Raw genomic sequence first — 60,948 nt, 5'->3', positions numbered from 1 at the left:
CTTCTTCCCTGTTACGGCCAGGTCCAGGTGGTCATTCCAGAGCCCATCCCAAGGGACATGTGCCAAGAGGCAAGTGTCTTCTCTGCGCAAAAGCTGCACGCAGTCCCCAGAAAAGTATTTGTTGAGAAGGTATACGAACGCAGTAATAAATGCAGCGTTTCTCACCTCTCTGCCCCTTCTGTAGCTGTCGAGTCATTTTGGTTTGGTTTAGCCAGGATGTACGCCTTCAGCACTCTAATTTTCTTCTTCACCTTAAGTGATAGCCGGTTTTGCTGTACAGACCTCAAATAAGGGAAAACTGCAACATTACCAGAATTTTCTGAGCTCTCATCTCCACTGGGAACCGGAGAAGGTGGCATTGCGTTTCTTGGCTGGCTGTTGCAGCTCATGCCGCGTGGCACTTGGGACAACCTCCCAGCGACTGTGGCTTTTTGATAGGACGGTGTTGCTGTTACCCTGCCGTAGCTGCACAGATGCTCCGCGCCGATGAGATGCGGTTTCTCTCGGCTCGTATCTCTCTGGGCCACGCGCAAGCCCTTTGCCTCACTCCGCTTTTAGGTTCGGGACAGCGAGTGCAGAACCCTTGCGACGTTCCCTCAATTCCCTTGAAAGTCCATGTTTTTGTTACAAAGCGCTCGGAAGAGCTGGGCTGGAGGACATGCAGCGCTGTCCTGCTGCCTCTGCCTTGAAGAACCCCAGCTTGACGAGAGGAACTTGACCACCCTTGCTTCTTCCCAAGTGTGAAACAACCTGCATTTTCCTTGAGCGGTGGAAGGGAGAAGTTCCAGCTGCGTCGGTCAAAGAGCAGTTGAAATATTGTCCTTTTGGACCCGGCATCTGACTTGGCCGCCATGCCCGCTGCATAATCTTTAACAGAGGTCGGAGAGGAGCTCTCAGCAGCTGCCATAAACGTCTTGGAGAGCTGCAGATGTTTAGCCGTGCAGATGTTTAGCGGTGCACAGAGGTTGGAGAGGAGCTCTCAGCAGCTGCCGTAAACGTCTCGGAGAGCTGCAGATGTTTGGAGGTGCAGATGTTTGGAGGTGCAGGTGTTTGGAGGTGCAGATGTTTGGAGCCACCTATGCCCTGGTAAAATGAGGCGTGGGGGTCAGCAGCGGAGGGTCGTCATCCAGGTGAGTGTGTGCGAACACCCGGGGAGATGTCTCAGGACCGTGGGCGAGGCAGGCTGGCCTCCTGACTACACGTAGCTGTGGACATGGAGAGGCAGAGAAGTCTTAAAAGCTCAATCTCGTAGAGAAAAAGTGAGTAAATCTATGGAGACTTCTGGAGTATAGAGCTTTCTTTCAGAAAGTCATCTGTTAAGGCGAAGGACCCGTTCAGACAGAAGTCATAAACCACTTTAAATGGGAATTTAGGGCGTGATTTCTTAATCATCTGGCTCTTCTTCAAAAGGGACAGGCAGGCCTGAAGAGGATTAGAGTTCGCTGGCTCTCTGTAATGATGGCTGAGGGAGAAAACATCTTCATGATAAAGTAATGTACTGAGCGACCTACTGGTAGTTGAAAAGGAGCCTCCATAGCTTTAGAGAATAACCTGAGATGGCCTTCGGGAATTGTCTGTCCGACCGCAGGATGAGCACGGAAGAGGCACCGGGGACTTCTGATGGGAAGGGGTGTGAGAAGAACAAGCGTGAACACAAGGGAGTACACAGGTTCCGCTGTCAGGGAGGGCGAATGCTGCTCCCGCTTGTTTCAGGGGCAGGATGTAGAAAAGTTTCTTCAGTATCAGTCTTTGTGCTGAGTATACTTTTCAGAAAACATTTTCTGTTTCGGGTCCTGGGTTCCTCAGTAGGTTTTCTCTTTTGTGAGCTTACACCGAATGCTGTGAAATTGCGAGAGCGGTTTGGACAGCTGGCGTGCGGGCTCCACGCTCTGGTTTCATCACTTCGCCCGCCAGCCCTGCACAGTGACCCCGCGGCACGCCGTCCGGGAGCCGAGCGCTAATTCCCGATATCCTGGCAAATGCGGGGAGCTGGTGCTCTGCGAGCCCAGGAACCGTGGAGGTGTGCACGTACTTGTTTTTCGTGGTGTGTACCAGCCAGGAACTCGGAATAGAGAGCAGGCAGTGTAGCAGGTTGGCAGTGGAAAGGCGGCATCTGTCGGTACAGAGCAAGCGTCCCAGCGTTCGTACGGCGTCTGAGGACACGTTCCAATGAAGAGGAAGGAGCTACTTCAAGTGGCGGGGAAAAAAACCCCAAAACATATTCACATTCCATGAAAGGAGTTTGAAAAACACCTCCTCGACGGAGCCAGCGACTCAGGGCAAGACTTAAAATACTTTTAAGCAAAGGGGGGACCCTGCCAGCCGCCGTGATTCGAGGGAGCGGCGATCCCGGCGAGGGCAGGCGATCCCGGTGAGGTGACCCAGCTGGCGCCTGACCGGGGTGCATCCCTTTCCTTACCGTGTTTTTCCCCTTTGCATACTTAAAAATACAAAACTGAGTGATAAAAATCACTCAGCTGTTAAGCGAACATCCAAAATTCCATCAATTAGGCCAGTCAGAAATATGTTTGCTGTTTATATTAAGGACGTAGCATAAAAATTTATATGGGTACGATTTCTTTGTGCCTGTCTCGCATAACATGCAGTTGTTTATCTTGAAATACTACTTACTTGTTATTCCTGCACTTATTTCTGAGTTTATTATCTAAGCATTATTTTTTTTATTTGGAAAGTGAAGCTTTCATCGTAAACAATCCTTCTGTAAGTTGTTTGTTTGGGTTTTTTGACAGCTAATTAGGTCTGTGAAGTTGGAACTTTATGGGACGTATTTATTAGGTACTTCCAGATGTAAGTGGGAAAGAAAAAGCAGATGAAGCAATGGTTGTGGTGTTTTTTGGTTTGGTTTGGTTTTTTTTTTTCTGAAGAGACACTACAAAATTATCAGGATTTTTTGAGATACACAACACTTGCCACATTTTGGACACCACCTAGAAACCTTTCAGGGCAGAGCTTTGAAAATATTTACAGCCTCTTAGAAAACCTTACACTTGTTTTATCCTATAGGAAAAAGAAAGCGAAATCTGTTTTCATATTTAACCTTTTCACATTCTAGGTGGCAGACTAAACAATTTTCAGGTTTTAAGTATGTGATAATGGGAGAGAAGAAAAACACAGAAAATGATAAACACATCTGCGAACTCTAGTGAGATACTGTACGAAGGATGGGAATATCTCTTCGTATTTCCATGTCTGACTCCCACCTAAGCAACCAGGGAAAGCATTCCTAATCCTCTGCAGTTTCCCGTATCGTGGGTCAGCGGAGTGTTGGCTGGTAACGTGATTATGGCTTTTTTTTCTTTTCCCAACTAAGAGAAACAAGATATGAAAGAGAAAGATTGAATGAAGACCAAAATAGGCAGTACTAATTCATTTTTCCCCCAAACAGAGGAACGCTCGCTGCACTAATTGCAGTTGAGTTCAAGGCCATCAGCATTACTACACTGAAAATGCCGGCGTTTCCCAGCGAGTGCGGTATAGGGGCTGCTTTGCCCGATTTCTCTACGAGGCCATTTTCTGAGCACAGGGGTTTATACAGCTTTTAGTGCAACGTTCAGCCAAAGTGCTGCTTCACAACTGATTCAGTCAGCACTTTGGCTGATTGATAACCCCTTTTTTTGTTGGATCGCGCTCTATTAAATAATACTGAAAGGTTAGTGTGTATCTTCAACCCTCATTGATTTTCTGTTAAACGAGAGTGAGTTAACTCCTTTTAGCCAAGTTTGGGTGGAAGAAGAAAAATTCTTCCATCAGCCATGATTTCAGATCTGTCTTCAGAACGCTTCACCTGAAAAAGGGTTTTAAAACTCTGATTTGCATGTTAACATTTTAAAAAAAGAACATCACCGACGTGATAGTGCTGAGTGCGTCACCTCTGAAGTTCGCGGGACTGGACAGGGTTATTTATACTCCACACAAACCTCGGGTCCTGGAAAGTGCAGCTGAGCACTTGCAAATCCAGCTGAAATAAACTGCAGCTGAGGTTCATCGCTTTAACATCAGGCTTTTAACCTTTAATGTGCACAGATCGTTTTTAGCAATTGCATTAATTTCAACAATTCTGAAGAAAATGGCCACAGAACAAACAGCCGAGGCGCAGATATTACTCAGTTTTGAGGCTTAATGAATCAACAAACAAAAAAGGTCGGTTCTCGGTTCCAAATGATAATTTTCTCCCCTTTTTAAGCACATTTTTATATACTTGAATAAAGATGAAGGAAATTAAAATACGATTGAAGGCTCCGTTGGAGCTGTCTTGGCTGCTGCTTTCATTTGAAGCGACACCGCTGGTTTTGAACTTGCACCCTTTAAAAACTGGGAGAGCGAAGAAATTGAATTAAGTTGCGCCTCTGGGATTTGAGCGAAGTTCGGGATGTTTTTTCAAATAACACATTAGTTCCACAGTTCTAATATAAAACTAAATGATGGATAACTTGGTTTGATGTCCTAAGGCATGGCCCCCAATCTTTGGAGGCGTCCGTACGCGGCTTTGCGCGCGAGTCAGTAGGCACCGAACGGAACGGGGCTGTTCACACGCTTGACGTTAAGCACGTATGCAAATCTTTGCGAGCCTGGAACCTAATGTGATTATAATAAGCCAATTTCAGTGCGAATCGAAGAGCATAGAGTTTCGAAACTGAGGTCCAAATGAAAGAGTTTGCAAAAGTTTGTCATAGTAAAAAAAAAAAAAAACAACCCACGGAAAAAGCTAGGGAAACAAATAAAACTGGTTGTTAACACTAAGTTCTCCCATAAAGAGGAAAAATGAGAGAGTGAAGTTGCTCATCAGTTATTGAAATGATTTTATTGACTGTTTAACTGTCTTCCCAACACTCAACTCTGAAGCAGAAATGCCTATAGAGTTTTTTTTTGTGTTATCCTTTGTGGATAGGACCATGCTGTTCTTTTGAGGTTAGGCGAGATCCTATGCAAAGCAGTGAGAGTATTGGGACTTTATTTCTAAACCTTTGATGTGTTTCTTTTCATGAGGACGAGAATAGGATATATATTTTCGAGTTCTGATGTGTTAACAGTAGATTCTTTAAAAAGTATACCCAGAAAGGAGTACTTCGAGGTTGACACGTAAGACTGTTCAGCATTAAATGTTTTCCCATGCTTTGAAGGCTTCGACAAACTCCGGTCCAACCCGAGGACCATTTGGCTGCTCTGATTCCACGGTTAACATATGTTAAAAGACAAAAGATCTTATAGTTGGACTGTAAATGAGGGAAAATAGCATTCATTTTTTCCTTTGAAAACAATTCGGTTAATTCTATAAATTCAGATGGTGCTATTATGCAATACTCCGCACGATCGTGAGTGGGAGGTGGAGCGTACATATGCCCAAGTATGTGGTACGCTCTATAAAAAAACGAGTGTAGGAGCCTCTGCGGTTCCTCGCTCGCCGCTTATCTCAGCTGCAAACATCACTTCTTGCTCATTCCGCTCAGTCCCTCGCGCTGTCCTTCCACCCCGCCGCACCTCCGCACGCCAGGCCATCTGGACCTGCTATCAGACTAGAACATAAAACACGGGCTCTTACTATTCCCATCGCTCGTGTGATGTTGCTCGTGTGGGCTAACGGAGGCCGAGACAAGGCTACAGGCTCTCCCGGGGTGCAGCCGGGTCGGACTCGGGCGCCCGGCGATGCTCCGGCACGTTTTGGGGGACCCCATGCCTCCTGCAAAAAGCGGGTGCCGCATGATGGCACCCCAAGGAGCCTGGGCGACAACCCGAGCTGCCCGTCCGCAGCGGGACCCCGGCTGCAAAGCGCCCGCCCAGGGAGGGACCCCCACGGCCGCACCCGAGCCCCCAGCCCGAGGAAGCGGGGGGTTCAGGCCCCCTCCGGCCGCCCGGAGCCAGAAGCGGGGGCCCGGGGGCCGCGGCTCCTCCCCGGGAGCGGGGCCCGGGCGGCTGCGGCCCCCGCCCGGCGGCCATGAGGCCAGCGCGGAGGGGCACCCCCTCCCTCCCCCCGGCACCCCGCAGCCCCCGGAGGCCTCCCGCCCGGCGCGGCCCGGGGGTGGGAAGGGACCGGGGAGGGGCGGGCGGTCCCTGCCCGCGGGGGGGAGCGAAGCGCGGCAGCCCCCTCCCCCGCCTGCCCGCTGGCTGCCGCCTTTCCTCGCCGCTCGGCCGGGCTACGCCGCCGCCGCCGCCGCCTCCATCTTGTGCGTGTGTCCCCTGCTCCCCCCCTTCGCCTCCACACGGCACCGGGAGCGGCGGGGGCGCTGGAGCGAGCGGGGCCCGGGGGGGGGGGGGGGGGCGGGGGGGCGGCGAGGGTGGTGGGGGGCGAAGCGGCACCGGGGCCGGAGCGGCAGCGGCGGGAGCAGCGGCGGCAGCGGCATGAGGAGGCGGCGCTGAGGAGGCGGCGGTAGCCGGAGCGGACGGAGCCGACATCTTGTGCCCTCCCCTCCCGCCGCCGGCTGGGTGAGCCCGTCCGCCCCAGGGGGGAGGGGAGGGGAGGGGGAGGTGGAAAGAGAGGATTTAAAAAAAAAAAAAAAAAAAAAAAAAAAAGAGAGAAAAAAAAAAGAAAAAACTAAAAAAAAAAAAAATCCCCCAAAAGGAGGCGGTGGCAACGGTGGAGAGCGCCGCGGCGGCGGCGCGCTGAGGCGGCCAGGTAAAGCGCTGCGCGGGAGGCCGCGACACCCTTCCCTCAGGGGTCTCTCCTCCCTCACGCACCCCCGCGCCGGGGGTCGCGGGAAGGTGACCGGGCGGGCGGGAAGGAGCCGGGGGAGGCCGGTGCGCCGCAGCCGGTGGGTCCGTCCCCGTCCCGTGTGTCGTCCCCCCCCCCCCCGCGTCCCCGCTCGGTCCCCGCGCGGCGGGAGCGGCCCGCGGCCCCTCGCCGAGGAGGGGGCGGCGGCGGCGAGCGGCTGGGGAGGGGGAACGGGCAGCGCCGTGTCAGCCGGGCCCCCCCCTTGCCGCCATCTTGGCCCCCCCTCTTCGCAGCGCCCGTGGGGGCCCCGCCCACCTTCTCCCACGCTATTGGCCCAGGCGGGGCCGAGCGCACCCCCCTTTAGACCCGCAAAACCTTGCGTTGCTATTGGCGGTGGCGCTGGGATGGACGGCGGCGACAGCCAATAGCCGTGTGGCGCTGCCTGCGCTCTCTCTCGCTCTCCCCCGCCTTGGTCCCTCTCTCCTTGGGGACTTTTTTCGCTCCCCGGGGGGGCGGTGGGCCCGCCGGGGCAGGGCCCGGTGCTGAGGACCGGCGCAGCTCATCGCACGCACCCGCCGCGCCTTCTCCTCCGCCGGGGGAGGCTTTATTTTAGTCAGGGCCCCTTCTGTGTCTTGACCTAGAGCGCTGGCTGCTGCTGGGGCTCCCCGCAGGGACCCCGTGGCCTTCGCTGCAGAGGGGAGCTCCTGCGAGGAGCTCCCGGCCAGCGCCTGACACAGCTCATGGCATGTCACGGTTCCCTCAGCTGCTGCTGAGGCCAGACATAGCTCATGGCATGCCACGGTTCCCTCCGAGCGCTGCTGCTGAGGCCAGACACAGCTCATGGCATGCCATGGTTCCCTCAGAGCACTGCTGCTGAGGCCAGACACAGCTCATGGCATGCCACGGTTCCCTCAGCTGCTGCTGAGGCCAGACACAGCTCATGGCATGGCATGGTTCCCTCAAAGTGCTGCTGAGGCCAGACACAGCTCATGGCATGCCACGGTTCCCTCCGAGCGCTGCTGCTGAGGCCAGACACAGCTCATGGCATGCCATGGTTCCCTCAGAGCACTGCTGCTGAGGCCAGACACAGCTCATGGCATGCCACGGTTCCCTCAGCTGCTGCTGAGGCCAGACACAGCTCATGGCATGGCATGGTTCCCTCAAAGTGCTGCTGAGGCCAGACACAGCTCATGGCATGCCACGGTTCCCTCCGAGCGCTGCTGCTGAGGCCAGACACAGCTCATGGCATGTCACGATTCCCTCCGAGCGCTGCTGCTGAGGCCAGACACAGCTCATGACATGTCACGATTCCCTCCGAGCGCTGCTGCTGAGGCCAGACACAGCTCATGACATGTCACGATTCCCTCCGAGCGCTGCTGCTGAGGCCAGACACAGCTCATGGCATGCCACGGTTCCCTCCGAGTGCTGCTGCTGAGGCCAGACACAGCTCATGGCATGTCACGGTTCCCTCCGAGCGCTGCTGAGGCCAGACACAGCTCATGGCATGCCACGGTTCCCTCCGAGCGCTGCTGCTGAGGCCAGACACAGCTCATGGCATGCCACGGTTCCCTCCGAGCGCTGCTGCTGAGGCCAGACACAGCTCATGGCATGCCACGGTTCCCTCCGAGCGCTGCTGCTGAGGCCAGACACAGCTCATGGCATGCCACGGTTCCCTCCGAGCGCTGCTGCTGAGGCCAGACACAGCTCATGGCATGCCACGGTTCCCTCCGAGCGCTGCTGCTGAGGCCAGACACAGCTCATGGCATGCCACGGTTCCCTCAGCGCGCTGCTGCGGAGGCCAGACACAGCTCATGGCATGCCACGGTTCCCTCAGCGCGCTGCTGCGGAGGCCAGACACAGCTCATGGCATGCCACGGTTCCCTCCGAGCGCTGCTGCTGAGGCCAGACACAGCTCATGGCATGCCACGGTTCCCTCAGCGCGCTGCTGCTGAGGCCAGACACAGCTCATGGCACAGGCCAGACGCAGCTCATGGCACACACCATCTGTTGCTGAGCCCAGGCTTTACCTTAAGCTTCATCCGCAGCCTGACATAACGTCTCGCACCCTGCCCGCTGCAGAGGGAGCTCCCCTCCTCGACCTGGCGCATCTCCCAGCAGCTCGCCTTGGTTACAGAAGTATCAGGGGGTCGGTAAAGATCTCTGCCTGTGCCGGGCCAGCAGCTCTCCGTGACTTCTGCTGAGCTCTGACACGCTTTGGCGCAGGCGTCGGCGTAGGTGCGAGGAGCATAAACCCTCCGCAGGCGCGTGGGGCAGATACGGGCCTGTGGAAAGCACGGACGTGGCGGGAGCGTGGAGGGACGTCGGCGAGGGTGGCAGGAGCTTCGCCCTGCATTTTGGTTGGCAAAAGAGAGGTAGAGAGGAGGCTGTGAGTGTTCCAGGCTGTTTGTTTTCCTCTGGCATCTGTTGCCTTTATTTTACGGACACGTTTTTTAAATAGCTCCATAGGTGTCCGTTCCCCGCTGCGCAGGAACGGGTTTTAAATCCCAGCAAACGGCGACAAGCGCCTGCCCGGACCTGCGTGGCTGCCCGCGTGGGACAGCGACGAGGAGGAACATCTCCAGACCTCGTTTGACTTGGTGCCCGGAGAGAGACAGTCTTCGGTAATGCCCGACCCCAAACTTTTTAGGGCTGTGTGAGCTGTAGCCACTGCCGGTAATCACGGTGCACCAGAGTGGAACAGGAGCCACGCTGTTCCCATCTGCTGCTGCCTGCTGAGGTCCAGGTGGCCTTCTCCTTGCTGTGAATCACTGATGGTCTTCATCGTCGAGGGACCAAGGTCTTCGCTGGGCTCCCCAAGCCATGCTGGAAAGGGCCAGGAAACCCCCCCAGCAGCACTGCCTTGAGCTCCAGCCTTGTGTCTGCAGGTTAGCAAAGAAACCTGGTGCTGGGAAGAATATCCTTGGTTGTCAGCACGGGAAGGCTGGAAAGAAGGAGTGGAGCGGGAAGGAGGGGTGGGAAGGAGACTGAGGTCTGCGGTGAGAGGGTGCCTGTGCGCCTTGGAAACGGGCGAACGCAGCGTGGCGTGGCTGTAAGTCACGGCAAGGTTTAGCCCTTCCTTAGAGGGTCCGCTTCTGCTGGATTTTTCAAGGCTGCGCGTGCAATAAGGGCCTGTATTGTGATACTGTTTTATACGTGCATCTCGCCCGTTTTTTTCAGTGGAGCTTTCAACCCCTTTGTAGTAATTTTAGGTCTCCTGATGATGGGCTTGTTCTTCGTCGCCTTTTGCACCTCTGGCCCACAGGTGTGAAAGCTGCTGCTCGGGAGAACTGAACCATTCCCGAACGTATCCCAGCGTAGAAATAAGTTCATCCCCGGTGGCTTTGCACGTTGTATCCACGCTGTTTGCTCAGTTGTGCTCTCTAGGAATCTCACCCCCTGCTCCTGGCGCGATACCCAGCGGAAATGGATGATGGGAGGTTTTTGGAAAGCCTTGAGCACGCTGTGGCGACGGCGAGAGGATGACTGTGTGAATTTCTGCTTTCGCATCAGCAGCCTTTGTCCATGGTGGGACAGAAACAACATGGGCTGAAATAGCATTTAACCCCACCGAAGCCGTCTGTTTAGCATTTCAGCGTGCACGGGTGCTGTTTGCAGAGGGATTCTTTTTTATCCATGGCTGGGAGGTGTTTTCAAGTATGCCAAAAAGATCAAAACATTCCTAGATTGCTGCTTAGAAGTTTCTGTTGTTGCAGATGAGGTCACAGTGTTCATCTCAGTCTGTCTGGGTTCATGTCATTGCTGCTTTCAAGGTATTTTGGAGGTGGGGAGCTGTGTCTCTCCTAATATCCAGGTGCATGTCTTATCCCAGGCACTCAGCTCTCGCTAGCAGCAATTTCCGTGCCGTTTTAGATGCTTCTGCGTAGCGCTAAGTAATTGTGTGTTTTACAAATGGGTTGTTTTATGGCAGTCGGTTGCTGTGGTAGAAAGCCCACTTCGGGTAATTTCTCTAGACAATATACTGATTGTTTCACTAAAGCAACGGGAACGCCGTACCCTTGCTTTTCCCGTCAGCAGGTGAACTAACCCTTCCTTGAGGTGCTTGTTTTGCTGAAATGTGCTCGTCCCTCAGCACTCCCACCAGTCAGCTAATGCCTTGGTTTTTCCTGACCACAATATTAAATATCAGTGTGGTCAGCTCATGCTAATTACTTTATCCTCCAATATCTTTTTGCCCATATATCTCTTTGCCTCCAATATCTTCTTTGCTCATAACCCGCCTGAATTGTAAGAGAGCTGTTTGTCAGCAGGATTTTCTAGGTTTTTAATTTGATGATCAAGTTGCTTTTATACCCTTACTTTAAAATTCTTTTTTCCTACTGTTTGAGTAGGAGCTCGGCTGGGACAAGTGCAGTTGGGCGTCTGCAGTCTGCTGATCAAGTGGCTGATTAGAGTTTTAAGGCAAAGGTCCTGAAATCCATGGTACCTCTATTTGCAGGTGGAAACTGTCACCTGGAATTAAATTGCACCTGCAGGCTTCATCCTTGTGGGTGTGCGTACTGAAACTGGCACCTGCAGCTTATTTCTGCGGATGCAAAGGAGAGTTTGGAAACTTTTCCCAAAGCCTGTTTTTCTCAGGACACATGTTGTATCATGGCTTGGTCTCGTGGTTCACAGAGCCAGCACTTTGAAGAGAAACGTGTCGCTCCTGGAATTTGTTACAGCTTTCTGGAATAAGCTCACAACTTCTTGTAGGTCCTGGTCCTGCGAGGTGCTGCTTGCTCTGACTCACAGGATTGTGAGTTTGTGGAGCTGTATCCTTCACAGAGCAGAAATAATGCAAAGGCTAAGTACAAATGATGGGTCTGTAGTGTGTTTTCTTGTCTGCGGGTCCCACAGAAAGGGGCTGAAAGTGTGGATTGTTCTAAATAAGGGTGAGGTGCTGGTTCAGGCCTCTGCATAGCAACTGATAAGCTCTGGGCTGACTTATCTTCGCAGGGAGATGTTACGTTTGCTTTTCTTTGTCTTCTCTCTGGTTTGTTTCAGCCTCAGCCCATTTTTTCCCATAACTCATGTTCCCATCCCTGACGCTGCCCTTCTCTTGCATTACTCACTTGGCTTTCTCTCCGCTTTCCCTCTCCGCTGCCTCCCTCCCTTGCCCTGAGATCGCCGGGCTCCTGCCGCCGCGTCTCCGTCCTCCCCCAGATCATCTTGCCGGCTCCAGGCTTCTGCTCCACTCCCCCTTGATGGGCACCTCCTTAATGTCAGGAGCCGACTCTCAAATAATTATCTGGGTTGCTGATTAGCAGTTTGTGAGGGCAGAGCTGGCTTGGGCTTTTCGTTAAGGCTCTGAGTAAATGCCATTGCATGGTTACTGGTAACGGTCCAGAAGCTGTCTTGCTGCTTTCCTGCTCGTGTCCCCATGGACTCTCCATGCAGAATCGGCTCAGGAGCCTGAACACAGATTGTGGCTCCAGAGGGGCTAACGCTGAGCCAAAACTAGTAAGTCCATCTGGATCCATGCTGCTCGTTCCTGTGCTCAGTCCCCTTTGCTTCCTCACGGATCCCACCGAGGAGCAGAAGGGATGCACATCTAGCACCCGCTGCGTTGCTCAGTTCATCCTCTGCTTCTGTTTGGGCTTTTGTGACCCATTTTGCATGGTTGGGAAGGACATGGTCCAGTCAGTGCACACTGGAGAGCGGTGTAAGGAACAGCTACGTCTGTGAGAGAAGGGAAAGCAAAGCTGGAGGATGATTTTTCATTACGGGCTTTATTGTATCCGCGATGTGGGAAAGGAAGAAGTGGTGGTGGCAGCTCTGAGGTGGGAAACTTGGAGGAGCTCCCTCCTGGGCTGGAGGAGCACTGCTAGTTTTCTCATATGGAGCTCAGTGACAAAAAAAAATTGGGAACTGCTTTCAGAGGGCAGGAACAGTGCTTTCCTTTCCGTCTGGAAAACATGCAGCACATTTTGTGTGCTATTGGGGATATAAAAGAAAAGCCACAGGCAAAAGAAGAGAGGAGAACTCCTTGGCTTATGTGAACTTAGTATGTGAATGGTGCAAGCAGATGTGATGAGTGCTGTTTGAATTTTGGGGGATCTGAATGGTTTGCTGAGGTGAATGCACAGCAGAGTGTTTGGATGCTATGCTGTAAAATATATTTCAGCTTTTCTCATCCGGTGGCATGGGGATATATACATCTCCTGGCATGCAAACAGAGAAGGTTGGAGGGTGCTGTGATACACGTTGCAAGAAATGGTTGCTATATCCATTACCTGCTTGTATGTAAGAAGGCGAAGAGGCCTCAGCAAGCCTGAAATTGCTGGAGTCTCTAGTAGAAATGTTCCTGTATTGCAACGCTGAGTGCGTTTTTGAATCTGTGCTGCTCCTTGCTCCTCTCCTTGGCTTACGCTGTCCTCTGTCCTGTTTTGTTGCAGGGGCTCGGGACCGCAGCGATGAGGAAGCCTCGGAGGAGGTCCCGGCAGAACTTGGAGGGCAGGCGTTCTCCCTCGCCCTACAGCCTCAAGTGCTCACCAACTCGGGAGACCCTGACGTATGCTCAGGCCCAGCGGATTGTGGAAGTAGACATCGATGGGCGGCTTCATCGCATCAGCATCTATGATCCCTTAAAAATCATCACGGAGGACGAGCTGACTGCCCAGGACATCACAGAGTGCAACAGCAACAAGGAAAACAGCGAGCAGCCCCTTTTCCCTTCCAAATCTAAGAAAACACCTTCCAAAGGCAAGAAGAAGGAGTCCTGCTCCAAACATGCACCAGGGACATCTTTACACTTACCCCAGCCCAACTTCCGCGTGGTGGACTCCTTCAGCCAGCCAGAGGCCCCTCCTCTCCCTGCCGCCTACTACCGGTACATTGAAAAGCCTCCCGAGGACCTCGATGTAGAGGTGGAGTATGACATGGATGAGGAGGATCTGGCGTGGCTGGAAATGGTCAACGAGAAGAGAAGGGACGATGGTTATGGGACAGTTTCTGCTGACACTTTTGAGCTGCTGGTGGACCGGTTGGAAAAGGAGTCGTACCTTGAGAGCCGCAACAACGGGGCTCAGCAGTCCCTCATCGACGAGGATGCCTTCTGCTGTGTCTGCATGGACGATGAGTGTCACAACAGCAACGTCATCCTGTTCTGTGATATCTGCAATCTGGCCGTGCACCAGGAGTGTTACGGCGTGCCCTATATCCCCGAGGGGCAGTGGCTTTGCCGCTGCTGCTTACAGTCCCCTTCTCGCCCTGTGGATTGTGTCCTTTGCCCGAACAAAGGTGGAGCCTTCAAGCAGACCAGCGATGGCCGCTGGGCTCACGTGGTTTGTGCCATCTGGATCCCAGAGGTCTGCTTTGCAAACACCGTGTTCCTGGAGCCCATTGAAGGGATAAATAACATCCCCCCGGCTCGGTGGAAGCTCACGTGCTATATCTGCAAACAGAAGGGCATGGGAGCTGCTATCCAGTGCCACAAGGTGAACTGTTACACTGCCTTCCACGTCACCTGTGCCCAGCGGGCTGGTCTCTTCATGAAGATCGAACCCATGAGGGAGACCAGCATCAACGGCACGACATTCACCGTGCGCAAGACTGCCTATTGTGAGAGTCACTCCCCGCCTGGGATGGTGAAAAAAGGGTCTCCAGCTGCTGGCGGTGAGGGGCAGGAGGACACTGTGAAGGAGGAGGGAGAGGAGGAAGCCAATTCTGGCCCTCCCAAAGGGTCTCTCAAAAAGAACCAAGTGAAATTGAAGCAGAAGATCAAAAAGGAGCCTGGTGATGTGACCAATGGGCGTTCGTCTGTGCCCATGGTGACAGTCACGCAGATCCCCTCTTACAGGTGAGCGGTGCGGGTTTAGGGAAGGAACTGGACAGCTGGAGCTGGACAGGGTCTGTTTTGAGGACTCGGTCCCTCTTGTTGTTGACCTTGGCAGCGCTGTCTCCAGTCAAGACCTAGCAATAACCGTGTTCAAAGCGGGCTCTGCAGAATCATCCTGACCAGTGTTCTTCCATGGGAGTGTCGCTGGCACGCTGTGGTTTCCCTGATTTGCTGAACAACCGTCCCAAACTGTCGCGTAACGCAGAATCCGTGGTGGTACCTAACAGCAAACACCCATCGAGCATCCGGATTTACATAGATGGCTGTGAAGGTGTTTTTAAAATACTTCAAGTTGGCAGGCAGATAGAGGTCATCCTGCTATTATTTTTTTTTTAATCTCCTCATTTCATAGTTTCTTAATTGCTCCTTTTATTGCAGACCATGTCAAACCTCTCAGTGTTGCAAGCAGCTCTGAATTTGGCTGTGTATTTTTTTTCTCCCTGCTCTCTCTCATGCAGAACTAGGTAGTGCTGAATTTTCGTTTGGTGCCTGAGGAAGTGTGGTAATGTGTTGCCAGTATTTTAACAGATAAGCTTTGGAAAACTGCTGATAAGGCACCATGTATAGTCTAACAAACGGTTTGAAAAGGTTAAAATAGGTGCTGTATTATTCTTGGACTCCTGTCACGCTAGTGTCCCAGGCTTCAGCTTAATAACATCAGACTTAAACGACTCCCAGGAAAGTTCTTGATGCTGAAAGTAGTTTTGAAATTAAGGCTGGGAGCGGAATGGATGATTGCGTGCTTTGACGGTGCTGTGGCAAGTGCTTGCTGAGAACCTCCAGCCGCGCTGCTACTGAAATAGGGCTCTACTCTGAAAAGCAGGCACGTACGTCTTTGCGGTGGGGAGATCCCGGATTGTACCAGTTGCACGTGTAGTTCTGAGCGCGCATTGGCACAACACCACAAAGCTTTGTTGGGAAGCCTGATGGGATCACCAGGGTCTGCAGAGTCACGGGTGCTTTGCAGCTGGCTCCATGACACCTCTTTGCTTCCCTTAGGCTGAACAAAATCTGCAGCGGCCTCTCCCTCCAGAGGAAGAACCAGTTCATGCAGAGGCTCCACAACTACTGGCTGCTGAAGCGGCAGGCGAGGAACGGGGTGCCCCTGATCCGGCGCCTGCACTCGCACCTCCAGTCCCAGAGGAACGCGGAGCAGGTACTGGTCCCCAGCTGAACCCGCATGGGAGCATGGAGGGCTTGCATTCCGGGGGGATATGCGCTTCATGCATGGCTGGGAAGGGGAGTGAGGGTGAAAGGATCAGAGGGTGACCTGATTTAAGTCTTTTGGTCTCCTCTTGCTATGCTCGTGCCTGCAGAGCTGAGGTAGTGTATCAGTGGGATATCCATCATGCCACTAGAATTGGTGTTGATGAGCCAGCAGGTAAGAGTTTTTCCCCTGAGTCAGGAGACCCAGGATTGTGCAAGGGTGCGATGGGCCCTTGGTGGACTGATCTCCCAGATGAATCATAAAACCACGTTCCTCACGAGTGATTAAAGATCCCCTCCTCAAGAAAATAGGTGTTAGCTCCAGAGTCCTGGCCAAATTCCAGTTTGGGTCATTCTTCCTGCTGCTTGAATTTCCGACCCTCCCATGCACATTCATATGGAAGTTTAAACATAATCATCAGCTCTGGACTCCTTTGCTTCCTCCTCTGAGCTGGCATCCAGAGTCACTCGACCTCGATGCTGTTAAACAGCACTGTGTTTGGCATGAGAAGTAGTTGGTGAAGTAATAAAGCAGTTGGACCCTACCCTCTAACACAGCCTGTCAGTAGGCATTGTGCACGTTGTGCACGTATATTTTTACTGTAGCTGGAGGAATTTACAGGCTTTTGTTTTGTATGAAGGCTGCTCTGAGTGATTAATAAAAAAAATATTTCCCACTCATCAGTGTGGAGCTTGGGGAAGTGCAGCATTTCCTTGGTGTGTTAAGTTGACAATTTACCGTAAGAAAGTTCTTAAAAACAAACGCGCTATAAATATAAACCATCCAGAGCTTGTGAAGCAATTGTCCTCTCTTGGCAATCGTGTGAAAGTATATGCACTTCGGCTGTATCCTCAAAACCATTCGAAAAGCTACAGATTTAGGAGAGGAAGGATGATTGTGTGGCGAAGCCACTGAACTCTGTCTTGGAAGGTGTGAGCTCATCTCCCAGTGTCGGCTGTTCCTTGGTGTTTTAGCGAATCTCTTTCCGTGGCTCTATTGCTTATTGGTTACGAAAAGGATAATAATAGCTCTTTTCTCCCATGCTTTTGCTCGCCTTGCCTTTATACTGTAAATGCTTTGGGCTGCCTCTTCGATGCACAGCAGCCAACAGAAAGAATTTCCAGCCTCTGTAATGAACTTGGGTATAAAAGGAGGGAGGGTGTACATGAGCATGCATTGAAGCGTGTTCCCAGAGCGTAGCTACAGTATGATTTAGGCCTAACTTCACTGATAACATAAAATCCAGAAAGGCTGATGTTGTGTTTGTTAGACAGCTAAATGCTGTAGGAAGGAGGGGACGTAGTCTGAACAAGAGACAAGTAGGCAGGAGGAAGACTACGAGAGCAATTCATAGGGGATGCTTAGAAAGAGGAGGAAATGCAGGAAGCCAGTTGTGTGTTTCATCTCACCCCACTGTTCTGTCTTACAGAAGGAGCAGGATGAGAAGACCAGTGCAGTGAAGGAAGAGCTGAAGTACTGGCAAAAACTGCGGCATGACTTGGAGCGGGCACGGCTGCTCATCGAGCTGATCCGTAAGAGGGAAAAACTCAAACGGGAGCAGGTAGGTGGTTTTGGCTGTCAAGTTGCTGCTGCACTTAGCTTCAGTCCCGTGCAAGCACCTTGTGCTGCAGGAGGCAGAGGAGGAACACGACAGCTTTTCTTGAGCCTTTTCCTCTTTTCACAGAGTCTGCCTTTGGGATGTGCAGAGCAGCCATCTCTCCCTGTGTCAGTCACTCGCTTGTGCTGCTCAGCCTCTGCCCTCAGGACCGCTGCTGGGAGAGCTGGGAGCTGCAGAGTGCTGGGAAAATGTATTTGCATAGCTAACGGATTTGATTCCTGACCTACAGCACCCTTCTGCCCCATTTCTGGGCATGGACCGGGTGTTTTGCAGAGTAGAAGTTTGATCTCCTTTACTGTTTATTTCAGGAGTTTGGTAACACCTACTCCAGAGAAGAGGTCTAAATCACAATTCTGCTCTGCATTTCGAAAGCTAAAAGTTCCCGTGTTTTGCCCTCTACATACATTTTTGAGAAGATGCAGTTTTAAGACAGAGACCATTTACTGATTTCCTCTTTGACCTGTGTGCAGTTCTCCAAAGCTGCACCGTTACTTCCCGTGCTTGCCAGCTTTGCCTGTTGAGGGTCTTTGCTTGCCGTACCTGGTTGGACGGTGCAGCCACAGCTGTGCTCTCTGGCACAAGTATCTTCAAGGACAGCTTCATGAAAGGCTCGCCCTGCGCACAGTGAGCCTGCACGCGTGGCCTCAGGCGCTGCCTGGGTGCTCTCGCTGCTGCGAGGCGCTCAGGCTGTCTGCAGGGAGCCAGGCAGAGGGAAAGCAGCATCCTCTGTGATCACAGCCCCTCTGCACGCTATTTTTTTTTGTGGTCAGAAACTGCCCACAGCTTTTCTGGAGTCTTTTTGATGCCAGCACTGGTTCATTTGCTACATTATCCCTGATTTACAGCAGTGGCTCAGTCCTGCTTGCTGTGTGGACATATTTTAGGTAGGAGGATCAAAAAAAAAAAAAAATCACTCTTGGGCTTTGTTTGTTTGCTTTTAATATCTTGATATATCCCTATCACAGTTGGCTAAATCCATAAAAGCTTGTTAAAACTATGGTGTGCTTTATAAAAGGCTAAGAGTATCTTGTTGGAGCTCTGTCCCAGCCCAGCTTTTAGCTGAGTGGAGAAGGATTCTCCGGAGTCCTCAGGCTTTCTTCAGGTTCTTTCCTGTTTTGGGGGAAGAGTGCAGTCTTTATGTCCGTCTTCAGTCATTCTCTTACTGATGCTGTCTTGTTGCTGAGCACATCAAATACAGTTGGCTTTATGTAAACAGTCTTGCTTTCCTTTGCTACTGAAGTGGTTGATTTAATGACATAATGAGGGATTATAAGATCAAAGAAATTAAAACGTTAAAGGAGAAAGAAATACCTTTATCCTGTTCCAGTCTCCTTTGAATAGGAGTTTCAGTGTAAGAGATCAAACCGGTGCTACAACTTGTTTGCTTGAAATCAGACAGTATTAGAGACTTCATAAAGGATATAAGAAGCTGTATTAGGAATTTGCAAACATCTAACCACTGTTGTTGTTTGGCTTCTGCCTTGAAGTGTGAGAGCTTATATCTTAAACTTTGCTTGTGCTCTCCAGTCTAATTGTGGATGTTGTTGTTCATGTAAACACCTACATACTTTTAACTTTTGTATAATGTTGCTAATTGGCATAATAATATCTTGAGGTAGGGAGTTCTACAGGATAATTTACCAGGCATGAAAAGCTTCTTCCTGTTTTCATTTTTAGTTGTATTATCTTTTAATTTTATGGGGTTTTCTCTTGTTTTGGCTTTATGAGATTGGATGAACAGGAGTTCCCCGTACAAAAGGATTGCACCGTGCAGTCAGACTCTGCAAAGTGCTGTCTGCTAATGTGCATCCTGCACATGGAGGGGACAGGGTGTTTGCCAGGAATTCCTCAGCAGTGATTCTGCAGGGCTGGTGGTATGATGACTTGAGGCTTCCGCCACTGAGTAGAGCTGGGGTGATGATTCAGGAGAAACCGGAGGGAGGCACCACTCAGATACCCGGTCCTCGATAACTGTGCTCATCGCTGTTTTCCCGTTCCCAGGTCAAGGTTCAGCAGGCTGCTATGGAGCTACAGCTGACCCCGTTCAATGTACTTCTGCGCACAACTCTGGACCTGCTGCAGGAGAAGGATGCTGCCCAGATCTTTGCCGAGCCTGTTAATCTGAATGAGGCAAGTCTCTTTCCTAGGGGTGTCTGATGGGTTGTACATGAGGTGTTGCTGGGCAGAAGCTCATGTGCTGTCATAACCCTGGAAGCACAAACCACCTTGTCCCATGCTGATGGTGGACTAAAGAATATCTCAAAGAGGACTCACAAAGTGGGTATCCTTCCAGGCCAAAAAAGGGTATTGTTTTCTGGAAGCTTCAGCACGTCTCAGACAAGTAATGTTTTGCAGAGCCAGGATGTGTCTGCCTTGACTGGGTGACACAGAAATGAACTGCTGGCGCTGCCCCTTGCCGGTGGAAAGGGCATTCAGAGTGCTTATGATGGATGCGCTCTAGTTGGCTAGTAAATGGTTTTTGTAATTGTACAGGTTTTATATGTTTAGGTTCCAGATTACCTGGAATTCATTTCCAACCCAATGGATTTTTCCACCATGAGGCGGAAGCTGGAGTCCCATCTGTACCGAACATTGGATGAGTTTGAGGAAGACTTTAACCTTATAGTTACCAACTGCATGAGGTATAATGCTAAAGACACGATTTTCCACCGAGCAGCTGTCCGGCTCAGAGACCTCGGAGGAGCGATATTGCGTCATGCACGGCGGCAGGCTGAAAACATCGGCTTTGACACTGATGTGGGGATTCACCTGCCCGAGTCACCCAAAACCGAGGACTTTTACCGCTTTTCTTGGGAGGATGGTGAGTGTTTATTAACCTTTATTTTTTCAGGTAGATCATAACTGTGTTCTTTGTTCTGAGCATGTCACTCAGCCTGTGGGAAAATCGTAGCTGTCACTTGGCATACAAGAAATTTCCTATCCGTCTATTTACTTAAGCATATGCCTAAGTTCTTCATAGCCTCAAAGAGCAGGATTTCAGGTGAGCCGGGCACTCAGAGCTAGGTGCAGCTTAGCTCCAGCTCTCCTAGTGCACATCTGCCTCAGAAGAGCCTTGCGACTGCCCATGCTGTTTGATTTGTGCCATGGCTGTAGTATAAACTTCGTATTTTGAAGAACATACAAAGGTGGATCTAGGAATTTTTGCTCTGAGAAGAGCTCATATATTTCATTGTAAATTGGCAAGGTATAGAGCAACTGGGTTAGATGGAGCTCTGAGGCTGGGAGGGGGTGGCGTGAGGCTAAGGTACTGGAACCCAAGCAGTCCTAGCCGAAACTTTCCGTTCACAACATGACCACATCCACTCCCACAGCTGTCTTGAGATGCAGCTCCAAAGCATTGCTTGAATAACTTGGCTAAACTTAGTACAGAATACTGCTGCTGTCCAGCACGCAGAGCTTGCAGTCTGCGGTCCGTTTCCTAAGCGTTGCAGCTCTCTTGGACGCAGACGGACAGTCTGTTACGAAATTTGTGTAGGTGTACGATAACACAGCCTTCAGCTGCCTGCCCTGCTCCGGCGGATGCCAGCCCTTCAGCAGAGCCAGAGGATTGGCAAGCATGTTATGTTTTGGCCAGTTTTGTTTGTGGTCTGATTTTGTCGTTTAGCATGGCAAAGAAATAGGTTTCTGCCAAGAACCTGGACTGTGAGCTGTCTTGTGTGGGTGCAGACATGTTCTTTTACTGTTGCCCCTGGGGCAGTAACGGGGACTGGAGGGCAGTGCAAGTTAAATCAGCTGCTCTTTACCCAAAGGAAGAAAGTTCAAGCTCCAGGGTTAACAATTCCTAAATCCCCAAACTAAAGCAGTTGGTTCATGAACAGCAGCAGTGGGAACGAGGCATGGCAGTGGTCCCAAGTGCAGGAGTGGAGTTCACCTCTTCAAGAAGCTGTTCTCCTTCCCTTCACTGTTACGCTTTCTTTTGATGCAGTGGATAACATCCTCCTCCCGGAGAACCGGGCTCACCTCTCCTTGGAGGCCCAGCTGAAGGAGCTGCTGGAGAAGCTAGACATGGTGAGCACCATGCGGTCCAGCGGCGCCCGGACGCGACGCATCCGGCTCCTGAGACGGGAGATCAACTCCATTCGGCAGAAGCTGGCCCAGCAGCAGAACAAGACCATGCCCAACGGGGAGCCTGTGCCGCAGGAGGAGGGGCTGGATAAAACATCAAGGGAAGGGGATGAGGAAGGGGAGAAAGGTGAGAGGTTGCAGCAGGATTTTAGCTCTGGCTCTCCTAGTGCATGTCAGCAATCGAGGCCCGCTGTTGCTTCTGTCTGTGGTCCTAGTGGAAGATGGGAATGGCTGCTGGTAGTTTTGGCAGTCACTCTTTCTAAAATGTTCAAGCAGATTCTTTATTCCTTTAGCAGATGATGCCAAGCCCCCGCACCCTCCCACCCTGGAGCCCACAGGACCTGCACCCTCCCTCTCAGAGCTGGACTCTCTGCAGGACCCTCCAACACTCAAACCCATCAGTGAAAGCAAGTCCTTGAGTCAGCTGCAGAAGAGGGTGATGTCGGACAGGGAACTCTTCGACAAGAAGGCGCTGCAGCGGGAGAGCCAAGCCTTCCAGCGCCTGCTCAGTGACAACGGCCTGAACGGACTGGCCTTGCCGCCTGCAGACACCCCTGCCAGCCCCCCCTTCAGTGGTGTGGGCCGACGGACATCTGTCCTTTTTAAAAAAGCTAAGAACGGGGTGAAGCTGCAAAGAGGCCTGGACTGCTCCCTGGAGAATGGGGAGGACCACGGGCAGAGCGGGCAGCTTTCGCCCTCCCGCCCTGACGGGGAGCGACAAGCTCGGAAGCGGCCGCAGAGCAGGACCTGCAGCGAGAGCGATGGCGAGAAGTCGCCCAGGCAGGCGGGACAGAGAGGTAATTCCTTGGGATTTCTCTTCCTACTGTACCCTTGGAAACTGTGAGATGGGGCTGAGGGAGTGGGAATCCTGGGGCCGAGTAAAGACGTCTGCATGCAAACTACTCACCTGAAACTCAGTTTATGCTTGGGGGAGACATAGTCCCATAACCAGACATGCCTGACAAAAGCTTCAACTCTTCCAGAGATTTCTAAAATAAGGCAGAGAAGACATGTCCGTAATGAGTTGCACCTCTCTTCTCCGCTGACTCTACGTGGAGTTTCTGGTAACTGAGTTCAGCTTTAGACACCTCCATTTTAGACATTTAAAGGTACCGAGAGGAAGCCCAGGGAGGTCACGAGTAATTCTTCCCTTTACCAGTCAGCAGAGCTACTGTAGGAGAGAGTTTGCCATTTTTTGTAGGGCAAGCCAACCAACATGCCCAGCTGCTTGCAGAGCTGTTGAATGGCCTGGCTGGAGACTCCAGGCTCCCCAGTAAGGGCTGAGAAGTGTTGGCATTCCTGCCCTCGTGAAAGGGTTTGCGCTGGCTCGGCCGCTCTTCGGAGGGGGAGTTTCCTGTTGCAGAAATGGTGTGTTTGGTTGGAAGTGTGCAGTGGACCAGTACCGCAGCACCCATGTAAGATGAGATGTTAAACATTGCTTTTACATCAGCTCTACCCTCAGTTCTGGGGTTTAAATAAAATCAATGGGGATACTGAGCAAGTTCCTTTTCAAATTAGATCTGCAAATGCGAATGAGCAGCTGAGGGGAAATTTGGAAAGACACAAGGTGAAAAGGAACATCTGAGTGACAGCAATGCGATTTCTTTTTAATTTTGTGTTAACGGCCATCGCGGGACAGTTCCCATCTGTAAGGCTTGACTTAGCTGATACCTCAAAGTTATTTGGCTGTCAGGAGGTTGCTAGGGAATTGAGAGTGGGAGGAAAGCAATTGAATGTGGGGATTGACTTAGCAGGACAGGTTAAAGGAAACACAAATGGCTTCTCCAAAGGTTTAAGGCACTCACCATCATCATCTGCCAGTAATTAAAGCAGAGAGGAGTTGTCCACAATGGATACAGGTCAGAATGAGAGGCTGAAATTAAAAAAGGGAAAATAAAGGCAGGATACTGGAAAATCACTGGTAACTAGGCAGTGACATTTTTCCTCTGCTGAAGCAGCACTGCTGGCTTTTTCCTATGAGTTGCAGCACTGCTTTTGTGATTCAGCTCCTTCCGCGGTTTCAAACACAATTGATTTCTCCGAACTGGAGGGAGTGCCTGGTGTGCCGAATCTGGGTTACTGCAGGAGCAGGTCAGCGTGATCGGGGTTGTCAGAACAAGGTGTTCCCCAGAAGTGTGCTCCTTGTGGCCATTCTGTATTTATAGCTGGAAAAACAATAGTGGCCTTGGCATGAATTTGCCCTTTGTACGGCTGACGGGCTTTTTATGAGCCCACGGGGAGCCTGGGGGCGATGGGTCCCTGGATGGGGGAAGGCCGTGGTCATCTGGCTTCTTGCGCCTGCTCTGGGCTTGGGGATGCTCTCAGGGGTCATTCCCTGTCCACCCCTGCCCTGGTTGTGGGATCTTGGCTAAGCTCGGAGGCGATCCCAGCTCTCTGTGTAGGTATCCCTCCGGTGCGCAGAGCAGGAAACCTGGCAGTGAAGGGAAGATTTCCAGCGCTGTCAGCCTCTGGGGCAAAGAAACGAAATATTCCACTTACAGCTACAGTGACATTTGTACCGGCTGGAGAGGAAGGTGATGGGGAGCCACCTTCTACCCAGGGGGAATTTGCTTCCTCCGTGTCTGCTCTGTCCACTGGAAAATCTCATTTCCAGAAATTGAAGGAATGAGTTTTTCCTAGAGCAGTTTTCTCTCAGCAAAGAACCCATAACCGAATAAGCTGTGGTTTTATACACCTGCTCCTGTGGGCAAGGACCAGCCCGGCGGCCAGGCCCAGGGTGAGGCAGGGAGAAGTCCCTGGCAGGCAGCGTGAAACCTCTGCGTCTTTTCCAAAGGACATTTGAAGCCAGATGAGCAAGTGGTTCATTTCCTGGCCTCTGGGCTTGCCCAGCGAGCTGGATGCTGCGTGGAGCTCTCCTATACCATCCCTGGGCACTTCTCCAGCACTTGCTTCTTCAGAGACAGCCTAATTTTTAATGTGGCGGGGCTAGAAATCCCTTTTATTAGTCACCTTTTGGTGGCAGTTGAGTCTGGGGAACTGGGTGCAGAATTTCCCTCTCTGGTTGAAGTACTCGGCGTCTTTGTGGCTGGCAGTCATGGGACAGCGACCCTACCTCCGTCTGGGTAGCATCTCTGTGTGTTGCTGCTTTTTTGGGCTGATTCCCATTTGTCTCCTCGGCAGGAGTGACTAACGGCTTCGCCAAACACGTAGAAAGCGGCTCTGACTCCGAGTGCAGCTCTGGCCTGGGTGGTGGACTGGTGTTTGAAGCCTGCAGGTAAGTGCCCCTTGCAAAGCTGTTCCCCAGAAAACCATCTCTCTGGATTAATCTGCCTGGTTTTATCGCTTGACTTCTTTGTTTAAAAGCCAGCCCAAACTGTTACTTATTTTGTGTGTTGACCATAAAGAGAAAAAGCTCCTCAGGTTCCGTTCTGACCTCTTAAGCTATAGGTCCCAAAAGCAGTGCTTGATTTTTTCAAGCAAATGGGTATGTTACACTTGTGTTCCTCAATACATACACATCCTCTCTGCTGATGCATACCTTCTTGAAGTTCTTGAGAGCTAAAGCTAGAAAAGCCTTGAACTCAAATGTCCATTTCAGCACTGCAGGTGAAGCTGAACTTTTACCACCTACTGAATTGCTGCTTTCTTCCTCTCAGAGGTTTAAAAGCAGAACTGGGCGCTTCAGACAGGACTGAACAGACTTAAAGCAAACATCTGTCATCTTTTTGGTCAGATGTAGTAGGCATACATGGGTACCGTAAGACCATTTTCTGGTCTTTTCCAGCCCTCCTAATGCTGCCTCAAGTCATTTCACAGCCCTTTCACGGCACGGTAAAACCTGTGTTACGCCAGAATCATGTTTGTGTGAGTTGTGAGTGGCAGGCTGAGAACATTTGACCTTGATGGCTAAGATCATCCAAGACAGGCAGAAGCGAGACTTTCTTATTTGTTATTCTTAGTATTATTTTCAGTGCCTTGAACATGTCATTGCCCTCTGCTTGTCTTTGATGACCCCGAGGGTGATGACCCATCCCTAGAGAAATAGGTTCAGACATTTTATGCTTCCTCCCAATGCCTGTGCTCAGTTAGTCCTGTAAGACCTCAACCTTGCAGTGTCAGTTGGGCACTGCAAATTGTAGAACTCCCCGTGCACACCCGTTCTCAGGACTGAAGCTACAGTTTAAAACTATTAGCTACTTAACAAATTATTCTGCAGCAGGGTTGAATGCCAGGAGCATTTTTTAAATAAAAACTTCACTCTGCTATGCAGAGTGATCCTAAATGTTAGCTGTCAAGAGATGTACAATTTTGCAGTTTTAGCTAAGGCTTGATTAGTGTTTCTGTTATAAATCTGTTCGCAAAGGCTTTTGTGCCCATGACAAGGGACAAGGCCCTGGGTTTGGAGGAGCAATTTTGGTGCAAGGGCTTTTCCTGGCAGCAGAGTGATCCCACCTCCACAGTCAGATTCTGGGCAGCCTGAGGGAAGCACGTAGTGCCCCAGTAAATTATCTCTTAGCACATGCTGAGTCCCTTGGAGGCATAGGACCTCCAGCTCTTCTCCAAGATGGGACACCCACCCACCTTCATCTCTCCCCTCTTCTCTGGGCTATGTACCCAGATTGTCAACTCAGTCATCGCCTCTTCTGTAAGCCGGATACTGCCGTGACCCCGTGCAGATCTCACAAGAAGCTACTGCAATGAACTACCATAAGGCGAGGAGCTGCATCAAAGGGAACAAAAAGGAGAGAACTGGATTTATGCACAGTTGTAGTGTCATTTAAATGAGGGCCCTTGAGTCATGCAGGAATCCTTCATGGGGTGAGGATGCTCTCAGAACAGGACAGGAGCCAGAAAGTCACCTTCAAACCTTGCCTTGGCCTTGTGGCCCCACCATATTTGCTTCTGTTTCCCCATCTGTAAGTGAGGGAGACAACTCTGAATTCACAGGGGAGCGTGGGGACTTGTTGATGTTTGTGTAGTACTTTGAAGATGAAAAGTCCAATGTAAGTGCTTATTACAATAATTGCAAGCAATTCACATAGCAAAAATTACATTAGAGCTATGTGACACCCACAAAACAAGGAATTAAAAACAAGCTGATGTCTCATGGATAACTTGTACAATTACTCTGTTTAGGAACAGCTCTGTTTACTGCTCTTTCTCCACTCTTTCTTTTTGAGGACCAAATTTACTCAGAATGGGTTGCTTATTAGAAAAGTATAAAAGAAAAAAAAATAATTACAGTAAGTGAAAAAATATGATTGCATGAGGTGGAGATAATCCATTTTCTGAAATGTTTGTAGTAATGAGGTGAAGGGATGTTCAGGACATGGAGTCCAATTGCAGATATATTGGAGCCGTGTTGGAGGGTTGCTCTATCGTCTCTGAAGTCTCTGCACAACTGGGTGAGCTCACGCAAGCTCCAAGCATCCCTGCATCAGCTCTCCAGGCTTTGTTGGGCGTCTTCCTCATGTTCATAGCTGGGTTTCTGTTAGGCCCCTTTCATTGCTGTTGGCAAAGCTGGGATGATGTCCAGTGTACTTGCACCAGAAGAGAGGTATTGATGATGTTTTGTTGAAGTATTCAGTGTTCCTTTCATGTCCATGATACACCAGTACAGTAATTTTCCAGTACTTTAAACAGAGCTGTGGAATCCATTTACTTGCCTTTATTTTCAAGGTTAATCTGTTTTCTCCTAACACCTACTCTTCCATATCTTTCGAACAGTGGTTTGATGCCTCCCAAGCGAAGTCGAGGGAAGCCAGCTCTTTCTCGGGTGCCCTTCTTGGAAGGTGTGAATGGAGACTCCGGTTACAGCAGCTCAGGTGAGAACGGCTGCAGAGCAGCCCCGCTTTTGGGAACACCCTGCTCCCGTCCCACTGCACCACAGGGCTGACATCTATCTGAACCAGGGGGAGCAGGTCTCGATGCGCGCCAGGAACCGGTCCTGCGTGAACTATCCGGATTATAACACCAGACTGCTGACCTGCCTGTGCATTATCACCTGCTTTGTTACGAATTCAGGTTATTGCATAAAAGGTTTTCCTGCTTTCACTTTTACTGATTGCCTGTGCCCTGTGTTCTCCTCGGATGGATGCTTTCTGTAGGTCTGGTGTGTGTAATGTCCCTGGCACTGTCTTCTCCTGGTTTGGGACTAGTTCTCTTTAATGACACTGCAGTACAAACAGTAAATCATAATTATAAGAGGGGTCTCTCCGGAGATGGCTTCATAGCTGTTCCCTTCTGTATTGCCATCATTGCTTTCAAGGTCTTTGTAACAAAGTCGTCTTTGGCAGACTGTGCTATACATCAGTAAAATTAAGTGACACTCCTCTAATGCTACCCAAGGCGCTACACTGATCTTCCAGCGCTCACGTGGCCAGATTCTTGTCTTTCTTACAGTGTGTCAATAATAGAGTTATTGCAGGTTTATGCTGAAATCAGAATTCAGCTTTGACTCCCTGGTGCGCCTGTGCCCTTCTGTGCAGCTCCCGTGCGCTGGCTCCTGTCTCCCTGGGAACCGTTATTATCCTGGACCCCGCATGCTCAGCAATCTGCTTTGGAGATAAGCTTACAGAGCAGGGCTGATACCGGGAGAATTAGAATCAGTGGGACAATTCTGTGGTTTAAAACATCATTTCATTAATGGAAGAATACATTTGGAATGCAATAGTGGAGAAGCACATCAGGTCCGTCTTGGCAGTGTGCTCGTTTGGGTTGCATTCAGCCTTTTCTAGGTTCAGTTTGACTTCTGGTAAAGCCACTGTATTGACCATTCACCCTGAGAGCAAGCACTACTTGCTGTAAAATTCACATTAATGAAGATTACTCCTTTTCCAGGACCAGGAGCTGGCAGATTAGTTATTGATGTTTTGAATGGATCTTTTGCAATACTTCTGACTTAAGTTTGAAAAAATTGATGTCAACTTCTGTCAACTAGAACCAGGCATTTCCTGCAGAGATCAAATAGCCCCAAAATATGTGGCATCAGAATAGTCTAGATATTTGTACTTAGGAGGAATAAAACAATGCTCTCTGAACAGTGGTCCAAATTAATCTCAGATACAGCTTCATCAGTTCCACTGAGGATGGATTTGGCTTGGTGGAGCCTAATGGACCAACTTTCTCTCTTGTATACCCATTTGATTTCAGTGATATAGCAGCTATTCACTCCAGAGCTGGATTTGATTAATATTTCCATACTGAAGCTACATACATGCATAGATTTAGACCCATGATTTAGGAGACTGCGACTTTATCTTAACGCAGAACACTGTACTGGCGGAGCGTAAAGAAGGCTGGACATTCACCGTGACAGGGCTGGATCTCACTGCATGTTAAATTTTATCATAAACTTACTGCAGATGAGATGTGTGTCTTATCACCTCTGGTTTGGATACCCAGTGCATATGGGTACGAACAATAAGTGGCTTTCCATTTTGCTCTAGCTCTTGATTAAGAGAAATGGTTTGGAATTATGCATATGTGCACACAGTAATGATGAAGTGTATACTCTTGTGTGACAAATAGCTAGACAATAGGATTGTCATGAAAAAAAGGTGAAGTTCCAGTTTTCTGCTTGCTGCAGAAGCAAATAGGTTAAAAAATCAGAACAGAAATATTGTCGGTCTGTTTTAAGTACCACAGTTCATCTGTTTTAGCTGATTGCTACTGAGACCATGCAGGCCATCGTGCCTGGGTTAGGTGACGGTGTGGTTTCTTGTGTTGTCATAACCCCCTTGCTCGTAATTGCCCTCCTAAGCCATGTGTCCTTCTGTCCCTTAGGCAGGACGCTCCTGATGTCCTTCGAGAGTCAGGCTGAGCTGGAGCCCTTGGAGCTTGTGTGGGCCAAGTGCCGTGGCTATCCCTCCTACCCTGCCTTGGTAAGTACCCCGTTGCTCCCTCGCAGCCTGTACCCGCAGCGCAGGTAGCCCAGAACACAGTGCTAGTGTGCAGTGTAACCAGACAGAAAAGGAGAAACTTCCCCAAGTCATGCAATATGTGCTTTTTTTTTTCCTTTCCCCTTTGCACAGTTAATTTTCCCTGTGCTCATTGTTTCAGAGCATTGCAGAGGATTCATAAAACATTGGTCTCTCGGTGCCAGGAATAGGAGGAGATCTTTCCTCTCCTCTCCTGTTCACTCTGCAGGTATGGGGAAAGTAATCAGTACTGTTGGCATGAGAAGACCTACATTTTATAAAGGCAGGCACCAGGTTCCACTGGTGTCTAACTGCCCCCACATTTTCCTGTATAGTGAGTACAACTCCGTACATAGGTGCCCAACTGGCCTTGTGATGTATATATGCCCTTCAATAACCATATGTTTGATTTAAATACGAGAATATATGCACGTGTTCGCACCTAGTCCTTTGAACGATATTTCCTTAATATTTATCTGACTTTGGATATTTGACTATTAATGTGAAATCCATAAACCTGGCTTCAGTGAGCACCATACTCGCTTCCAAAGCAAGACATGACACGCAGCTATCGCTAGGAAGTGCCAGTAGCACTGCGGGCTTTTAAGTGCTTGTTAAGTTACCACCAGATTGCTGAAGTAAGTATATAGGTAAGAACATGAGATAGGCTGACCACGTTTTGTTGTTTCTGCTACTTTTAAATGTATCCCTTGAGACGTGGCTCTTCCTGCCATCTCTGCTCCATGTAATTTCTGCATGGCTGCAGCCATCCCCTTAAGTACCTTTATGGTTGGGATTGCTAAGACAGACAGCGCTTGTGACGGCTGAGAAGTTGTAGGGCGTGAAAGCAAGCGTAGGCATCAGGGAAATTACACAGGTCTCTACATCCGAGCAGCAGAGCTGTGAAACCATCCGTAAGCTGACACAGCATGTATGCCTGGCCGTGGCTGAGCACAGTTCTGATGCTGTCAGAAAGGGCAGATTCTAACAGAGCGACCCTCATCCATGCTCCTACTCTAAGTGGGAGCCCAGAGGAGAGAACAGCTCCAGATCTGCTAGCCATGTTGGCCGGCCAAAGCATTTTGAGATATTCGTGTGGCTACAGCCAAAGTTAAACTGTGCTTTAGCATGGCTTTAAACACTGAGATTTCCCCCCAGAAAAGCACTTTTATAGCAATCTGTTGTGGTGGAAAAGTTCCTACAGCTGGCCAGTGTCAAAGCCAGGCTCCTTTTTCAAGCCCTTAGGAGCCAAGATCAGGAGGCAAAGACTAGAGCGAGTACTGCGTCCGCCCTTCGCTGCTTCGTTCTCCTGCGATCACGTAGCACGAATGTTGGACGCTGACATTTCTGCTTCATATGGGGAGAATTGATGCATCTGTTGTCACTTCTCTCCAAAAGGACGATAGGCTGTGTTCCTCCAGCCTGATAAAGCTGGCACTGCCTGTCGACTCTGTCCAAATATTGGGCCTGATTCTGATCTGATAGCGGCGTAAATCTGAGCAATGCCGCTGAAGTCAACTGAATTGCGCCAGAATGGAGCTGTTGTGAAATTGCGTTATGCCTGCGGAGTACAGCAATGGTGTTACATTTATGGTACCAGTTAGGAGTGAGGGAAGGAAATGCTTTGCTGAACACAATACTGAGTTTGTAGTAAATTGGCAATTAGCGTAAATGCATCTACATCTACACAGAACGGCGTACTTATGTCCTTTCCCTTTTTTAAGATACGGTGCTTGGCCTTTGGACTGACTGGCTTCCCTTCCATAGGGGAAGCCTTGAGGACAGGAAAATTCTTTAAAAATTGCCTCTGAGACAGAGCAAGCAATTTTGCTTACCCATCCAAAGTAGATTTTGACTGTCTAGCTTGGATAGACTGTAAGAACAGAAAAAAAAAATGCATTCTCTGCAGTACTTGAAGGGTTTCGTGCTTAAATATCCTTTCCCTGTGTCACTAGATAATCGATCCCAAGATGCCGCGCGAGGGTTTGCTCCACAATGGAGTCCCCATCCCAGTCCCACCCATGGATGTGTTGAAGTTGGGGGAGCAGAGGCAGACAGAGGCAGGAGAAAAGCTCTTCCTTGTCCTTTTCTTTGACAACAAGAGAACCTGGTGAGTGTGTGCAGACAGGCGGGGGCCTGTGGTGAGGGCTGTGGCAGAGAGGGAAGATTTAACATAATCTTTGGTATATGGGAGCATACAGGGATTATGATGATAATGATATTACATGTAAATTGGATAATTTAAATATGCAGCAGTCAAGAAGAGTCTAAATGAGGAAGCCAGCCTGCTTTTCCCTGGCCCAAGAGCTTGACACCTTCTGACTGCTCCGCTTCCATGGTGAACAGCCCAGCATCCTTCACCCAGGGGTCACATCACCACAAAAATACTGAGGTACATGAAGAGCCAATTTAGTAGTCAAAATCTGCAGCAAATTAGAGAGAACGTTTGACTTCAAAACACCAGCAGACTGAGCAGCCAGTTCCACTGCTGCACAAAAGATTTGCCAAAAATCTCCAGGGTAACATTTTGCTGGGTTTATTCCATATTTAGACTTGCCTGATTTTTCGGAGGTGCTGAGTACCTGCAGTTTTCAGATCAAGATATTTGTTTAAGATGGAAAATGTAGGTGTAAGCACCTGGTTCAGGGCCAGTGAAATATCTCAAGGTCTTTTACCATTCTGTCTCAGACAGACTGAATCTGCTGATTTTAGTATCAAGTGGCTGACCAGGCTCACATGGTAACAATAATGCAGCCAGATATAATAAGCCACAAACCAGTGAAGTGCCTTAAAAATGAGCAGTAAGGCTTTGAAATCCGTGTGTGAAACAATGGGAAACTTGTAAAATTGGAGCATTATGCTGGAAGAGGTGAGTCCCTGTAATGAGGCAGGCAGCCGCACACTGAACCCACTGGATTATTTAACCAACAAATGCCACATGGGAACACGAACCAAGCAAATAAATTGTCACCCAGGAGGCAATACAGATCCAGAGAGTTTATACTGCGGAAAAAGCGGATGCTGGGCGGTTGGCGTGCACATGGGAACGGAGGAGAGAATGGGCTTGCCTCTTCTGCTGCTGCCTCTATGAAATAAGATACCAAGAGCTTAAAAAGGATCCTCATGGTACTTTGAGAGCCCTTCTCTTCCTTATTCTTCCAGGGAAGGTCTTTGCCGGCATCCCTGGAAGGGGCTTGAGTGAGGTTGGAGCCAGGCAGCCCTGGCAGAGAGAGCATCTCCCATAGGAGCAGGGAAGGGCGAGGGGCTGGAGGAAGGAGGCGAGCGTGGCCCGGAGGCTGTCGTGGCTGGAGGGAAGGGGCTTCGTGGGGAGGGAGCAGAGCCAGACACACAGCGGGCTAAAGCAGCGAGGGGGAGCGTTTCCCGCTGTATTTTGGGGCTGCTGCGGTGTTTTATGCTGTTGAAAGAGATGGAAGCAAGGTGCAACACAGGCAAAGGAAAAACGTGCTCTCTTGGGAAACTGAGAAGGGGGCCACATCTGCATCACTTGATGATGAGTATGTTTGTGTCCTCTGGGGAAAAGAGGTGCCAAGAGACACACTCCCGAGGTTTTTTATTAGTACACTGCATTGTTTCACTGCCCCTGATAACCAGAACCACTTGATACAGGGCACGTTCTTCAAAGAGGCACTAATGATTTTTAGCTGAAAATCAATGGCGGTGCCATGCTTCCTGTTGCTGTAGTCGTCAGTTTTGAAAAATCTAAATCCAAACTTGTCATTCAAACCACCTTCCCAATAAAAATCAGCATTTCCTTGGCTTTGCCCTGCTCTTGTTGAAGACAAGCTCTGGTGGATGTTTACTCTTAAGTGGCCACTTAGAGCCTTGTTTGTGGTTTGTGGGATGCCAAGGCACCTCAGGAAAGTCCTAAAAACCCCTCTTAGTGCCAGAGGCAAATTCTGCTGACTTCAGTGATGCTGCAGAAGGGTGACAAAGATTGAGATTGGCCCCTTGTCTTCGTGGTGAGGCTAAGCTGAGCTGCCCTGGGTTGCCCGTGTTTGGCTGGTTGGGAGATGGTGTTGAACTGTGCTAGTAGTGGCTGAGATTTAACTCCTAGGGGCTGGACTTTGTTAGGGAAGATGACATGTTTCTGAGTGTGCTAGTTAACCTGGGCTGATGGCTGCACAATAAAAAGTTGCTATAGAAAAGGCATTTACCATTTAAGTCATCAGTTGGTTGGGGTCAACTTGGGCTTGGAACGTCTCTACTGGAAGCTGCCTGTTTCTGGATGATACTCAGATAGTTGTAGTCACCCAAACCCTGATGCTTACAACCTCTTGGAACAAGGCAGAGCTTTCTCGGGGATAAAAACTTACTTTCCACCATGGAAGTCCCTGTGTTTGCTTCTCTGTGGAACACAGGCATTTCCAAGTTTCCCCTGGAGCTCCAAGGAACATGGAAAGCCTTGAGTAAGGACTCTAAGGAGAGATAAAACTGTGCAGGAAGACATTTTGGCTGCAGGTGGTTCTTCCATGTCAAATGCAGGCGTTTAAGTATTTGTAGCATCGTTGTGGGGTGTTAATTGTCAACAAAGAGATCACAGGAACATAGCCGCTCCTGGGAAGGAGATGACAACTAGTGAGTAATCACTGCTGAGACATGTGGGGAATGCTTGAGGAGCTGGAGTACTTGGCCATGTCTTGGAAACTCTTGGGACAAACTCCTTGGCCTGTGGCAGCAGGTATGAGAGCCAGGCACACTGGAGCAGTCAGCCTCCTGCAGAGAGCTCAGGAGTAGCGTTGCAAGGGCAAGAGGCCTCCAGGTGTTTCCTTCTTGCCCTGTTTCCCCGTTTCCCCTCTCGATGCCCGCGGTGACGGGGCTTTGCACTCTCCTTTCTCTTGCAGGCAGTGGCTTCCACGTGACAAAGTCTATCCCCTTGGCGTGGACGACACAGTGGACAAGTTAAAGATGATGGAAGGACGAAAAACCAGCATCCGCAAGTCTGTGCAGGTGGCATACGACCGAGCCATGATTCACATGAGCCGCGTGCGGGGAGATCACCCCTTCGTTACGTCCAATTATCTGTAAGGGGTCGGGGTGGCCGGGCCTCCTTTTCCTCCAGACCCCGTGCTCGCTGCGTCGGCGGAGCGGACCGCCTCGTGCACTGACCGGCCGGGGAACGCCGTTCCCAGCAGCTGTCAGCGCTCCTCGAAGTACCCTGAAATGTGCCAAAAAGCCTGTCCGGTTTCTTTCTGAATGTGTCTTGTTGAAGAGCTGGCAGGAGATGAAATGTATAGTCTACAGGGCCGGGAGTTAAGGTAGTTGGGAAGAACTGCCAGGTGACGGGAGCCAAGGCGAGCTGATGCAGTGAGCGGAGCGCAGTGCTCGGGTGTTCGGACCTCATGCGCCCTCCCTCGCCCCTGCCTCCCCCGTGCCGCCGGGGTGTTTAAGTCGAGTAATTCCCGGGAACCCGTCACCACTGTAACCAAACCAGGATCCTTTACGGAAATCCCAGCTGGACTTTCTTGTGCCAAATTTACCCTAACCATTATTGGCCTTTTGATTTTTTTAAATGACATTGATTGTCCCATCATATTAAAAAAAAAAAAAAAATCGTAGCCAGGAGTTTGCATTACGATTTTCCTGCCTACGTACATAGTGTTTTCATGTTAGATTTCTCTCGTTGCATTTAGAAAAGCTTGAGATACTTTGGTAACCTTCCCCTCTGCTGCACACACATGCACAGATGCACAGAGCTTTAAATACGAAAAGCAAATTAGCTGATTTTTGTGTGTTATGTCCTAGAAATTTATTTGGTAGTTTCACATTTAAATTCTGATTTCTGTGACTGTGCTTGTTCCAGTAACATTTCATACCATGGTTTAGTACAGTACTGAGTCTAAGCAAAGATAACTTCCTTTTTTTAAGAAGCAAAACTAATTTTGGAGGTGTCTGATGAGCTGGAGCAGCTTTGCAGGCACTGAGGTTGATCAGGGTTGGAGGGAGATACATCTTTTGTGTTGGTTTACGCACATTTGGTGTAAGGCTCCTCTTCTTTTCTTCCCTTTTTGCTGTCTCTCTAACATTTTCCTCTGAGTCGGTTTGGGTTGAAACCAAGCACTAACTAGAGCACACGACCATTTTGCCTTTTCGCCTTCTCCCACACACGCATATCCTTTCCCTGGTGTGTGGGTCTCCAGCGTTGTCATCCATTACAACCTGAGTAAACCCAGCTCTGCAGACAATCCCTGGTTTTTTGGGTTTGCATTGCAAAAACGGGGACAACTGACGTTTGGGAACTTGATGACAAAACCTTTTCTATTAGCCAAGGACTTTATGATTTCTCTGATCTTTTCTGTTGTGTATCCCTCTTTGCTTTCCCATTTTAAGAACCAAAGGTGCAGAGCAAGATTGTAGATTGAATATCATCATTTCGCTTTTTAACTCAGTATTTTTTTATTATTTTAACTTTTTCATACTGAAGAGAATGTGGGGTCAAAATAACGATAATTAATAATAATAATAATGAATAGTGGGGAGTAATCACTGCCATTTCTACTTGGTCTACTTTTTTAAAATACCACTTCTTATACATTGGGACATGGAACCACACTTTAAGGAAGATTCCTGTAACATATAGAGATGGGGCATAGGATTTTGTAAAAATAATAATAATAATAATAATGCCTATGGAGTGTGGCTAGGGAAGGATGTTGTGTATATAGTTGTAAAATATTGTTCTAAATTATTTAGACCTATTGTCACCATTCTTGAAGTCCTCAGTTGTGTTGCTGGGTCTTTTATATGCACACAGTGTAATTTATTTAAAGGAACATACACTTTTCCAGGTGGTAGCTCAGCTGTGGACTTGTGACCTGTGTATATGTTTTAAGATCTTGGGATTTGGGGTTTTGGGGGGTTTTGTTTTGTTTTGTTTTTAAATGACATTTTAGAATTTGAATTGGCTAATCCTGCTGTTGCTACGGGACCTAAACGTTACTGTCAGTCTGCTGTAAAGCACAGATCGCTCTATTTATTGTAGAAAGTGAGTTTATTTGCTTTCTAGAATTGTTTATATCAGATGGTATAAGAGAGGTAATAAGAAAATCTATGCTTGTAAAGAAAAAAAAAAAGCTAATTTTACCTACTATAATCTGACTGTCTGAGACTATATTTTCTCTCTGAGAAATAAATGTTCTAATGTATAAAAAAAAAAAAGTAAGAGTCCTTCCTTGCTAGCGTTGTCCTGAGGTCCAGGACATCGCTTACCGTGATGGTTTTTATTCATCCCAGTCATCCCAGATGTGGGCGTGAAGCGGTTGCAAAGAGCAGTGATAGGGAAGGGACACGTGGCGGGATTTCTTGTGCTGCCTCGAACACCTCCCGGAGGTGAGTGTGTTCCCCGTGCGATGGGGACCCGGGCTGGGTGCTGCAGGGTGGGATCCCTCCCGGCGCCGTGCACGGCAGCCCTCTGCCCAGGGGGTGGCCGAGAGCCCCAAGGGGATGGGAATTGGGAATTTGGGGCTTGAATCCCGTCTAGGGATGCTCATGGCGGGCCGGGAATTGGGAATTTGGGGCTTGAATCCCGTCTAGGGATGCTCATGGCAGGCCGGGAATTGGGAATTTGGGGCTTGAATCCCGTCTAGGGATGCTCATGGTGGGCTGGGAATTGGGAATTTGGGGCTTGAATCCCGTCTAGGGATGCTCATGGCGGGCCGGGAATTGGGAATTTGGGGCTTGAATCCCGTCTAGGGATGCTCATGGCGGGCCGGGAATTGGGAGTTTGGGGCTTGAATCCCATCTAGTGATGCTCATGGTGGGCCGGGGGCTCCTGCGAATCCGGGCCATGGGCAGTGGGATGTGCCAGCAGCTGGAGACGGGAGCCGAGCCACGCGGATCGAGCAGATCCGGACCCTGCGGCCGGGCTGGTCCCTGGCTGGGGAGGGTTTCTCTTAGCAGGGCTCTCGCGTTGTCTCTTCCCTCAGAGGCGTTTCCCTCCCTGCGCAGGTCCGTGTTGCCGCAGGCGGTGGCGGGCCATCGGGACCCCTTTGCTGCCCGGCCCCTCTCTGCAGACCCCGGGTCTGGCTGGAGGCTGCGGCTCCCCGAGGATGCAGGGACCGCTCCCGCCCGCCACGAGCACGAAGCCCTTCTGGGGCCGGAGGCGCAGACCCGCCGCCGTCGTGCAAAACCCCGCGGGAGCCAGGGGATGCTTTTCCCTTCCTTCCATCCCCTCGTCAGCCCGAGTGCCCAAAATTCTGCAGGGGAGAGTCGCCTGCTTGAAGGGCCCCATCTCGGCTCTCGCCTCCTTGCCCGGCCTCTGCCTGCCTTGCCTCCCGGGCTCGGACAATTGTCAGCCTGATTCATGAAAAGCCCCGGTTTCCGATAATTCCTGTCCTCAGCGGCCGCCGCGCTGTCGTGGTCCTTGACCCTCATCTCCAACTGACACTGAAATACCGAGTAATTAAATTCCTGTTTTCCCCCTAACAGGTTTGTCCTTTCGGATGCTTCTGCCTTTAATTTGCGGGCGAGGCTGCCACAGGTCTCTCCAGCACCAGTTTGCAAAGCTGGGTTTGTCCTGCCTGGATCCAGCCCCGGCAGCGGCATCTGTGGGAGCTGCCGAGATCCGCCGTCCCTCCGGAGCTGGCACGACGGCATCGCCCGGGGCTGCTGCCGACGGCACCTTCGCTCCAAACCAGTAACTAATTTGCAGTGTTGCAAGCAAAACTTTCTAGCGGAGAAGTTTAATTTCGCCTAGATTACGAGGTGCGTGTTGCTTGGTGTCGTCAATGCTTCAGGTGCAGCCACCGGCCTTGCCCCATCCGTTTCTCCGTGTTTCTGTTCGGAGGCGCCAAAAAAGAAGAAACAAAATCAATGAAAACAAGAAGATCCCTTGGCTCGGCACGCTGGCGGGGTAAGGATGCGGCTCTTTACCTGGCGTTGGGGCGATGCTGAAGGCCGGCAGATTTTGATCAAGGGGAGGGCAAGTTCGCTGGATTGCCGCAACCATTCCTAATTTTCTGAATTTTGGTTTTTTTGTCAAGGTACCGGGTGCAGGGTTGCCAAGTAATGACCGAGAGCGAGTCACGTTCCAGACCCACAGAAGGGTCTTGTTTGTGGACATGCTCTTCAAAAAACCTCCCGGAGGCGACGGGAAGGCAAGAGCAGGGTGGACCGTGCCCCTCCGGCTCGGGGGGCGCGGGGGGGTGCAGGGGCCATGCCCAGCCCTGGGCACCCACGGGTGGGTGCTCACACGCGTCCATCTATTCGTGGGACGGGTCTCCTTAGGGCACGTGCTGCTTCCACACCCACAGCGGATGAGTTTTTCCGATCGCAAATACTGACTGCACACCCACAGCCACAGGTACATCCAGGGGACAGCTCTCCCTGCATGCTAATTATAATTGTCTGGAAGTATAATTAGCACTTTCTATAGAGACACAGCATATATATGCAATGCAAATATGCGCCAGGAGAAAACGGGGGCAGCTTTCTCCTCTGCGCGTGACACAGCCAGACCCGCGAGGGGTCCAAGTCCCCTTTGGTGAGGACAGGGACGTTTACACGGAAAAATTTCTTCACGGAAAGGGTGGTCAAGCATTGGAACAGGCTGCCCAGAGAGGTGGGGGAGTCCCCATCCCTGGAAGTGTTCAAAACACGGGCAGAGGTGGCACTTTGGGCCATGGTTTAGTGGGCATGGGGGTGTTGGGTTGATGGCTGGACTGATGATCTTAGAGATCCTTTCCAACCTTAGTGATTCCTAGTTTTACTTTAATTAAAAAATAATCCAGCCACCAAGCCAGGAAACACAAAATTGCTACTCTCCCCTTAACTGGTTTAGTGGTGGACTTGGTAGTGTAGGCTAATGGTTGGACTGGATGATCTGAAAGGGCTTTTCCAACCCAAACGATGCTGTGATTCTACGATCCTGTTCTACACCAGGCACTGTGCACGCGCTTGGCCTCAGGCTTTTCTCTGTGAGAAAAAAGCGAAGGGAGGGAAGGAGCAGCGTGGAGCCAGCTCCTTAGAGGCAGATGGATAGCAGGTGACAAAACCTCACGGTGCCGCCGTGCTGAGGATTCATCCTCTCCTGCTCCAGCCTCCCAAAATAGCCCCAGCTCGCTGGGCTGCGCGTTGCAGGGTGCTGGGGTCTCCACGCTGCACATTTAATGTGCTTCAGCGCTTGGAGGGCTGGAGGAAAGCCACGAGCTGTATTTTTCATTATTCTTCCTTGCCGCAGCAGATGTGGGCAGCCCATATCCTTGGAGCAAGGCAGGGACCCAGCTCAGGGTGGGAGTCCGGCCCTGGAAAGGGTGGAGATGGGGAAGAAAAGCAGCCTGGATGGATGGGATGGGCAGAGGAAGGTGAGGATGAGGAGGGAAGGGCAGGCGAGGGAGGCGGGGCCTCTCCTTCCAGCGTGTGATTCGTTTTTCTTCAGTGTTGCTCAGCGCTTGATGGATGCTGCTCCGCTGTGAAACGCGCTGTAATTACTCAGCAGGACAGCGGGGATTCATCAGCGGCGATCGATATCCACGGCATCCATCGCGCCCGCCGGCGGCCCGACCCGCCGCGCACGCCGGGTCTGGCACAGACCCACGACCCGAAACGCCGCGTGCGTCCCCGCAGACCCCCAACCCCAGCCCAACCCTTGGGTGCCATTTGGGGCGAAGGCGCGGAGACCCACGGCAGCCCGGGACCGTGCGCAGGGCTTGCAAGGAGCTGCTGATGGCGGTGCAAATGTTTTTGGCGCGTGTGCACGCGTGTGCCGGTGCGTAAGAAAGGGAAACGTGAAAATTTCCGGCATTCTCTTTAACAGCCTGGATCCCTTTTTCTCCCAACGCTTCACAGCTCCTCTCCGGAGCTTGCACCCAAGCCCAGGGGCTGGGAACGGGCATCTCTTGGCACCTCCCATGGGAAAAGCAGCCTGCGGCAGCCGTGCTGTCGGCTCCCGGGCGCGTCGCGTGTGTGCGAAGTCAGCAAGGAGCCGGCTCCAAAACGCAGTAACTTGCTTTTCCCAAATGCGGTTTTAGTGCCCTCGAGCCCGCAGTCCCTGACGGAGGGATGCGCCGACGCAAGGCTGATGTTAAACCGACACCGGCAAGTAACTTAAGTCCTGCATTTATTGCAGCCTGGTTTAGGAAAGGGAAAAGGGATTTATTTTTCTGAGCATGCCTGGAATTTTTATTCCCCCTTATTTATTTACTACATTCAGTGGAAATGGTTATAAGTAATATTTTTTTGTTGTTTTTTTAGTGTAGGCATTGTGCAGCGTTTGCAGATCGGGAGCACTTCGGCGCGTGCCAAGCGGGAGGTGAAGCTGACGGCAAACGTGGAGCTCGGGCCACGCTCCCTGCTGAGGGAAATGCAAAAGGAGCGTGGCCAGGCCGGGGAAGGGGCCGGTGAAAAATCCCCACAACCAGCAGGTGTTTTCCTTAAGGAAAAGCCCGGATTTTGCTCCCATCAGCGCCTTTTTGGTAATGGAAATAACCGTACTGCTTGGCATCCCTGCTGCAAGCAGGACGATGCCGAGGTGATGCCGGGACGAGCTGCGGTGATGCCAGGATGAATCCATCGGGATTCGGCTCGGTTCTGCTCCCGGCAGGAAGGCTCCCTTCGCCCGCGGTCCTGACCCCGCAGTGCTCGCGTGGACGGGCAAACTGGTTTTTCTCTCCCATTTATTGACTTCATTCTTGGCACCGTCCTGATCAACTCCTCTCTTCCCACCCGTAGGCATCTTCTTAAAAGAATTCCTCCGGTAAAAATAATACAGAAAACAAAAAAAATCCCCAGCCAGCTCATTCTAAAAAGCACAATATTCAATTTTAAATCCTAATTTTCTGGCTGATCGTGTCCCTGGCTGGCTGGAGCGAACAGCCAGCCCATCGTACAAGCCGACGAATAAGCCGTAGTTAGAGCGGCAAGCAGCTGCCCGTCTCCCACGCCGCCGTCCGTCAGAGAGCGTTTGGTGGAAAAGAAAGAAAGGATCCAGGGGAAGACGTTGGCGATGGATTGATAGCACTGGAAATAAATGTCCGGCGCTTTGCCTGGGCATTTATGGAGCCGTGGTCCAAGTCCTTTGGGGCAGGCGGGGATGCATCCTGGGACCGCTGCGCGGCAAATCTTTTGCCCTGGTTCTTACTTCGGCTGCGGGAGATCTTCCGCCCGTCGGCCAGGTTCCATCGCCCCTCGGGAGAGCGGAATTACAGTCGCTCGCCCGCGGGGTACGGGTGGAACGGAGCCAGGCTCCGCTTCGCCGGGCGACGGAGCCGCGCAGCCCGGTGCAAGCCGGGGAAACGCCGCTCCCCGCGCGCCCTGCGGCTGCGGCACGCGCTGGGCATTCCCGCGGGCACCCAGAGCTCCCGGCGGCGGGGGGAAAGCCGGGATGGCTGCGCGCACTGCCAAGCTGTCCTGCGAGCTTTTGTGGGGATGCTGGTGAAGAATTTGTGCCGTAGCTCGTGTGTTTTAACTCTGCCTGTTTACTTTGACACCGATCAGAGAAGAGGTGACATCGTCATGCTAATATATTTTAATTAGTCCATTAGCATTGCTAAACAAAATAAATTTCCCAGGCAGATGCGCTTGCTGAAGCGTGAACTTTCATTTCTTATTCTTGGTCGGGGCTGCGCAAAATTATTTTTTCTGCCTTCCGGGGAAATTTTCAAGCTGCTTCTCGTCGCCCCAGCCTGGCTGCGGGGGCCCCGGGGGGCTGCGGGGCGAGGGCGCAGGTAATTAATTGCCTGGGGTGGCTGGTGGGGTGAGGGGTGGTAGGAAAAGGATGGTTGGACTTCGGGGGGGATGAGAGGATTTAAAAGAAAAGCTTCTCTCTATCTCCAGGTGAATTTAAATTGCAGGGAGCAGCGTGAGGAGCTGGCACACGATACCCGGGGCGGCCGATCCCAGGCGCCGGCTGCGGCCAAGGCTCCGGGGAGCCGGAGGAGCAGCGGGCGCAGCCAGGGAGAGGGCAGGGGAGCATCAGCCTGGCCCGGGGGCTGCAAAAAAAAGCCCAAAAAGCCCAAAAAGCCCAGGCCTGGCCCGCGCCTGATGGCTCCGGGCACCCATCCCGCTGCCCCTTGGGTGCTGCCCAGCTCTGGGCATCGCCCCGGGGTGCTCCCCGGCCCCTCGCTGCCTGCCTGCCAGTCTCGCTGGAGCTGTTGCGCTGCGATTTTAACGCCTTAGTGTTTTAAAGCAAAAATAAGCTCCCTGTCGCCAGGGCAGCTGGTTTGACGGGCCAAAGCCCACCCCATTTCCCAAGCCCCTGCACCCTTGGCTGTCACCCGCTGCGGCATCCCCAGGGGCTCGGGTGCTTCCTCCTCTTGCTGGTCCCGCCGCGGTACAGGGCCTCGCGCTGTAATTTTGTGAGTTATTTTGGGGACTGGGGGGAAAAAAAAAAGAAAAAAAAAATCAGGTTAAGTCTCCCTGTCAGTATTTCAAGCCTCTACACCTTGATTTGGAGTCGCGTAACTGGGAAGGTTTTGCGCTGCGCAGCGTTCCCTGGGCTCAGGGAGAGCTGCAGATGTAGGTGAAGGTTTTAAAAGGGGAATTCTTCCCTTTTGGGGTTTTTTTTCCTATCATTTCCACCTGTTGCAAGGAACGGGGGAAAAACGGGCTTAGCAACAAGAAGGGGTGTTGGGAAGCTGCTTCTCCAGAGGAAAGCACCGAAAAGCAGGAGCCACAGGCTCACCCCAGCCGCTGCCATTAACTTCCCCGCTGACATTTCGGGATGAAATTATTACATATTAATAAAATAGCTTCCCCCTCCCGCCCCATCTTTTTTTTCTCTTTTACCACATGAAATGATGACTTACTGAATTACTCCGCGGCTAAAAGGTTTCCATGACGATGGCATCCTCCAGGCGCAGCGGCTGCAGCACTGCCGGCCCCAGCCCCAGCGCTCGCCCCCGGCTTCATCCCCCCCCCGGCCCAAAACGGGGGAGAGGGGCGAGCGCAAGGACCCCCACCAAGAAATTCAAACCACAGTGGGGCGAAGCGGGTGCCTCGGTGATGGGGGACAGCCCAAAGGGGCATGAAGTGAGTTGTGTGGGGTCTCAGCACAGGTGTTTTTTGGTTTTGTGGGTTTTTTGGTTTTTTTTTTTTTTTTGGGTGGTCCATCTGTGATGGGGGTCCCCGCTGGCATCACACCCCCCAGCCCCTCGCTGAGTGGCACTGGGAAACTAGGTCCCCCAAAATCCCATCAAGGTAATTAGGCTGAGCTACCAATTAGTGGCTTGGAGACCGATTGCAGCAGATGGGGCAGGGATTTGGGGGCTTGGAGTTTTGGAAGGGGCCAATTTCTGCCCCCCCCACACCCCCCCCCCAGATAAACCAGCGCTTTTCACAGCTGTGTAATAAATCAGACTTTTATTTCCTCGCGCCACGGACACCTCGAGGCCGCCGGCTTTGCCCCTCTCCTCGCCGGCCCCTCGCAGCGGGCACCCAGCCGTGTCCGTGGGGGCGAGACACCCGGCAAAGCCCCGGACCCCCCGCCCTGCAGCAGGGCTGTGTCCCCCCCCGCTGCCCCCAGGGACCCCCACCCGGTGCCTGCAGCTCCCTGCACCCTCCTGCACCCTGACGGGTGGCCAAATTCGGGTCAGGCACTGACGCTGCTCAACTGCTGCAAAATTCAGGACCTGCAGGTGGGTGCGGGGGGGGGGGGGGGTCGGAGCTGGAAACTGGGACCCCCATGGCCTCTTTTTCCTCCTCCTCCTCAGCACAGTGGCCCTGGGGGACCCTCCACAGGCCAAGGGCGCCCGTGGGGGGGGGGACGGGAGCCCAGTGACCCTTCCAGCCACCCTGCCCGCATCGCCTCTCCCCCGCAAGACCCCGGCACCCGGCGCCAGACCCGTGGCTGTCCCCGAGGCGGCCGGGTGCCGCTGGCCCGGGGCACCCAGGCCGGGGGTCAAGGCCATGGCAGCCCCCGCTCCCTGCCCGGGCTCGTCCCGCCGGCTCCGGAGCTGGTGCCCTCGTCCTCACGCACCAGCCGCTGTCAGGACACCTGCGGGGAAAAATATTGGGAGACTATTTCATGGGTGCCGAGGGGTGCTGAGGGCTCGGGGGGAGCTGGGGCTGTGCCGGGTGGGGGGGGCAGCGCACACAACCGGGGGGTGCATGGGGGGCACTGGCCCCTCTCCCCCACCCCCTCCCTGCCCCTAATAAACCACCGCCGGCATTGACAGGTACCCCCCGCCCCCCACCAAAGGCTCCCCTCTCGGGGCTCCGGCTTCCCGACCCCTTCCCCGCCCCCCCCCCCCCCCTTGCGCCCAGCCCTGCCTCAGTTTCCCCCCCCAGGAGCTGGGGAGCAGGGACACGGGGGACGGGGCCGACTTACCGTGATGGTTTTTATTCGTCCCGGTCGTCTCGTGCAGCTCCAGCCCGAGCGGTTTCGGAGCAGAGCGCACTGCTCGCCCTCCTCGCACGGCTCCATCCCGCACCACTGCCGGCTGGCAACGAGCCGGGCTGCCGGGGCGAGGGGGAGACGGGGACGGGGTGTTTGGGAGGGTGGGGGTGTGTGGAGAGGTGGAGGGAGAAATGGGGGGAGGGAGGTGTGGGTGGATGGAGGGATGGACGGGGGAAGGATGGAGAGAGGGGTGGGGGACGAGGGGATGCAGGGAGGGATGCGCAGATGAATGGAGACGTGTGTGGATGGAGGGATGGACAGGGAATGGGCGGAAGGACAGAGGGATGAATGGAAGGGAAATGGATGGGTGGAAGGATGGACAGAGGGATGGATGAAGAGATGCAGGGAAGAAGCCCATGAGCTCAGCCAGCACAGGATCAATTTGGGGACCAGGAAAAGAGAAGTGCACAGGAACCCATGGGCAAATTACGGGGAGGGAGACAGAGAGGCCAGATGGGGGGCAAAGGGACAGAGAAGGGGCTGTCGGGGACAGACAGCCAGGGACAGATGGCCAGGGATGGACTGCTGGGGACGGACGGCCAGGGATGGACAGCCAGGGACGGACGGACAGGCAGGGACAGACGGCTGGGGACGGACTGCTGGGGACGGATGGCCAGGGACGGACAGCCAGGGACGGACGGCCAGGGATGGACAGCCAGGGACAGACGGACAGGCAGGGACAGACGGCTGGGGACGGACTGCTGGGGACGGATGGCCAGGGATGGACAGCCAGGGACGGACGGACAGGCAGGGACAGACGGCTGGGGACGGACTGCTGGGGACGGATGGCCAGGGACGGACAGCCAGGGACGGACGGCCAGGGACGGACGGACAGGCAGGGACAGATGGCTGGGGACGGACTGCTGGGGATGGCCGGCCAGGGACGGCCAGCCACCAGCTCCCAGCCAGAGTCCCCACGGCCCCAGCCAGGACCTGCGTCTGCAGCCGCGGGCCCTTGCACCCCCCTCCCGCGGGTCCCCGCCGACCGTTACCGTCCACGCAGGCCGGCTTGGCCCGCGCCGTGCCGGCGGCTTGGCCGCGGCGGCAAGCACAGCGTGCCGTCTGCCGGGCGACCGTCCGCCGCGGGTGGCTCAGGTCCCGGTCCAGCGCCGTGATCTCGCACGTCCCCACCTCCAGCTCCTGCCCTGCAAGGGGATGGGTGCGAGGGGCACCCTACAGCGCTGAGCCCAACCGGGGGGGGCCAGGACGACCCCCCGGGGCCGGGGCTCAGCCATGCCCTGCACCGCGAAATGCCACTTTACCCAGGGCTGGAAACCCCTCTCCCCTTCCAGCTTGGCCGGGGGTTTGCAATTTAATGGCAAACTCTGGAAATCAGGAGGGAAAAACCCCAAATGAACCTGGCTGGCGTGAAATTTTCTGGCAAAACCAATCTCGGTTATTTTTTGGCTACACGCGATGGGCTGCGCAATGCAAAGGAGACGCCGTGCATCTGCTCCAGGTTGGTTGACCTCCTCCTCAGCTAACTTTTGGGTTATTTTTTTTTCTGCTTTTAAACTGATTTTTTTTTTTTTTTACGCACAAAACGCTGCGCTCAAACCTTGGGCCTGAAAACAGCCCCGGCCTCATGGGGAGATGGGACGGAGGGTGGGAGCGGGGCGGGATGGGAGCTGCCAGGGCAGAAATGGTCACCCCCCCCCCCAGTCACCCACATTTAGGGGCTGGGGCAACCCTGCCCACTGCCCAGCACCCTCCCGGCTGCGTGGGAATGCATTTAAACCACTTTTTTCCCAGTTTCCAGGTCCCGCTGGGACACTGGGGACCACGGCCACATGTGGGATGGTTCAAAGGTGTCGAAGTTGAGCCAGGCTGGAGGGAAGGGCGGCATTTTCTGGGCTGTGGGGTGCTTTTATTGGGGGTTTTTCCTCTTTGTCTGGGGTGGTGGGGGGGTCAGCACCCTCCCGCAGGTGCCAGGGCTCGGGGTGGGTGCGATGGGGTCCCTGCCCCGTCCCCCATCCCGTCTGGGGGCATGTCCCTGCCCCCGGGGGTGACACCCCGGGGGTCCCCACAACCTCGCAAGCAGCTGGGGGGGGGGAGTGAGGACCTTGCAGGGGGTGGGTGCCCAGAGTCCCCCCAGCCCGGCTCAGCCTCCCCGGGGAACTCCCATGTGCAGCCCCCCGCCCAATCTCCCCCTGCAAACGGCTGAATACCCCCCACCCCCCCCCAAAAAAAAGAAATATCCGAGCAGCGGGGGGGGGGGGTGCTCAGCCCCCGGGGAAGTTCGTGCCCCGCTCCTCACGCTGCTACCGGGGGGAGGCCCCCGGGAGGGGCCCCGGGAGGGGCCGGGGGGCGGCGGTACCTGCTCGGGGGGGGGCGGAGGAGAGGAGCCAGAGGAGGAGGAGGCAGCAAATGGTCGCGGCGGCGGAGCGCTCCTGCCAGGCGGCCGGCATCCTGCTGCGGCCCCGCACCGCCCGCACCGGCCCCGCACCCGCCCCGCCGCCGGAGGGGATGCTCCGGCCGGGAGGGAGGGAGGAGAGGGAGGAGCCCCCCCCCGTGCAACCCTCCGAAGGTGCAGCCCCCCCCGCTCAGGTGCCCCCCGCTCTGGTGCAGGTCCCCGTACCCCCGCCCCGGTCCCGGTGTCCCCCGGCCTGTCCAGGTCCCGCTCCCCTCCCGGTGCAGGTCCCCGTCCCCCCCCCGGTCCCGGTCCCCCCCAGTGCAGTCCCAGTGCCCCCCAGTGCAGGTCCCAGTGCCCCCCCAGTGCAGGTCCCGGTGTCCCCTCCCCGGTCCCAGTCCCCCCCAGTGTAGCTCCTGGTCCCCCCGGTGCAGGTCCCAGTCCCCCCGGTGCAGGTCCCGGTCCCCCCCCAGTGCAGGTCCCAGTGCCCCCCAGTGCAGGTCCCAGTCCCCCCTCCCCGGTCCCGGTCCCCCCCAGTGCAGCTCCTGGTCCCCCCGGTGCAGGTCCCGGTCCCAGTTCCCCCCCAGTGCAGGTCCCGGTCCCCGTCCCGGTCCCGGTCCCGGTCCCCCCGGTGCAGACCCCCTCCCCATCCCGGGCAGGTGCCCCCCCCCCCCCCCGCAGTGCCGGTCTGAGCCCCTCGGCGTGGCTCCTGCCTTGTCTCAGCCCCAGCCCAGTCCCCAGCCCCTCTCTACTCCCAGTGCCCCCCCAGTCCCCACCCTCATCCCCAGTCCCCATCCTCATCCCCCTCCCTGTCCCCAGGCCCATTTCTACCCCCCGTGCCCCCCCCCCCCCCCCTTGCTGGGAGCTGCCCCGGGCTCGGGGACGCTGCAGCGGGGCTGGGGGTGGGAGCGGCAGCGCAGCCCCCCCGGAGCCCCGGGGCCACTGGAAACAGAAAACCGGGAAGCAAACAGAAAACCGGGAAGCAAACAGAAAACCGGGAAGCAAACAGAAAACCGGGAAGGAAACAGAAAACCGGGAAGCAAACAGAAAACTGGGAAGCAAACAGAAAACCGGGAAGGAAACAGAAAACCGGGAAGCAAACAGAAAACCGGGAAGGAAACAGAGCCAGCATCCGCTTGTCCTCGAGCGCTCGGCGGCACGGCTGCCCCAAAGCTGAGGTCGCGGCTTCGCCTCTCCCCGCTCCCCATCCCTGCGAGACGGGGACCCGACCCGCTCCAGGCGCTTGGTTTGGCCTTTTCCACCTCCTGGGAAGAAACCCTAAAAATCCTGAGCTGTTGGAAAACTTCCCCCTGCCAAAAAAGGCTCCGAAAGAGCCAGTAACCGGCCGGCGCAGGCAGCGGGTGCCGGGGGGTAAGGCAGGGGTGGCTGGGGGGACGAGGCCGTGGCAGGGCCGGTGCCCGCAGAATTTGCCGCAGAACGCTGCCAGCCAGCCGAGCCTCCCCGCCTGGGTCCGGGCCCCGGAAAGGGCCAGGAGGGGATGCAGCCAGGCTCCTCGGATTTTAAGCCGCTTGGAAACCCCTCTCCAGCTCTGGGCTGGCTGCGGCCCCGCTCCCCGCGGGACCATTCTGCTCGCCCAGTTTGAAACCATGGGCGTGCAGGCGGGAGGGATGTGAGCCACTGTCCCGTGTCCCCGGCACCACTCGGAGAGGGGCACGGGGTTGGGATTGGGGACCCCTTCCTCCCCCTCTTCTTCCTCCTCTGCCAGCCCATCAGCTTCTCTTCAAGGCTCTTTTCCACCTCTCACCCCATGCCACCAGTGTTTTAAAGCGGCCCCGGTCTCACCGCGAGGGCTTCCTCTCTCCTCCGCCCTCCTCTTGAGTTCGTTTTCTCCTCAGACGTATCTCAGCCCGCCCGCAGCCGCAGGGGCCACTCGCGGCTCCCCAGGCTCCGCGCTTTAGCAAAACCCCGCTCGCATCCAGCAGAAGAAGGAGCGCAGATACGGTCACCATTTATCCTCACAAATGGGGTGGCACGGGAACACAGTGCAATTTTTCCCTGCCAATTCCATAAAGGCTTCATTTGGGAGTGGAAAAAAATTGCCAAAAATTTGCTCTTGGGTTATCAGGCGCCACGAAACCCTCCCAAGGTGTTTACAGCCCTCGAACATCCTGGCTTTGCTGCAGAGAGAAGCCACTGCCGCCAGCCCCGGGACCGGAGAGAATTTGCTCCCGTTAACACCTGAGAGTGTTTTAATTGACGAGGCTGCGCTGGAAGCGGGTGACAGGAGAGGGGCTGCACGGTGCCGGGACCCGCGGCGGCTGGCCCTGGGGACGCTGGGGACGCGCTCCCTCCCGGCCCGCAGCTGGTTTGCTCCTCCACAATCGTGTTTCCATCGTTGGGCCGCAAATGGCTGCACTGCAGCGGTGCCAGCCCACGGTTAATGGGGATAATTAAAGGAGAAATAATGAGCGCTGCAGTTAATAAACTCCCTGCCTCTTTTGCTCCAGCCCCGGCAGGACCTGCGGCTCCTAAAACTCGGGGAAACCCCATCCGCTGCTGCTGGTGCCCGGTCCCCGGGCTGGAGGCGATGCTGTGTTTCGGGGGGTGCTCCCCGCTGCATCCCTGGTGCCACTGGCCGCAGGGCCGCCTGCTCCCCTCCCCGCAGGGACCCGACCTTTCATCGGAGCCGGGCTGACGTTTCCAGGCTGGAAGGAGAAATCCCGCTCGGGCGGGATGGGGCCTCATCCTTGGGTTGCCCTGGGCCAGGGATGCTGAGCGCCTTGCAGGATTGGGGGTACGGTCACCCCTTGGCCGTTCCAGCCTTGGTTCCCAAAGGACAACAGGGCACATGCTCCCAAAAGGGTGCTGAGCCTGCAGCAGGATCCAGTTAGGGAAGGCAGCGCGAAACCTGGACCAGCACTGAGGCCAGAAACAACGGTGCTGGGCTCTCCTGCCCCAGCCAGACCAAAGGCTCCCGAATTGAACCCCCCTGCAAAGCGGGGGGCAGAGCCCAGGAGGGGCCCGGGCGGGCGCCGGGGACGCGGCTGGGATGGGACGCAAACCCCGAGGGGACCCGGGGAAGGAGTGGGAAGCCGGCCCTTTGCGATCGGCTGCAACAACGCCTGGGCAACAAAGGCAGGTCATTAGACTGGCCCAGAAGTAATTATATTTGTTCCACTCTATTGAACTTTAAAAAGTAATTAATAGGGGATAGGAGGCGACTGGGGGGGTTAAAAGTTTTGTCGACAGCGGCACGGAGGGAGGTTGATCCTCCCGTAACCTGCTCAGACCAGCAGCAAACTCGGACGACAACACCGAGTCCCCCGGCACGTTACGAAGAGGAGAATCTCCTCGTTTTACAGATGGGGAAACTGAGGCACAAGGGGCGAACATGCCCGAAGCCCCTCATGAGGCCAAACAAGGACTCACCGCCCCCAACCCCACCGCAAACACTTGCCAGACCACACAGTTCAGTTGCTGGGTTTGGGTTTTGTTGGTTTTGTTGGTTTTTTTTTTTTTTAATTGGTCATTTTAAACTAAGGACCTCCAGGTCTGTCTCTTGGAGAAAACAACAGAAGGCACAGACAAAAATAAAGCAAAAGTCCAAATGCCTGAGAAAAAACAACTCCAGGTTAGGAAAGCGATTTCTTGAGACACTGTTTGGAGTTTTATTGGCAACAAGGCTCTGCCTTTCACATGCTTTTGGCCCCGGCCTCACGGCCCACTGCCTTTTCCCACGGGGAACAGCGACGGAAAGCGGAGGGACCGGGAACCTCGGCACCCTGCTGAAACAGCCCACATCGCCCCGCAGGAGCGCCGGGAGAAGCCCGGGGTGGCCCGGATCTGTCCCCCCTACATCCCCTCACATCCAGCCCTTGGCACGAGGTGGACGGCGCTCGCCCGTGGGAAGAACACATTAAAACATCCTCGATTGGGTTGATTTAAAAGCAGTCGGGGCAAGGCCAGCCTGGTCCTCGCCGGCCCCACGGGAGAAGCCCTGGGGAGGACGTTCCGCGGGGCTGGGAGCGCTGCGGGCAGCCAGAGCCCGAGCTGGGATTGTTCCTCCCCGGAGAGTCCCGCCGGCAGCACCGGCACGGCTGGGCCCCGCAGCGCTCGCAGGGGCACGTGCCAGCAGCCAACCCTGTTTCCTCGACACAGCTCTCCCCTGCTTCCCGCTGGGAGCTCCCATCTCCATGAAACGCCCAAATCCTCTTTGCAGGGGAAGCCTTGAGATATGTATTTCTATTGCATCTCTTCCTGGCAGATCCAACGCTGCAAAACCACGCTGGGGCAGAAACACCTGTGGCTCCAAAATGCCCCCCCTGCCTCTGGAGGGGTCCAAAGCCCCGTGATGCCATACCCAGGCAGCCTTCCCAGGCGTGGAGAGGATGGGGAGAACAAGGGGTGCACGTTATAAATATAAAATCATTATCTGCTACAAACAGAAGACGTATATTGTACATCTTTGACCCATATACACAAGAACACAATATACACAGAACGCCTCGGAGGAGCGGGGGCTTTGCAAGGGGGTTTCGGGAGATGCCGCTCCCCTGCCAGCCCCCCATGCCTCCCCCCCGCGCCGGAGGAGGCCGTACCAACAGCACATCAGTCACCAAAAAGTCCCGTCAAGCTGGGGGGGGGGTCATTCGAACCACGCGAGGATGGAGCGGTCCCCCCAGCCATGCCCACCCCGGGGGAGAGGGAGGCGAAGAGGATGGAGAGGAGGGAGGGCAGGTGCCGGGGGTCTCTCGCGAACCCACAAAGTGCTTGGGGGTCTCTGGACCCTCGGAGCGAAGCTAGGCCCTGAGAGAAACTTCTTGCCCCGCTGCCCTCGGGGGGAAGGATTTTCCAGCCAGGCGGGTCTCCGATAAGGCATTTTCGTCTGGGAGTTGGAGTGAAAGAGTTGGAGTGAACGGCGTCGGAAGAGAGAAGGGGAGCAGATGGGGCAGCACACGTGGTGGCAAGTTAACACGAGGCGGCCAAGCCAAGGTGGTCCCAGCCGGACAAGCCCAGGGCAAGGGGCGGAGAGGACAGGAGGGCTTCGTCCTCGGCTCAGTTTATCTGTAAAGCTGCCCCCATGCCCCCCTCCCCAGCCCCTTCAATCCTCTCTCCCTGGCTCAAACCACCGGCACGGCATGAAATACTGACGGTCGTTGGAGTGGCACATCCAGGCGCATGGAGTGGCAGACAGGCACACGTTAAGAGTTAAGACAAGAGTCAATGTGAGCTTTGTACAGCGAGGAGCAGCTCCCGGCCGGAGTGTCCGAGGACTTGGGATGACAAAAATGCCACAGTGATCAGATCGGGCCAGGACGAGGGGGTGAGCGTGGGGGAGAGGAGGGAGTCGAGTCCTGGCACCTATCGGCGGTAATGATTGGGGGCGTCTGCAAACATGTACTTGAGTCTGTAGGCTTCGGCGAGCAGGAGTCCGATCTCTTCGTTACCCCAGTGTATCGTGGGCAGGTTTTGTAACAACATTAGAAGGCCCTGAAAGAAGGGAAGGTGCTTAGTTTGTGCTGGTTGAAGGCGGAGTACAGCTCCAGAGCAGGCTCAGGGCTGGCACGACCAGAGGCAGCAGCTCTCAATAACTTTTGCTCACCACGCTCGCAGGTCTAAAAGGCTCAGAGACAGCATTAAGATGGGCTCGTGTCTAGATCCGAATCAGTGAAGCACCTCAGATGCCCCCAAACCCCTTGAGATAAAGGCTGCTGCCATAACGTTACAGCCGGACACCAGAAGGCAAACATGAAGGGACTTACCGTGATCAAAGCTCAAGCCCAGGGAAGAGCTGGTATCTGATGTTTCATCATTTTTGATATGATATGATCATATCATCATTTATTTGATGGTATTTCAACCCTCCAACAGCTCAGTTCTCTGTCCTGAGCACTGAGGCTCAGAAGTTACTTTGAGGCAAAGATCCTGAGACTGGATGATCCTGGAGCCAGCTTTGAGATGAGGACTGACTGCGGCCACGCTGGGCTCCCAACCAGAGCAAATCCCTCCCCTCTACCCCCAGGGAATTACCCCCAGCCCCACGGACTTACTTGGAAGTCTTCCTCATCTAGGATCTCCTTACGCCACTTGATCAAGAAGGCGGCGCAGACGTACAGGTGGAAATGTGAGAATCCTTCTGGCTCCGACTGCGGACAGCAAAACTCTGGGTCAGCTCCTGCAGCTCAGCTGGAGCACGACTTCCCTGGACACAGATGTCCCACTGGGCCACCCGTCAGCCAGCTGGCTGTAAAAGTCCCAGGGCCACGCTGCTTTGCTTCCCTCATCTCCCCAGCTGCACGGTGCTGCCAGAACACCTCCATCCCCCCGCGTACAGGGAATTGGTCCCACCGTGACCAGCCAAGCAGGGAAGGCAGCGGGAGGCTGCGTACCTGGTAGGTGTCCCAGAGGCGGATGGTGCAGCGAAGAGGCAGCTCCCTCATCAGCAGATTGTTCATCCAGCGAAAGGCAAACTGCAGGTATTCGACCTCGTACTTCCTAAAGTGATTATGTACCTGCTCTGAAACAGCACATTTCACTTACATACCTGGGGACCATGGTGCCCCAGCTCCTGTGCAAGGCGCTGGCCCCAACACGCTGGCTTTCACGCACTTGAAGGCTGAGACCTCATCTCCCAAATGCCTCCGCTCCTCGCCTTGTACTACCTGGCCAGCAAAACCCCATTCCTAGGAGGTTTCTGGCCAACCCTACCCTGCCCTGCTTCCATACGTCTTGTAGGTAAGCATCTACCCCTGCGCTGAGGGTGCTACTTGCAAAGGAGGCCTCTCGCTGTTGTCACCTGCTCAGATCCCCTCGTCACCTACCATCGATCCGGCTGACTAGCTCCTCCAGGGCTTTGACTTTCTTCTGGATCCCTGGCTGTGCAAAGGTGTAGTTATCCTGTGGAGAGAGGCCATCAGTCAGAAGCAGCAGCTCTAAGAGCAGCTAGAAATGACCAAAACCAGATCCCCAGCTCCACAGGGAGCTGAGATCACCACGAGCCAAGCAGACACAGCTCCTGAGCACCAGGATCATCTGCCTGCTGTGTAGTCCCTAGTCAGGACAGCACTGGTTGGACAACCACAGTGTCTTATTTCGCCAGGATTTTACCCACAGATTTAGCTCAGCGAAGCAGCAAAGTCTCCCTAATGCTAGGACACGTAGAGCACTCACCCAAACACAGAGAGATGACCGCACTGCTACGCCAGCAAGGGGAGAGAAACCTCTGTGGCCCCCAAAGAGGCTCACCTGTATCCCGTCCAGCAGCTTGCTCATGCACCAGAAGCTATCAGCTTCGATGCTCCGTAAAACATCCTGCGACAGGTTTGTCACGTCGAAGTTCTCCACGTCCTCCTCTGCAAAACAGAGAGGGAAGAGCATCAGGAGGATGGGGGACACCAGGCAGCTCACGGCACACACCAAGGGGCTTTATCAAGCCAAGGCAGGGCAAGAGGCACTACAAGGCTCCCTGTGTGATGTGAGTGGCCTACCTGGCACAGAGCACGGCACTCATGCACTGCCCTACTTCTCCAGGCCAGGCGAAGGGCTGAGGGATTCCAAAAGACTCAGTGGCCACGATCCGAACCCAGCCCAGCTCCCCAGGGCTCCGTGGAAGGGATCCCACAGCGCTGCTGCTGTTGTCGTCCCTCTGGGGCGAGGGATGTGCATGGACAAAGCCCCCGGCATGTGGGACCCCTCTTGCTAGAGCCCATCCCGCCCTGGGTGACAGCAGGTCTCTGCCAGCTGGCAGCACCACAGGGAGAACTGGGAGAGGCGAATCCATCACTGCAGCCACAAACCAGGGAAGCAAACGCTGCCTTTGGCCTGGGGCAGCACAAAGGAGCTCAGCTCCCACTCCCAGTTGGATTCATCAGCATCATCCCAGGACTGAAGCACAACAGAGGCACCCAAAAAGCAGCTGCCAACTCTGAGGACCCATGAGAAAGAACTGCCAAAGCCTCAGAAACCTCTACAGGAGAGCCGGACACAGTTGCAAGGATCCAAAAGCACACAAACATCGTCCAGGAGAGCAAAAGGATCCATGTTAAATCCAGCACGGAGCCTGAGAGCGGGGCCACGCAGCAGAGAGACTGCTCAGCTTCGCAGAGCCTCTCCTATTCCTCGAGCCCAGCTGACAGGAGAGCTCCAGCAAGCAGAAGCAGCCCCATGCACAGAAGAGCCTTGCTGCAGGGGAAGCAGAGATCTATGCAAGCTTGTTTTTCAAACCCAGCAAACTGGGGGTCTGAGAGCACAAGGGTTAGTGGCAGCCCTGTCCCCAAAGGGTACTAACAGAGTGCAAAAGGTTGCCCTTGCTTTTAAATGGGCTTATGAACCCCCAGGAAGGGCAAGGGAGAGATCAGATGCCTCAAGAGTGGGACAGCAGCAATGCTGGCTGGGTTTGGAGCAGAGATCACCTGCTCCAGGCTGGGCTCACCATAACCTGGAGGCTGTAGAGGGCAAGAGGCAGGGAAGGCAGTGGAAGCTAGGGAGGAGATAGTCAGGAGACTCAGGTCTGGCCCTCCTGGCTTGGCCGACCCAGCAGCTCCCTCCCTTTCCTCGAGAGCGCCCATGGCACTGCTGACAGAGGCCTTGGAGGGAGCTGTCATGCTGCTAAATCGGATCGACAGATGCCAGGGCTAAACTGGCCCATTTCCAAACCCAGAGGCTCAGAAAGCCAAACAAGCATCTTTGATCTTGCTTGGAAAAGATCAAGAGAGGGAGAGGATGGGGCTTGGGGCTGGAGCCGGGCCACCCCCTCGGCTCAGATATGCCGCAGGGCAGCTGTCGCAGGTTGGCAGCACTGTGAAAACCGCCGCTCACAGATCCTGCCCGCAGGAGGATGGCAAATGCGGAGCCAGCGACTCCAATGCTGCTCCCACCTCTGCTCCTCCTCCAGGGCAGAGCTCAGCTCTGGAGCAAACTGCCACCGGGAGCTTTAGGAACAAGCAAGATCTTAACCCGCATTAATCTGGCAATCTTGTACTGCAGAAAGAGCAGCATTTTCCAGCTGCAGCTCATCATCCAAAACTATCACTCTTCTGCTGGCTTCTCCGCAGCCACTCTCAAATATTCCAGATAATGAGAAAGGTAGGCAAAAATCTGTTTAATACCCATCTCCTTCCCTAGATAACTTCCCCCACAGAGGATGGGCAGGCAGAGGAGTGGGACAAGGCCACATGTGTACAGCCAGGACTGGTGGGAGAGGCAGGCTCAGCCACACAGGAATGAGCCTTGTGCAGAAAACCTCCCAGTGCAGCTCCAGGCATGAGGACCACGATGGAGAAGGGGATGTGGTGACCTGCCCAGGTGACGGGGAACACCCTGCTGCTTGCACTGGTCTGGGGACAAGAGCAGCAACCCTGCCAGCACCCTGGTGTCAAAGCAAAACAGTGGTAGGAGATCCCCAGCAGGAGCCAACACACACAGCGAGGAGCTTTGAGGAAAAAAAAAAAACCAAACAAACCCAGGTCTCTGGAGTGTGTGGCTCAGCGCAAACATCTGCTCAGCAGCATCACAGAAGAGGCCCCATGGAAAGGAGTGAGAGATTCAACATATGGCTCTGACAGGGACTGAAAGGGAGCCAGCGGCACGGTGACAGTGCCTGCAGCTGGGCTGGGGGCAGCCGGGACACCACTGCCACTGTCACAGCTTGCCCAAGGGCGGCTGGGGCTTGGGGAAAGCAAAGTTCCTGTAGGTGACAGGAACTCAGGGCTGACACCGGAGAAGGGACATCACAGTCCCACTTGAACCCCTGCCTCAAATGCCAGGCAGGGCATAGCTTGCAGCAGATGAGAAGAGCCAGGGCTCCAGCCTCCCTTATCACTGCTTGTCGTAGGGGAGCTTTAATGACTCCCCATATCCTGGCAGCTGGGGCTCAGTGCAGGACTAGATGCCTGGGGAAGAGTTAAACCCAGTCTCAACTCAGCTCTGCATAGTAATGGACAAATCTGCACCATGTGCAGCGAGCAACAGGCCCAGGGCAAAACCAGAGTTCAGAACAAGGGTGATGTTACAGCCTGAGCTGGGTCAGTCACGGTGTGACTAGTAACACCCGGGTACAAGGCTCCCCATCCCTTCATCCAAGCTCCACTTCTGCTCCTGCTTACAGGGAAACAGAGTCTTAATTTAACCATGATTAGGATTTAGTAACAAAGCCAGTTAGGAGCAAGCAAGATCAATACTTTCCATGGCACTGCTCCCCTCTACAGACTTGGTGAAATGCCAAACAGGTCCCAAAGCTGGGACAACCCCTTATGCAAGGCCTTGAATTGGGTATGGAAGCAGTCTCATATGTCGAGATGGGCAGAGAGCACTGGGAGACGGTGCAGGGGCCAACACTGACACTACCTGTGGATGCTGAACTCATTTCTGAGCTCTGCCACTGCCATTTTAAAGGCAAACAAAAGCCATGTGATCTGGGAGTGACTCGGTGCAGCAGGAGGGGCTGCGGGACCTGAGCTGGGAGGCAGTTCTAGCAGGACTGACAGCTCAGCACCCTGTGCTTGCTGGGCCCTCTCTGATCACCTGGAAAAAGGGGCATGCAGTTTCCTCTGGCAGGTATCGAAGCGTCATCTCTTGCCGCAGCTCCCCAGATGCCAGACGGCCTCTCTCTACCCTCACCGCTCAAGCTCTGCCTCCCCGGCGGCACTGGCAGCCTGTGCCCGTCCCACCCGGAGGGCAGCAACAGCAGGCTCAGCTGCTCCTGCAGCCTTGACACCTCCCTCGAGCTCTTCCTCACAGCAGCACCAGCTGAAAACAAGCAGTGCTCAGCAGTCTGTGGCAGAAGCCATCGATCAGCCGGGAGGAAGAACAGCTCCAGCTATGGAGCTGGCAGTGGCAGAGGCCCAAAGCACCCATGCTTGCTGCCAAGTAGCCGAGGCAGTCGTGTTCGTGCCAGAGGCCGGTAGAGCATCACAGGAGAAGGTGAGCCAGCTTGCCACGCTTGGGGAAAGGGGAAAACACAGCAGTTAAATCTATCCCATCTGCCAAGGGCTCACAGCAGTCTGCACAGCACCTGGAAGGAGCACAAAGATTTTTGCATCTAGACTAGGTGCAAGTACAGCAAAAAGCACCGGGTCCTGACTAGTACTGGAGAAGCGGGCAGGGGAGTTCAGACACGGGGAATGGAAGCTCTGGGAAAGAGCTGCTTCTCCCTGCTTCAGCCTAGGTGGCATTTTCTGGATTCAAGGCAATGCTTGGAAAGAAGAGGGAAGCAATATCAATGGGACCCTTCCAGTCAGGCCAGGGAGATGGCAAGTTAATAACAGGGTCATCCAGTTCCCTAAACATCCAAAAGAAATAGCTTCCTGCAAATGTTTTTCACTCACTGATCTGTTTACCTCCTTCAGGACCTGGACAGGCATACACCCTTCCTCCCCGCACCTTCTACAGTGAGGACAAAAAGCCACCAAGTCAAAAGACACAGCAGCATGGCCCTGCTCCCAAATCCAGCCAAACTACTCTAACTACTACCCCGAGCAAGCTGCGTTTAATCCCTCTGCACACAAAGGCCTGGGAGTTTGGTGGGTTCCTGCTGAGTGTTGGTTCGTTGCTCGTGTCAACTTCAGTAAAAGGAAGCTGCCAAATTGTTCCCTGAATGTGTTTGATAAGCTACAAACCATCCCCTACCCAAACCACCCACCTTTTCCCCATGGACACGCTCTAGCCCTTGCCAGGAAGCCAGTCAAGCCCTCTGAGGAATGTTTGAAGCCTTGGTCTAGTAACTGATATATAATGGAGACACCATCAACCATCAGCTGATGAGCACCAAGGAGATTTTAATTTATCTGTAGAAAAGTTGATTCGTTGTCTGCAAATGCAATGCCTGCCCAAAGCATGGGATGATTAGTAGGCATGGTGGTGTTGGGTTGATGTTTGGACTGATGATCTTAGAGGTCCTTTCCAACCGTAATGATTCCTAGTTTTACTTTAAAAAATAATCCAGCCACCAAGCCAGGAAACATGAAATTAATTATTAGTCTACCCTTAATTGGTCTAGTGGTGGACTTGGTAGCGTGAGGTTAATGGTTGGACTTGATGATCTTAAAGGTCTTTTCCAACCTAAACGATTCTATGATGGGTTAGAAGTCTACAGTGAAGTTGGAGATGGGGACCAGCCTGTTATCAGAGGTGAGACTGTGATGTGAGAAGCCACCAGATTGAACAGGAGAAAACCAGAGTGTCAGCCTGGCCTTGTGCTGAACAGCTAACCAAAGTCAACAGCTTGTGAACTCCCACCTCCGCCTGTCAGCTCTGAATCACACGCGCACACGACAGTCCCCGGAGAGCTGCGATGGTTCTGCTGAGTCAGCTGCTGCGGGAGGCAGCCCTTCAAAGGCTCTAACACACAGGGAAGATGGTGGGCAGCGAAGCAGAGGAGCCAGCTGGCAGCACAGTGGGTCCCTTCTAGCATCTTGCAGTCAAGAAAACACCCGTTCTGAAAGGAGAGTAGGGGCAGCAAACCCAAGAGGTTTGAGGCTGGAGCCAGTGCTGGTGCCAACTTCCCAGAGCCAGCTTTCAAGGCAAGGCAAGGGAAACTTTTCCAGGCCAGTTGTACGCACACCTTTGAGTGTGGAAGTACCCTCAGATGACACACAGGTGTATGAGCCCTCAGCGACTCTGTGGGCAGGGGCTGCCTGAGCCATGCAGATTGTCCCCTTTCCCAAGGGGGATACAGCTTGAAGAATACAAGCAGAATTTCCTTTGAACAAGAGGTTCCCCACGGAAAGGCGAGTTGTCCCTTGGCATGGGCTGCGCAAGGATTACCAAACTGTGCAAGGCCTCTTCTGGCTCTCCTGCTGCAAGGACTTGGGTGCAGCAGAGACTTGGCTGATCCAGGGATCCTGAGAATTCATGATCCAACACAAAGAGCCTCCAGACCTGCCCTGCCCGGCACCAGCTCGCAAAGGCAGCTGTAGAGAACAGCCAAGGCTCCAAACCAGTGACTTAAATCCGATTGCAAAAGGGGTTATGCGACACTGAGCCAGCTCTTTCCCACGTACATTCAAGGCAATTACTGATCTTGTCCTTAAACTCTGACTGCTACACAGCCAGACCAGGGAGCAGGTAGCCACCGAGACAGCTTGTGACATAAAGGCTGGCTTTGAATCCCAGGCTCTGGGGACAGAAGGGGATGCATGATGTTGCTCGGCCAAATTCAACTCAACGGGTCTCACACAGAGGGTTTTTCCCCCTCCAACACAAGTTTCAGAGATAGCTGGAAACAGGAAGGCCACGTTCAGAGAGGAAGCTTAAGTCAGGGGTGAAAACAGCCCTGGAAGACGGCAAGAAGCACGACCCCAGCAAGAGATGGACAGGCCTGATGCAGGATGAACTCTGCAGCCACATGCAGAGAGTTGAGCCCTGACACCCAACACAGTACAGGACTGCAAGAAGTCACACCAGGTACCCGCAGGCAGCTCTGGTGCTTCAGACCAGCTCCCTTCCCGCACAGATAACTCACTGTGCGCACAGCTCTGCTTCTGACCTAACAAATGGATCCTGAGCAAGCAGCCTCTGCCAAGACTAAGTACCGTCAATGCCACTAAAGTAGTAAGGCACAGGAAAAGCCACTCAAAGGGAACCTGGTCAGACCCGACCCGACCGGCTCTTGACCTCCCAGGAAAGGGAACTCATTCCAGCTGGTAGCAGAAGCCACATTTTGTGCCTTCTCCTTCAGGCTGTGAGGAGCAACAGCACTTCCTAGGGATCAATCCTGACCACACCGGCTACCACAGTGGAAACCGAGGCAGCTGACCTCTTTGCAGCATCCTCAGAAGAGGCAGATCAGTACTAGTTTACAACGTCTTAGCTAGCTAGTGGAAGGCTTCCACCGACTTCAACAAGCTTTGGATCAGACTTTAAAAATATTTGTTCAACAGGATTTCTCTGTCACTAATACAGTCTTATAAATTCCTCTTTTCTTCTCTTTACAGTGAAAACTAAGAGCCTTTAGACATAGGGATTACAGCAGCCCAGTTAAGGTCAACCCCAAAAC

The 60,948-nt window shown here is 53.4% G+C and overlaps 2 protein-coding genes across 4 annotated transcripts in view; one reads left to right on the top strand and one right to left on the bottom strand.

The window, feature by feature from the left end:
• The first annotated feature begins 13,069 nt into the window (after window positions 1-13,069).
• On the top strand, window positions 13,070-34,404 carry BRPF3 (bromodomain and PHD finger containing 3). 2 transcript variants are annotated; one of them, XM_009490774.2, is made up of 12 exons: window positions 13,070-14,465; window positions 15,504-15,660; window positions 17,141-17,272; window positions 19,331-19,459; window positions 19,838-20,150; window positions 21,276-21,542; window positions 21,712-22,212; window positions 24,557-24,650; window positions 27,104-27,201; window positions 29,162-29,259; window positions 31,251-31,405; window positions 34,158-34,404. In XM_009490774.2, exons 1-12 carry the CDS (start codon window positions 13,081-13,083, stop codon window positions 34,339-34,341), a joined length of 3,513 nt encoding a protein of 1,170 aa, XP_009489049.1. In that variant the 5' UTR covers window positions 13,070-13,080; the 3' UTR covers window positions 34,342-34,404. The 2 variants fall into 2 exon arrangements, with proteins under 2 accessions (XP_009489049.1, XP_075578376.1); XM_075722261.1 differs by lacking the exons at window positions 31,251-31,405; window positions 34,158-34,404 and adding an exon at window positions 29,438-29,471.
• Window positions 34,405-52,180: 17,776 nt separating this feature from the next.
• The window catches only part of TBC1D22B (TBC1 domain family member 22B), a 19,195-nt gene continuing 10,427 nt past the window's right edge, over window positions 52,181-60,948 (bottom strand). For both annotated transcript variants that reach the window (XM_075722235.1, XM_075722237.1), the window contains 5 exons: window positions 54,201-54,307; window positions 53,777-53,852; window positions 53,345-53,472; window positions 53,006-53,101; window positions 52,181-52,445 (listed from right to left, as the gene is read on the bottom strand). In XM_075722235.1, coding sequence (XP_075578350.1) covers window positions 52,317-52,445; window positions 53,006-53,101; window positions 53,345-53,472; window positions 53,777-53,852; window positions 54,201-54,307 — 536 coding nt within the window. In that variant the 3' untranslated portion in view covers window positions 52,181-52,316. The remainder of the gene's footprint in view (window positions 52,446-53,005; window positions 53,102-53,344; window positions 53,473-53,776; window positions 53,853-54,200; window positions 54,308-60,948) is intronic.

This window comes from Pelecanus crispus, chromosome 17, assembly GCF_030463565.1.
Source record: "Pelecanus crispus isolate bPelCri1 chromosome 17, bPelCri1.pri, whole genome shotgun sequence".
NCBI lineage: Eukaryota > Metazoa > Chordata > Aves > Pelecaniformes > Pelecanidae > Pelecanus > Pelecanus crispus.
Note: the sequence above shows the minus strand (reverse complement) of the source record. Positions and strands in the feature narration are given on the sequence as shown.

Excerpts from the sequence above, each read along its gene's own strand:
- BRPF3 (XM_009490774.2), top strand. The coding sequence starts at position 13,081 with ATGAGGAAGCCTCGGAGGAGGTCCCGGCAGAACTTGGAGGGCAGGCGT. Across the intron at positions 14,466-15,503 it reads ACGCAGATCCCCTCTTACAG|GCTGAACAAAATCTGCAGCG; the intron begins GTGAGCGGTGCG and ends TGCTTCCCTTAG. Across the intron at positions 21,543-21,711 it reads GGATGAGGAAGGGGAGAAAG|ATGATGCCAAGCCCCCGCAC; the intron begins GTGAGAGGTTGC and ends TTCCTTTAGCAG.